Source organism: Pelophylax lessonae (assembly GCF_965119305.1).
Source record: "Pelophylax lessonae genome assembly, chromosome: 11".
Taxonomy (NCBI): domain Eukaryota; kingdom Metazoa; phylum Chordata; class Amphibia; order Anura; family Ranidae; genus Pelophylax; species Pelophylax lessonae.
The window spans coordinates 190,515,140-190,587,228 of record NC_138778.1 but is presented as its reverse complement, the minus strand read 5'-3'; the positions used below and the strand labels follow the sequence as shown (position 1 = coordinate 190,587,228).

The following is a 72,089-nucleotide window of genomic DNA, read 5'->3' as shown; positions in this document are numbered from 1 at the left end:
ACAGATTGATGTCATTAAAGAGTTTTTTTTGTTAATAATAAAGTTTAAGGAACTTTGTTGTGTTTTGATTGGTATCTGTGTCCCCCACTGGAGAGATTCACCCTCTGTTCTCTGGGCACCCGTCAGCAGGACAGAAAGGGATGTGTAAAGCCGGTCATACATGGATACAAAATTCAGCTGGTTCAGTAGGGATTGGCCTAATTTTGATCCATGTATGGGCAGGCTGGTTGTACAGATTCAAAATAAATGTGTGAAGCAGTGCTGTATCTTGGCCTAGGCCAACAAGGGCACTGATATGTTGCACTGATGGGCACTGATATGATGCACTGAGAGGCTGAACTGGTATCCACTGATGAGGCTGCACTCATGGGCAGTAATGAAGCTGAACTTATGGGAACTGATGAGGCTGCACTGATAGACTGTGGTTGTGGTTTGTTTTTTACAGATGACAGGATGCGTCAAGAACAGGAAAGGGTGTGGCCTTTACAGGATGGGGTGGGTCATATTTAAATTAGGGGGCCCAAGTTTAGTCAGGCCTAGGGCAGCACAAAACCTAAATACACCACTGGTGTGAAGTGAGTGCTAGAAATAATTGTGAATAGCAGCTAGCACAAATTAAAGGTGAATATACATCCTCCACATACCAATATTAAATGAATATAAGTGCATCGCTAATAATTATAACAGTGATTAAACAATGCTTCATTTGGTGATCAAAGTGTGTTTAAAATCCAAAAGTATATATCGCAATCAAAAGTAAGTTGCCTGGCTCATTACATTCAAAACGATTCCTCCTGTGACAGACAGAGTGCCAGAACACACGCCAGCCATAAGTCAAAGAACAGCCGTGAGATACAAAGAGTGAAATTCCTTGTGTGCTACCAAAGATTTCGTCACTGTGCTCTCCCTCCACCATCCAAATACACTCACCAGATGCTGGAATGATACAAGCCCTGTAACATTGTCATTCAGAATGCTGGAAGCATGGCCTGCTATACCTGGGGTCCCACGGTTACTTTTCATATGATATGCTGTGACATGTTGCAGCTCTGGGTCCCTCTCCTTTCTAGGTCACTGTGCGCACCTTTTATTTATTCCAGCATCTGGTGAGTGTATTTGGATGGTGGAGGGAGAGCACAGTGACGAAATCTTTGGAAACACACAAGGTGCTTTTACTCTTTGTATCTCACGGCTGTTCTTTGGCTTATGTCTGGTGAGTTTTCTGGCACTCTGTGTCTGTCACAGGAGGAATCGTTTTGAATGTAATGAGCCAGGCAACTGACTTTTGATTGCTATATATACTTTTGGACTTTAAACTAGGAATCGACCGATTATCGACAACACCGATATATCGAAGGCCAATCTGCACTTTCCCCGATATATCAGAATCGGCCCCTGAGGTTACTAATATTTAAGGAAAGTGCTTGTACCGGAGTGATGCCTGCAGCTAGAAGCATCACCCCGGTATCGGCGTCCATAACCGATGGATGGCTGACTTGTAATGACAACCGATGCGGCTGAGAAGCCGCTCGGCTGTCATTACAAGGAGCGGGAGGGGACGGGGACGTTCCTCCCCCCCCCCTTCCTCCCCCCCCTCCCGTGGCTCGCCCGGGTCTCCTGACCCACAGGGAGACCCAGGCATCCTACCTCCACCGAAGAGAAGACCCACATTTGGCTCTGATTGGGTCTCCATGCGCCAAATTAAAAAAACTGATAGCAAACAGCCAAACTTGGTGTTTTGAATGCTTTCAGTGCTGAGGAGGAGTTTGGGGTCTTTTAGACATCCAGATCCCTCCACAAGGAGTATCTTTGTAAAAAAAAAAAAAAACCTTAGTTACTTACCGGTGACGGTATTTCTAAGAGCCTTTCAGGACAGCACCTGGAGAGAGCGCAGCTCCACCCAATCCACAGGAAACACTGCAAATAAAAACTCCTCCTCTTCCACCATGCCTCAGTCATAGAGTAGCCTCCGACATGCTGGAAAACATAAACTACCACAGGTTAAACATTTACAAATTATATTATAAACAAAACCAAGGGGGGGGTAGCTGCTGCTGTCCTGAAAGGCTCTTAGAAATACCGTCACCGGTAAGTAACTAAGGTTTTCTCAGATCGCCTTTCAGGACAGCACCTGGAGAGGATAAGCGAGTAACTTACACTTAGGGTGGGACCACTGCCTGCAGAACTTTTCTGCCGAAGGCTTGATCCTGAGCTGACAACAAGTCCAACCTGTAATGTCTAATAAAGGTTGAATAGCTGGACCAGGTAGCTGCCTTGCAGATTTGATCAGGCGAAGCACCGGCCCTTTCAGCCCATGAGGTTGCCACAGACCTTGTAGAATGCGCCAAGATGCCTTCTGGAGGTTCTTCTTCTTGAGCTACATAAGCCTGTTCAATTGCCCATCTGAGCCATTTGCCTAAAGTGCTCTTTGATGCTTTTTCTCCTATACGGGACCCTGAGAAGATGACAAATAATGCATTTGTCTTTCTAAATTCCTTAGTTACCAGGAGGAACTGAAGTAAGCATCTCCTCACATCCAAGGTATGAAAGGATTCTTCCCGAGTATTACTAGGAGCTGAGGAGAAAGTTGGTAAGACAATTTCTTGTGATCTATGAAAAGATGAAGCAATCTTTGGAAGAAAGGCTGGGTCCGTTCTTAGGACTACTCGATCTGCAAAAATTGTCAAAAAAGGGTCTGAAATTGAGAGGGCCTGGATCTCACTGATCCTCCTGGCCGAGGTAATTGCTATCAAAAAGATAGTTTTCAAAACTAAATTCTTCAGGGAAGCCTCTTTTAAAGGTTCAAAAGGAAACTTAGTTAGACCTTGTAACACAATGGTCAAATCCCATTTGGGAAATACTTTAAGGGCTATTGGCCTATTGCGGGCTAATGCCTTGAAAAAACGAATGATTAGAGTCTCTTGGGACAAAGTCTTTTCGAAAAAAACTGAAAGTGCCGCTACTTGCGTCTTTAAAGTACTTGCTGCTAGTCCTTTCTCCATTCCCTCATGGAGGAACTCAAGCACTGAAATTAAATTTTTTAATTCAAAATTTTTGCTGGAACACCAAAAGTTGTATTTTCTCCAGACTTTCAAGTAAATATCCCTAGTCACCTTCTTCCTGCTGGAGAGAAGGGTGGAGATAACTTTTTCTGACAGGCCTCTGGCTCTCAAGATGTCTTCTTCAGTAACCACGCTGTCAGTTGTAAGCGGTCCAGTTCTGGGTACACTAGGTTCCCCTGTGTCAAAAGATCTCTCCTGTACGGAAGCTTCCAGGGAGGTTCTGAGGCAAGATTCAGCAGGAGGGCGAACCAAGGTCTCTTTGGCCAGTAAGGTGTAATCAGAATCAAGTTGGTCTTTTCTTCCCTGAATTTCTTGAGAACCAACGGAATCAGTTGGAATGGAGGGAACGCGTAAGACAAACGGAAGTCCCATGGATGGGCTAGGGCATCCAAGCCCCAGTCCTGATCCTCCCTGTGTAGGGAAAAGAATCTTTGGACTTTGGTGTTCTGTTGACAAGCGAACAAATCTATTTGGGGAAGACCCCAGACTTCCACGATCTGCATGAATACTTCTTGATTCAGACTCCATTCTGATTCCAACACCTTTTTCCTGCTCAGCAGATCTGCTAGAAGGTTTTGTGACCCCTTCAGATGCACCGCTGTCAGAGAGGCTAGATTTTTCTCCGCCCAGGAGAGTAGCTGTATTGCCAGATCTGATAGCTGTCTGCTTCTTGTGCCTCCTTGCTTTGACACGTAGGCCACTGCTGTCATGTTGTCCGACAGAACTTGCACATGATGGCCCCTGACTGTCTGTTGAAAGGACCAAAGACCCAAAAGGATGGCTTTCAACTCCCGCCAGTTGGATGATTTCCTGGACTCTGCTTTGGACCATGTCCCTTGCATCGTCCGGCCTTCCAGGTGGGCTCCCCAACCCCACGAACTGGCATCCGTCGTCAGACGTTTGTTCGTCTGGAAAGTCCATTGCAGACCTTCTTCCAGATTTCTGGAATTCCTCCACCACCACAGAGATCTCTTTGCTTTCGTGGAGATTCTGATGGATTTCTCCAGATGTTCCGGGTATGACCAACTCTGCAGAACGTCTCTCTGGAGAAGACGGGAATGCAGTCTTGCCCACTGTACTGCAGGGATAGCGGCTGTGAGTAAGCCCAAAGCTGCCATGGCCGACCTGACAGTAACCTGATGATTGGTCTGTAATCGAGCAACTGCGTTCTGAGTCTTCTCGATCTTTTCTTGAGGTAGAAACACCTTCTGGAGGACCGAATCTATTCTGTATCCCAGAAATTTTATCTGCTGAGATGGAATCAAACTGGATTTCTCCAAATTCATGAGCCACCCCAGACTCTCTAGGTGGTCCTGAGTCTCCTGAAGGTGTACCAACGCCTGGCTCTTGGACTCTGCAAAAATTAGCAGATCGTCCATGTAAGGGACAATTGAAATACCCCTCAGCCTTAATGGCTCTAGGGCATCCGCCATTACCTTGGTAAACACCCTTGGAGAAGATGAGAGGCCAAAGGGGAGGGCCCTGAACTGCAGATGCCAGACCGATTCCCCGAGATTGACCGCCAGCCTTAGGAATTTCTGGCACTCCTGATTTATTGGGATGTGCAGGTAAGCGTCCCTCAGATCCAAGGATGCCATGAAACAGTTTGGGGACAACAGTTTGGTCACTGAATAAATGGTGTCCATCCTGAAGTGCTTGTACCGAATTGATCTGTTTAGGATTTTCAAATTTAGGATCATTCGGTACTTGCCTGAGGGTTTTTTCACTAGAAAGATCTGAGAATAAAACCCACGACCTTGTTGCCCCTCGGGGACTTGGATAATTACTTCCTGTTGAATCAGCTCTTGTAAAAGAGACATCATTGAGGAAGCCTCTTCCGGATCCCTTGGAAGGGGAGTAACATGGAATCTGCTTGGAGGTGTCTCCGAAAACTCCAGTTTGTATCCTTGAGCCACTATATTCTTCACAAAGGGGCTTGCGGATACGTCTTCCCAACGTGGGAGGAACCATAACAGCCTTCCTCCCACTGGAAGACTGTTGTCACTTGCTTTTATTGGCCTGGTCAGGTGGTCTAAAGAGGACTCCACCTTTCCCTTTGCCTTTATGGGAGGTCCATCTTGATCTCTGATCTTGTTCACGACCTCTGTTGGTTTGTTGAACAGAACGAAATCTCTTCTTAGGAGGAGATTTCTTTTTTGATGGAAAGGCTTTCTTCTTATCCGCCGTTCTGTCAAGAATTGCTTCCAATTCAGGCCCGAAAAGCAAGTCACCGGCAAAAGGTAAACCACAGAGTTTCACCTTAGAAGCTGAATCACCTGTCCAGGTTTTCAACCAGACCGCCCTCCTGGCAGAGTTGACAAGGGCTGCTGACCTGGCAGACATTTTGATAGACTCAGCAGAAGCATCGGCCATATATTTTACTGCCTTTAGGAGCAGCGGAAATGAATCCAGGAGATCTTTCCTTGCTGTTCCAGCCTCCACATGCCCTTTAAGTTGTTCGAGCCAGCACTCAAGATTTCTGGCTACCACCGTGGAGGCCATGGCCGGCTTAAGGCTAGACGTAGAGGAGTCCCAAGCCTTTTTAAGGAGAGAATCTGCCCTCTTATCCATGGTGTCTTTCAGAACACCCATGTCTTCGAACGCCAAATCCGTGCGGCGAGACACCTGAGAAAAAGCAGCATCCACTCTGGGCTTTTTGTTCCATAGGTGCGCTGTATCTTCTTCAAACGGAAATCTCCTTCTTAGGGATTTAGAGAAAAAAGGGGCCCTCTCTGGGTCCTTCCACTCTTTTTCAATAGATTCAGTAAGGACTTTATGAACAGGAAAAAAACCTGCGCTTTGTCTGTTCAAGGCCCTGGTACATTCTGTCATGAAGTGAAACTTGCACCTTTTCTTCTGCGATTTCCAACGTGGTGTAAATCGCTTTCAGCAACTCATCAACCTCTTCCAAGGATAATTTGTATCTGGAAGAACTAGCCACCTCTTCCTTCTCTTCCTCCTCTGAATCCCTGATGGAACAGAGAGCACTCTCCCCCTCATCTTCTGAATCACTTGACACTGCAGACTTAGAAGTAGACGGCTGGGAAGATGTACCACCCGTTTGTTGGGAATCTGAAAGAACTTGTGGCGTCCTGGATAACAGGGAACGAACTGAGGACAGGGTGTCTGTGAGTTCTTTAAATGAAGATATGAATTCATTATTCTGCTGACTAGACTCTTCCTTCACAAGGTCAGCAATACATGCTTTACAAAGTGGCTTCACCCAGGAATCTCTGAGTGGATTCTTGCATGAAGGGCATTTCCTTGATGCTGGGGCTCTTGTCTTCACTGTGGCTTTAACCTAGTAAAGAAAAAGCCACCATGAAAGCCCAATAACCACAAATAAAAGAAAACCACCACCTAGTGATTTCTTGCAAGGGAGAAAATCGTGACCCACACCAAAAAGGATCAGAAGAAAAGACTCCCAGATGCATATATATCCTGTTAGACTGGGAACAGTTACTCAGTCTACAGGGCAGGCTCCAAAGGAGGAAGGAAGAAACCCCACAATAAAAGCTCACACAGTAAAGAAAAAAGAGGCACCACTGCACCTCTCCTACCTGAGCTTGGCCGGCGCTGGCGGTGCCTGCTTCCACCGTCGCTGCAGACTTTTCCTCCATGTTGTTGAAAAGCGCAGCTTGCTGGCAGATCTCTCCATTTAAATACCGCTTCCCGCGTCCTCCTCTGTGGACCGGAAGCGGAAGCGCCGACCTCGTGACCTGCCTCTGACCCCTGCGTGTATTGCGGTTGGAGCAAACGCCGCCACGCCCCCACCGGAAGTCCCGTCCACCGGAAGTGACGCCGCGCGTCCCCGGGATCAGAGTCCGAAAGTGCGGGAGATTCGAATGCCAAAAGCGGCTCCCCGCCCGCCGACCGGCCGAAGCGCGGACCTCTGACGCCCGGACCGGATCCTCCGATGGGTTTCAGCTCCCCTGAGCGAACGAGGTGAGAGGCTCCGGAGCATACCCCCTTTGACACTCCAGGGAGGGGAGCTGGGATGGTCTCCATGCTGAAACAGCAAACAAAAAAACTGGGCAACAAATCCTTCTCTCCCCCTGGAGAGAGTGCAGCCCTTCCACATAGCTCCTGCAATGCTTCCACCATGGCGGAGGAAACACAAATGACTGAGGCATGGTGGAAGAGGAGGAGTTTTTATTTGCAGTGTTTCCTGTGGATTGGGTGGAGCTGCGCTCTCTCCAGGTGCTGTCCTGAAAGGCGATCTGAGAAAAAAATTTTTTTTACATGTCTGAAAATATCGGCCGATGACCAAAATATCGATATCGCCATTAAAAAAACATCAGTCGATCACTACTTTAAACACACTTTGATCACCCAACAAAGATTTTTTTTTTTTTTCTCCGTTTTGAATTTTTAATTGTTTAATAACGGTTATAATTATTAGCGCTGCACTTTTATTCATTATATATGGTTGTACAGATTGATCGGCGGACTTCTGTACAACCCAGTCTGTTGAAAATCTTCCTCCACTGGCTATGGCCTGCAGTGCTGATCAGTGTATTATGACTGTGGGAAGCCTTCGAGCTGTCAGAATACAAAGGCTTAGTGGGAGGATTCCCCCCATCCACACGCTCCATGGGCCTGTAAATTAGGACCATTTTTTTTTTTTTGCAACCCACTGGATGAAAAAAAAAAATCCTGTATGGGCTGCTTAATTCTAATTCTTACAAGAATAGAAGGGCAGTCTTCTACTGGCACTTTTCCACTGCAAGTACCGGCTCAGCTCTGCTTGCTTTTCCACTGCTGGTACCGCATGGTGCGGTACGGTTTGCTTTTCCACTAAAGTCAAGTGGGTGGGATAACAACGATTCTCTGACCAATTAGTGACTGCATGCAAAGGATTGTGGGATATGGTACTGGGTATGGTACCTCTTGGAACCACAATCGAGGTGGTACTGTTTTTGACAGCCGTACCGTTCGGTTCCATGCAGTGGAAAAGCGCCGCCGTACCGTACCGTTCCTACACCGTACCAGCAGTGGAAAAGCACAAAAGCAAGCCGAACCGTTCGGTTCCATGCAGTGGAAAAGAGCCATAATGGGGACATCTGTTCCATGGTGAGAGGGGATTTTTTCTCACCAGGACAAGACGTGATGGGAAATCTCCCTACCAGGACACCACCAAGTTATAACAAAATGACAGAGGTTGCTATATATATATATATATATAAATGAATTCTAAAGGATGTTTTTTTGGCTTTTTTTTTTTTCTACACCCACTACGGGCAGGCATTTTATTAGCACGCAATTCCTTAGTTTTAAATATCCTTTCAAGATGTTTGGAGCCAGCTCGTTCAGGGAGAAGTCAGTCCCCATTAGTCAAACAGAGTTTCCGTTGAGAGTTTTTTGGTGTGAACTACGAGTTGATTATATATGAGGGAGATGGAGTAGTTCTTACGCTGAATCATATCGTCCACAACTGTTTTTTGAAAGCTCTTAGCGAGGCTGGGGGAGCAAGATTTGACATAAGACACTGCTTGATGGTAGTAAAGTTGATGAGATTGAGGTAAGTTGTATTCCCCAGCAATCTCTGAATAAGATTTTATGGAAAAGTCTGTAGCCCTGACCAGGGAATGGGCCAATTTATGGCCTCTTTGTGCCCATAGTTGGTATGCTGCAGACTCCATAGATTGTGGAAATAACGGATTGCTATGAAGCGGTAGATATTTGGAGATTGTGGATAGTAATTCTTCAAGTGACGCTTGTCTGGTCACCCAAAAGTGGTGACACCTCAGATGGCCTCTGTTGTCAATTGTCCACAGCAACCAATCAGGCCTTTTCTGGTAACATGGAGTAAGATCAATTCTTGTGGGAAAGCCAGCTATGACAACTCATGACACATGCTTGAATGATGTCACCACTTCTCAGTGTCCTAATAGGTTGATGGATATCCCAGCCCATACAATGTGTAAGTATGAGACTATCTTCAGCACTTGGATTTGCACTGTAATTTATACACCGTTTATTAAACAGTGTATGTTTAACCTAAAGAACCTAACCTAAATAAACTAAGTTTTTCCTGTTTTTTTTTCTTTCCCACATCATCATCTATTTGGTATTAGTAGTGAACTTCTTTTCATGCTAGACAGATCATACCAACCTTATGCACTTTGCATGCCTGCAAATTTCAGCCTATGGTTTGGTTAACACATGGGTATTCAACTGAATCTGATTTACATGTGAACCGTAGTTGGATTTTGAAGGGTCCTGTGAGATTTTGGGTCTGGTTCAGGTGCAAATTCACACCTGAACCGGTGAACAAAACTGCAGCCAGACGTGTGAACCTAGCCTAATGCCCCGTACACACGTGCAGATTATCTGCAGACTTACCAAAACCATATAAGATGAGGTCAAACCTAAACACTTTCAATTTGTATGCAATCCGGCAGGCCCTTGCACTACATAGAAAAGGTAAGTCTGCAGATAATCTGCACATGTGTACGGGGCATAAACCTCTCTCATTATTGTGGTCTAGAGCAGTGGTCCTCAACCCTGGCCTACAGGGCCCACTAACAGACCAGATTTTCAAGATAACTGAAATACATCCCAGGTGATATCATTTGCTGCTCAGTGATTGCAGTACTCTAGTCTGCATCTCCCCAAGGTAATACCTAAAATCTGGCCTGTTAGTGGGCCCTGTAGGCCAGGGTTGAGGACCACTGGTCTAGAGCTTATGTTGGAGAAATTTCACCTCACTTCCCCTTCTGTTGGGACACATCAACTAGACAGGAAGAGAGAAATATCTTCAATAAGGATATTAAAACCAATCATAACCTGGCAGAGGTTGTTGCACACACGGAAAACATTGAATGGTTTGTATCCTTAAAGCAGAACTTCACCCAAAAGGGAAAGTTCCACTTTCCTCCTTCTGCCCCCTCCTTCACCACATTTGGAATGTTTTTTTAGTTGGGGGCAGAAGTTTGGCCCTTCCCCTGCAGCCTCTTGGGGCACATCACAGGTCCCAGGAGACTGCAGGACCAATCACGGAGTGCAGTGAGGATTGTGCCTGCACAGTGGGCAGCCAATTAACATGCTGGAGCCTTTACCCAAGGACCAGAAAAGAAAAGCCAGGTCTGGGGAGGACATCACTGGATCCTGGGACAGTATTTGTAGCTGCTGACTTTTATATTTTTGCTTACAGGCTGAAACTCCCCTTTAAGAAAATTCTTATTATACAGGATTTACATAGCGCCAACAGTTTGCACGGTGCTTTATAATGAGTGAAGACAATACAATTCAATACAGGAGGAATTAGACCTTATACTTTCAGGAGGAATTAGACCTTATACTTTCACTTACCTCTTCCTGACACTTATCAAATAGGGGCACAGACTCCATGCAGAGGCTTTGGCTGGTGTTATGCTTTAAACCTGAAGAGCAAGTCTGTTTGTGTCCATAGGCAACCAATCACATTGGCCCTTTATCCTTGCAGAGCAGTTATGGTGCACAGCATTATTTTAGGGTCAGTAAAGTGCTCACAGAGGTATGTACACTTTATTCTGACATTTGGATGGAAGTATCATACTATGAAGTACATTTTCTAGGTGCTCCATTTTGCCCCAGCTATCCCAAAGGGAACGATCGATTCAAAGGTGGTAAATAAAGCCTCAGGGTGGGGCCCTGGAATGTGAGAATACGACACATAGCCAGTTCTCTGCTTTAACAACATCTCCGATATGAGATATATATATATCATTTTCCTGTTTTGTTGGGAACTTCTTTTGTTTCTTTTTGGATAGAGACTCTTGGGAAGAGTCTGTAATAGGATTGCTAAGTGCTGTGCCCCCAAAAGCTCTGATCCCAAGTGTTGTCCTATAGACAAGAGGACAGAAGGTGAGGCTCCAGAAAGTTTTAAAATCCAGATATTCTAACAGTATTTTAAGGAATCAAAAAAATGAAACGAAGTACCAAAACTTACATATATAGAGATTTATTGACCCATGCATACAAATCGACATTTTAAATCTGTTCTCACCTCTTTATAAAATGTTAATGGATGAACCAGGATAGAAAAATAAACATTTCGTCAGCACAGACGTTTCAGAACAACATTTAATAAACAGTTTGATCTTTACTTAGGCACACAAGCTACCATGTAGGAATATATAAAAAGGCCTGTCATAGGGTGGGTGTACCCCATTCTCCGCTACACTTTCTTGGGTGGACATACCTTTTTTTTTTTTTTAAAGTGTGCCTAAAAAAACCTAGCGTAAATAATGCAATCCAAATCCCCCCCATAGTGTGGTGGTAAGGAGGTGAAGCACATAACTGGCTGTAATGAGAACATTTAGCAGCTGCTCATTTTATATCACCACCCTGCATTCCCACCAGAGTTCATGTGCAGTCACTGGCAAGAGTCAGATTCTGGCCGGAGGTTGTGAACACTGTGTGCAGGTAGCAGGTATCAGATTTGTAGTCTAGACAAACCAATGGCAGGCTTGGCTGCGGTTGACATATAACTGCTCATCAGAGTGGTTACATGTGATTACCAACCCTGGATGCAGCCAGTGTAGGTCCAAGGTCATTGTTTTTGAGGAGTTCTGGCCGGAGGTAATTGGCCAGTTTGTATGTGGCCACAGCAGGGACTGTTGGTATATTCAGAGATGGCATTTAGTATCCTCTGAATGCAGCAAACTATCTGCACATGAACTCCTATGTTAATGTAGCCTTGGTCGCAAGTTCTGCCTGTTGAACTACAAATCACAGCCGTAATGTAATTATCTGTTAGCAGCTACAATAGTAACCTGTGTGCCAAGTGTACCTCTTACCTACTGTACCAATCACCCAGGAGACACAGAAGCAACACAATGATATTTCATGTAACAGTGGTCACAAAATAGTAACATTCACATATAATGTATTCACGATTGGAACTGTACAGTGTTCCGTCCAGTTTGAAAGTTTAAGGTAAAGCGGAACTAAACCCTCCATTTAACAGTTTCCCAACAGAGTTCCATTAATGGCTAACTGTGAATGATAACTGTCATAGTTGCTTGTGCTCTCAACTGAACTGTCAATCCATCAAATGGCTGGTGATAGAAGTGATCACATGTGCAGCACCATGGTAAGTGCAGATCAAATAGAGGCTAAGATGGCAGCTTCCTTGGCTGTAAAAGGAGAGAAGGGTTTAGTTCCACTTTAAGCTACAGAAACAATTTAATCTTTTGCTACTAAATTCAAAGACACATTTTGTTTTGGATGGGGTGAGGAAAAGTTACAGCTTCATGTTCTTAGTCCCATGTCCCTATTGGAAGGATTTGCCCTTACTTCCCGACAGGAAGTGTTGGGACATTTCTTTGAAGAAGGGACACTTGTTATGAAGAGGGGACACTTGTTAGGAGAGAAAGGAAGGGTTAAAAACTGACAGTGTGCCTTCCTGTCCCAGTGACAACTGCACCCCCTTTTCCAGTATTGGTGTCACAGGAAGTATAAAACCTCTTCATTGGGGTAACACAAAAAAGAAAACTGTAATTCATCCCCACTCTATCCAAAACTGGGTTTAACCACTTATTGCCAATTACCCCTAATGGCAGCATGATCATTCCAAGTGCTGAAAACAAGTTCTCATAGAAGCAAGAGATTACATTTGCATGGGTATCTTATGTGCAGATTGGGATGCAGGATATGTTCCCTAGTGCAACCCCCTAGGTACCGTCCCATCACCATACAGGGCACAAACTCCCCGTAAGAGCCGGTTCACACTGGGGCGACTTGGTCGCCTGCCATAGATTAGCACAGGACCCGTTCTAATAGGAGCGACACAAGTCGCTCCGACTTAGAAAAAGAGTCCTGTACTACTTTGAAGTCAATGCAGGTCGCCCCAATGTTATTAAGTCTGTGCATGTCGCTCAGAGGTCGCGGAACGCACCGCAACTTCACAGGTCGCCCCGGCAAGTCGGGTCGCCTGTATGTGAACCGGCTCTAAATCATGACTTTTCCTATTGTTTGGCAAAATAAGATTTTAGGTGATCACCTGCACTTCATCTTATTTTAATAGATTACATAACCTGACTAATGTAGTATAAAGTTACCTTGATTTGTGGATACCCACCTCATCTCTAATCTGCACATAGGCCCAAATCTGTCAAGGGGTAAAAAGCAAACTGCAAAGGAAGTGGGATTTGTTTGTGTGGTGTTTAAACCTTGTACAACACCAAAAAAAAATAGCAAATTCTATCCTACAATTATAAAAATATTCCTATAGACCAAGCAAAATATACCTATACAGACAAAGATTTCTCTAAGAGCTATATAGAGCATTTCACAGCCTGTGAATCCCTCACTGAATCTGTATGAAATCACTGGCATCAAAAGCTCTTGTGTGACCAGAACCCTAAACAGACCATCAACTATATGTTCTCTCTATCACCTACTATTTACAGAGGCTTCTCGGGACAGCTGGATGGAAGCCATGGCTCTGACAGGTACCCTTTAAAGTGAACTGGTGAGCCATTTTTAGGTCACTGTCATAGCTGGAGTGACCCCCTCAGGTGTCCTTATTTTGACTTAACTTTGTTACTAATGGTGTGACAGTCCTGTATGGTGGTCCAAGCTGACCCCCACCCACCATCCTCTTGTCCAACACTCCCTTTTTACCAATGAGATTTTGCCATTAGACTGGGGAATATGGCTCCAGAGGGCAGGGAAAGTGCCATAAAACCAGCACACTTCTTTCTGTTAAATGGAATAGGCAAGATTTTAAAGTGGTTGCTAGGATCACTAAGTGGAGATGTCATCCATAGGGAATATTTAGCCAATTCATTAGGGTCAACAGGATTTTTACTAGGTGTCAGCCATTGCCTTTTTATTTTTAAACAACTAATAGGGAAACCTCCATTTTGGATGACATGTACACTTTAAATCAAACTGAACCAGTAATACAAGTAGTTCAATGTGACTCATCTGCATATTTACATGTACCAACCACACACTATGCATGTCAGCTGCATTCTATTAAAGAATGAGTCCTCATGGCGATCCCTCCCCTGCATTCCACTATCGTGCCGTGGCTGTAGATCTGGGGGGGGGGGGGGGGAATTCCTATTTATAGAAATGAATAGAGCCCATAAAACCTTTTCTACACCATCTAGTTCACTTTAAGCCTCATCACATGTAAAATGTCTATCCTGACCCTGGTGCAAGGAGCTTTGGCAGCATATCACAAAGGAGCCCTGGTTTAATCGTAGATATCTAGGATTGGCATTTGGAAATGCCCCGAAGCACCTTTTAGTAAAATTGGTAGGATGTAAAGCAGACTGAAATTTAAATCTCCGTTACATTTTAAATTCACAATACAATAGCGGAGTAGAAAAGTCACAGGTTTTGGCACCTTCTGGTTTAATTTTCGACTGTACAGCAGAAAGCTGCACAGAGCTGTGGCTACTGCACATCAAGATTCAAAATGGCCTCCCACTTGCCAACTATGCAAGCACCTGCCCAGGAAAGTGGCTTAGAGGTGACAAGTTGCCATATTTAAAATGCATTTCATTCTAAATGAAGCTTCCACATCACTATTTCCTGACGGTAAGGCCTCATGCACTTAGCAGCGGGTGCACAAGGCTTTGGCTTTAGGTGCTGGTGGCAGGTAAAGGCACACCATCCAGTTTTATTGCCAGTGGCCTGTCAAACACTGCAAGACTGACCGGGCTGGATGGGGCACCGAGCAGGTACTTCCTTTTAGTGCAGTATGCACCCAGGATCCAATCCCCGGAACACAAGTAGTCTGTATTCTGGGCATTCGTCCCTGGGCCCATACAGTGCCCCGTCCTGCCCACTCAATTGTTAGCTTCTCAGAGCTTGACTGGCTGTGACAGCATGGTTGGAAAGTGTGCCTGTATTTTCCACCTGCTAAACACCCAGTGTGCAGAGGCATGCCTAAGGCCTGGATGTGAAAATGCCATGTACTGTATATAGCACATGCAATATCCTTTTTCAGTTTACAACAGGGTGGAATTATCATAGAAACCATTGCTTCACAGCCGTTCTGTAACATGTATGTCCACAGTGAGATACAGGATGTGGGCACAACTCCACCCAACTGGGCATTGCAGCCACATTACTTTTCCAAAAAAGCAAAAATCTTTCTATTCATCTGAATTCTTCCCAAGTGTATAGAACTCCAAGCGCTAAACAGTCACCACTGGCCGGAATTAGATTGGCTAGTTTCAACCACTTTGTACTAGGTTACACTTTGGAAAATGTAAAAAATAGCTTTATAAACTCAAGGATCAAATCTGGGTAGACTAGCCCTTCAATCATCCAGGATCAAATCTGGGTAGACTAGCCCTTCAATCATCAAGGATCCAATCTGGGTAGACTAGCCCTTCAATCATCAAGGATCCAATCTGTGTAGACTAGCCCTCCAATCATCCAGGATCAAATCTGGGTAGACTAGCCCTTCAATCATCAAGGATCCAATCTGGGTAGACTAGCCCTTCAATCATCAAGGATCCAATCTGGGTAGACTAGCCCTTCAATCATCAAAGATCAAATCTGGGTAGACTAGCCCTTCAATCATCAAGGATCCAATCTGGGTAGACTAGCCCTTCAATCATCAAGGATCCAATCTGGGTAGACTAGCCCTTCAATCATCAAGGATCAAATCTGGGTAGACTAGCCCTTCAATCATCAAGGATCCAATCTGGGTAGACTAGCCCTTCATTCATCAAGGATCCAATCTGGGTAGACTAGCCCTTCAATCATCAAGGATCCAATCTGGGTAGACTAGCCCTTCAATCATCAAGGATCCAATCTGGGTAGACTAGCCCTTCAATCATCAAGGATCCAATCTGGGTAGACTAGCCCTTCAATCATCAAGGATCAAATCTGGGTAGACTAGCCCTTCAATCATCAAGGATCCAATCTGGGTAGACTAGCCCTTCAATCATCAAGGATCCAATCTGGGTAGACTAGCCCTTCAATCAAGGATCCAATCTGGGTAGACTAGCCCTTCAATCATCAAGGATCAAATCTGGGTAGACTAGCCCTTCAATCATCAAGGATCCAATCTGGGTAGACTAGCCCTTCAATCAAGGATCCAATCTGGGTAGACTAGCCCTTCAATCATCAAGGATCCAATCTAGGTAGACTAGCCCTTCAAACATCAAGGATCCAATCTGGATAGACTAGCCCTTCAATCATCAAGGATCCAATCTGGGTAGACTAGCCCTTCATTCATCAAGGATAAAATCTGGGTAGACTAGCCCTTCAATCATCAAGGATCAAATCTGGGTAGACTAGCCCTTCAATCATCAAGGATCCAATCTGGGTAGACTAGCCCTTCAATCATCAAGGATCCAATCTGGGTAGACTAGCCCTTCAATCATCAAGGATCCAATCTGGGTAGACTAGCCCTTCAATCATCAAAGATCAAATCTGGGTAGACTAGCCCTTCAATCATCAAAGATCAAATCTGGGTAGACTAGCCCTTCAATCATCAAGGATCCAATCTGAGTAGACTAGCCCTTCAATCATCAAACAATACACACAACATTAGGTGTGGAAAGGAAATCGCCTTCTCCAAGCCACAGGCAGCAGTTGGGGGTAATGTTTCATTTTGAGTCCAGTTGAACAGTATAAAAAAAAATAAAATAGAAAAACAAAAAAGGAATGCCACTAGGAAGCTGTGAAAATAAAATACCATACCATACCATTATGGGAACATCCAACTTAAAGTGCACTTCTTGCCTTGGAACAGTGGAAGCAGCCATTTTGCTGTTTCGAACAAGACTATTGAAACTATAAATTGTGAATTCCCTAAACCCAAGGACTCTCCATAGCAAACTGTCAGAATAGAATATATTCAGATGCCAAGTACACCCTCCAAATTGTGTGTTCAGACAGACCATGAACAGGAAGCCTACAAATTGCAATAAGCCTTAGCAACCAACAAGAAATCTCTTATATGATCTACTATCAACTTACATTGGGTTGGCCATCTTGAGTCACTGCACTAATGGCGGATTCACTGTGCACCTTGAAAAGTTCTCTCATTGATTTTCCATTTTATACTTGCTGCATCTCCAGGAAAATAAGCCTTACAAATACTTTGATTTTAGTCTTATCTGGCTTTAAAGTGTTACTAAACCCACAACAGTAAAATCAGTGTGTATATGCACGTATACATGTGCAGTAAAGCATGCTTGATACTTAACTGTGGAACCTAAGAGGTTAATCCTCTGCATTGTGTAAAAAGGTTGTTAGCTCCTGTCTTTTCTAATCCGCCCCTTTTTCCACTGTCCCCTAGCCATCTCCTGATAGAACAGAGCCTTTGGAGTCACTCTGCACATGCTCAGTTTGGTGTGTATTGCTAGAGAGGTTTTTTTTTTTTCTTTAGGGAGTGTGCACGTACCGATTGTCGGCCGTAAATATTCGGCCGACGACCGATCGGCCGATTGTAGGCTTGTTAGTATGATGCTTCCGACAGCCGACCGCGCACTTTCGGCCGAAAAGAATCTGTCGTGTAGGCATTAAAATTTTTGTTGGCCAACACCAGAACGGCCGATTGTTCGGCAGTCAGTATAGAATTTGGCCGACAATCAGCAGATTTGCAAGACTGGGCATGCTCAGAAAAGAAAAAGGACAAGGAAAGTTAACCATCACATGACATCACTTCTGCAGTTGGCTGCTGTTGGCCGACAAAATTCATGTGCAGTCTTTTGCAGTTTTCAACAGACACGACAGCCCTGGACAAAAGACGGCCGATCGTTTGCCTGACAATCGGTACGTGTGTACGGGGCTTTAGTCTATACAACGCGAGTCTTCTTCAGGATTGCACGCAATTAGTTAACACAACAGTGTATGTTGTCCGAACACAGCAGATGGTCCATATAAGCAATCCTGACAATCATGCCACTCAAATTAAAAAGAAGAGTCACATGACCATCCAGCAGGATGATAAATCAGTCAAAGCACCATGGGGAAAATTTATTAAAACTGGAGCAGCTGTGTGTTGGTAAGCAGCTTCAGTTTGTTCAGTGAAAAACTAGAAACATATTGGTTTTTATGCACAACTGCCTCGAGATTCTCTATGCTCCAGTCTTCCTCTGGCTCTCAAATAAGGCAAGTATGGAACTAGTGATGTATTACCACGAACCTTCCAACTTGGAGCACCTCTAGGCCCCAGCCACCCTCCACAATCACGTATAACAAGCGGCACAGGACATGTGTTTTCAATAAAAGCCCCAGACAAGCATAAAACAAGACAAAGTCACCATCAAACAGGACATGGTCACCTTCACACAAGACAATGCCACGGTGCCAGAGAAATTTAATAACACAAACTAACCTGAGCATTAAAACACAAAAGTACACATTGCCACCATATGTAACAAGTTCAAATTGTAACCAAAATATTGGAAAATACGTTCACTGGTCCTGTTTTGCTAAATATTAAAATAAACTTTAATAAAAGTTGGAAAGTGCTTTAAAAGACCCCTTTTTATATTCCTTATAAAAATGTAGAAGACTCATGGCATTTGGCAATTACACTTGAAGAGTACCTGCCCAAAAAGAAAAACAAAAAAAACTTATCCATGGTCAACCTACACACAATTTTCTTTTCCTGGTGGCTGAATCTTTGGGATCACCAACATCCCTTCCCTCTGTATTTATACCCTGAATGGCAAGACCATATACCCTTCAGTAGTATGTGAAGCTCATGTCCAAAAATGAACACTCGCCTATAACATTATGGTAACTGAAGATGTGAAATACTGACCAGTGCGGATAGGGAAGGTGTGGTGTCCTACTCCATGGCAGTTGGCCATGTGATCTCTTCTGAAGGGGAGGATCCATGTTGAAGGAGAGCCAATGTTTGGCTGCCTCTGTCTGAATATCACTCAACTGATCCACTTTGGTCAGTACACGGGGGCCTTTTAATAAGCACTGGGTGAACATTCGCCCAGCTGAAAGGAAGGAATGTGTTGACTAACAAGCAAACGTCCTTTATAGAGCAGGGTGGACTCAAACTCCTTTCTGAGCTATTCTTTTCTCGGATGATGAATTAGAACAGTAGATGGTAACTGAACCTGTTGACCACTCCTGAGGAGCAGTTGCGGCTCAAATCTTGGGTGCGTTGAACGTTAGATCCCTAAAGTGGCTGGCGGATGTGGCTCAAATCTTGAGTGTATTTATTGCTAGATCCATAGAGCGGTTGGCAGATGTGGCTCAAATCTTAGGTGTATTTAACCTTAGATATCTGGAGCAGTTGGCGAATGCGACTCAATTCTCGAGTGTATTTAAAAGAGAAGTATGGACTTTGTAAAAAAAAAAAAAATGTATACTCACTTAGGTGGATGCAGAATCGATTCAATGCTGCATCTGTCCTCCACTGGCTCTGCAGTGAGATCTGAGAGATCAAACACTGCTGATCACTCCGCTCTCCTCTCTGAGCAGAGAGCCACGACTGTCAGTCAGTGGCTCTCTGCTCTTCCCCTCCAGTGCTCACTGGAGCACTGGGCTGTGAAAGGGGTGGGAGGCGCTGAGCCAGGTGTTGGTACAGGATGCTGGGTGAATCCCAACCATATCGTTGGGATCTTTTTAGAGCCTGGACCGGCTCAGTCACATCAGCTAACAGTGGACTTTGGCTTGCTGACGGCTGAAAACTGGTCACAGTGATCCATAGAAGAACTATAGCCAAAAAAAGCTTTGGCTATACTTCTTTAACGTTAGATCCCTAGAGTGGTTGGCAGATGTGGCTCAAATTTTGGGTGCGTTTATTGTCCGATCCCTAGATGGGTTGGCAGATGTGGCCTAAATCTTCGGTGAGTTAGGTCCCTTTAAAGATTGACTCTTGGCTGATCACATGACTAGCCAGCACTGGAAAGATGCAGAAAGGCCTTCTTTAGGAGTGGTCAACAGCTTCAGTTACCATGTATAGTTGCAATACATCAGCAGCGAATTCAATAGATTAGTCATGAGTTTTTGAGTCCACCCTGCTCATAAGTAAACATCTCCTAATAACTTTAATGTTACTGTCAGGGAAGGTTTCCTTTACCCGTCTCGAACACTCTGGCAGCCAGGCCAGTACAAGCACTCCCACTGACAGCCTGGTTTCAGAATTCAGCCGGGGTGCAGGGTTTGATGGAAACTTCTAATTCACAGATAACTAAAAACAGCACTGTTTATAGACGGATTAAATGGAATAACTACCCAGAGGACTGCGTGTACCACAATGAATGAATGGTTATACAGCAGCCAAGTAACTTAGGTAATACGAGTATACAGGAAAGGGCGTGAATACCGAGGCCTCTCCTGTAGGACACAAATGACATCACAAAAAATACCATTCAGTAACAATAGAGCTGAGATTTCACCCCACGATTGGACTCCTCACACTGCAGGTAGTCAGACTCTGAGTCGTTCATGACAAGCCCTTGCAGGGAGCCATCACGGGCAAGGTCGGCCTTGTAGAAGCCTTGTGCAAAGTCATTTTCAGACGCCAGGAGGATCTGACTCCAGGCAGAGGTATCCAGTTTGCCCGCAGTTCCTCCATATTCATCGGGCAAGATGGCCTTTGGCACGTTGTTGTGGAGAGAGTTCAAGTCTGACCCGTGCAGGAAAAACTGAACAGAAAAAAAAAACAGGATATTAGCCGTTTATAATATGTGTAAGCAGAATATATAGAACTTGATTTAATTACTGGAAATTAATTTGATGCAAATACATATGAAAGTACCCAAATTTGCCTTTATACAACCCCAATTCCAAAAAAGTTAGGATGCTGTGTAGAAATCTACATAAATACAGAATTGCAATGATTTGCAAATCTCATAAGCCCATATTTTATTCACAATAGAAAATATATCAAAATGTTTAAACAGAGAAAAAGGTACCCTTTTTAAGAAATAAAGGTCATTTTGAAATTGATGGCAACAATAAGGTTCTAAAAAGTTGGGACAGGGGCAACAAAAAGCTGGCTGGTACAAACAAGGAAGAGAAGTACTTTTTGCAACTAATTAGGTTAATTGGCAACAGGGCAGTAACATGATTGGGTATTAAAAGAGCATCTTCGAGAGTCAGGATTTTCTCAGACGTAAAAATGGGCAGAGGTTCACCAAACTGAAAAGCTGCGTACAAAAATTGTTAAACAATTTCAGAATAACGTTCCTTGATCTAAAATTGCAAAAACTTTAAATATATCATCATTTACAGTACATAATATCAAATGATTCCAAGAATCTGGAGAAATCTGCGCGCAAGGGAAAAGGCGAAAATAAAATATTGGATGCTTGTAATCTTCGGGCCCCTGCAATAAAAACAGGCATGATACGGTGATGGCCATTGCTGCATGGACTCAGGAATACTTCCAAAAATCACTGTCTGTACTAATAATGGGATTTTTGTCTTACGGAAAAATCCATTTCTCTGATGTTCATTGACAAGACACAGATCCTGATCTTCTTAACCATTGGGTTATACTACCCCCTACAGGAGTAGGACACTAGGCAGAAAAAAAAGTCTCGCTACACCTATGGGCAGTCCCAGGGGGTATACTCCCTTACTCTGCTATAGGTACTCAGTTTTGTTACAAGCAGTGTCAGAAGAATTATAACTCCACAGAGGGGTGGGTGCTGTGTCCGTCAATGAACATCAGAGAAATGGATTTCACGGTAAGTCAAAAATCAAATTTTCTCTTTTGTTCATTGACGGACACAGCTCCTGATCTTAACCATTGGGACGTCCCAAAGCAGTGTTAAACATGAGGGGTGGGAACAGCGAAAATAAATTCCCAAGGCTAAACTATAGCCAACCAGGTAAACAGGAGCTCAACCAAAACAACTGGAGCCCACCTGGAAAAACAATACACCATCAAAGAGGACCAGGTCCTCTAAACAGCAGCCTACAAAACTTTTCGGCCAAAGGAAGCATCCGTAGATGCCAAAACATCCACTTCATAGAACTTTGTGAAAGCGTGCACTGACGACTAGGTGGCTGCCTTGCAAACCTGTGTCACTGACGCCTGATGACGGAAGGCCCACTGAGTGTCCGCATAGAATGCGCCTTGATGGGGAAAAGAGGAACCTGACCCTTGATGGAATAGGCCTGGACCACCGTCTGTCTGAGCCATCTGGAAATGGACGCAGAGGAAGCGGACAGCCCTTTCCGAGGCCCATCCGTGAGCACAAACAGCGAGTCTGATTTTCTAAAAGACTCCATAGCTGCCAGGTACAGTCTAATCGCCCAGGACCACATCCAAGGCCTGCAAAGCAATTTCCTTCGGATGTTTTGGCCTGGGACACAGGAAAGGCAACAATGTCTTCATTCAAATGAAAATCAGAGACAACCTTTGGAAGGAAAGACGGACAGGGACGAAGAACCACCAAGAAAGGTGGACAGGACAACGTCGCCAATTCCGACACCCTGCGCGCAGAGGTGATAGCCACCAAAAAGGCCACCTTCTGGGACAGCGTAAGCAGGGGAATCTCCCAACAATTCTCAAAGGGAGGCTTCTGGAGGACTGAGCACCGAATTGAGGTCCCAAGGCGGTAATGGAGACCGCACGGGAGAAGCCAAATGCCGAAACTCCCTGAAGAAATGTACGCACCAATGAGGGTGTGGCCAAGGGTTGTTGAAAGAAGACCACTAAGGCCAACACCTGGCCCTTGATAGTACTCAAGGCCAGTTTCTGCTTAACCCCCCCGTTAAAGGAAGGTCAAGATCCAAGTCACCGAAAAAGAATGAGGATGAACCCAAAGAGACTCACACCACGCAATGTATGTCTTCCACGCACTATGGTAGATCTTCCTAGAAGTAGATTTCCTAGCCTTTAACAGCATTGAAAATCACTGACTCAGACAAGCCTCTATCCATCAGCACCTGGCGTTTAACAGCCAAGCTGTCAAAGCCAGCGAATGTAAAGCAGGATGGAAGATTGGTCCTTAGGACAGCAGATCCTCCCACAGAGGAAGCTTCCAAAGAACGCCAGATCGGCATACCAAGCCCAGCGAGGCCAGTCTGCGGACCCTAAGATGACCAGAATCCTTTTTGCCTCGATCCTGCATAGAAGTCTTGGCAGAAGCTTGAGAGGAAGAAAGGCATAAATCAGACAATACTGACCACACAGGGCCACCAGCGCGTCTGTGGCATCCGCCAGAGGGTCCCGTGACCGAGCCACAAACCTCTGCACCTTTCTGTTGAACCGGGACGCCAACAGATCCACCTCGGGAATGCCCCACCAGAGACACAACTAATGAAACACCTCCCGGATGAAGGGACCACTCACCTTGGTCCAACGCCTGCCGACTGAGGTAATCCGCTTGCCAGTTTTCCACCCTGGGGATGTGTACATCGGCGAGGGCTGGAACAAACCGTTCTGCCCACCTTAGAATGCCAGCTACCACCAGGACACTTGGAAGACGATCCTTCCAATGTTCCAGGCACAGTCTGATCGCTTGAAGTTCCAAGACATTGATCGGTAGTCTTGACTCTCAGTGTCCAGATCCCCTGAGCAGAATTTTTGCCGAGGATGCCTCCCCAAAACGGACAGGCTGGCATCCGTGGTGACCACTGTCTAATAAAAGGGGAGGAAGAATTTGCCCAGCCGAAGTGCCGGAGAAAGAAGCCACCATAATTGGGGACTCTTTCGTTCCATGGCTCAGCTGGATCTGATTTTCCATAGACTGCGGAGTCTTGTCCCATTTGGCCAGAATCTCCCTTTGCAGGGACCTTGTATGCAACTGTGCAAACTGAACCGCCTCGAAGGTAGACACCATCAAGCCCAGCATCCACATGAAAGTCCAGGGGGATGACCATCTGCTGGACAGCAGAAGATGAATCGCAGCCTGCAGTTTCTGGAGTTTGTTCAGAGAAAGGAGTACTCTGGCAAAGGCTGAGTCCAGAGTCAGACCCAGATAGTCCAGCTTTGTGGACTTAACCAGAGCAGACTTCTGAAAATTCGGAATCTAGCCGTACTCCTTCAGAGTTCGCATGGCGAATTCCAGGTTTTACATCAGAGCAGTAGGTGGTCGCAGAAGGAGGTCGTCCAAGTAGCCCAGTACCGTGATCCCCCGTTGACGTAACAATGCTAGCACCGGGGCTAACACTTTTGTGAAGACCCGAGGAGCAGAGGCGAGACCAAAGAGGAACACCACAAAATAATAATGCTCCTCTCCCACGGCAAAGCGGAGCAAGCACTGGTGACTGGTACATATTGGAATGTGAAGGTAAGCATCCTTGATGTCGATAGAGGCAAGAAAATCCCCCTGATGCAGGGATGCCACCACCGTGCGAATATAGTATTCTTAACTTCTGCACTCGCACAAAGCAGTTCAGTGCCTTGAGGTCCAGGATTGGACGCACCTTGCCTTCCTTCCTGGGAACTGTAAACAGGTTTGAGTAAAAACCTTCCCGATGTCAGAACCGGGACAATCACCCCTGGAAGTAACAGGTCCATGGATCTTGACTTGCCAGTCCAAGTTCGCTTGGATCCACCAGAGGAGACCCTGAACGGCTTTGATCCCTTGTCAGTGGCCCCTAAGGGACGAAAAAACTTCTTATGAGCCGAGAAGGATGGCCTACGTCTATGACTAGTGTCCTTGCCCTTAGTAGCCTGTGGAAGAAAACCACTCTTCCCCCCCCTGTGAGACCCTTAATGATGTCATCCAGGGAAGCTCCAAACAGGCGATCTCCTTGAAGAAGGAAGATCAGTCAAGGCCTTCTTAGAAGTCTGGTCCACAGACCAGCATTTTAGACAAAAAATACGCTGAAGGATGATTATTGAAACAGAGAGCCTAGCGACTAGGGGAGCCGCATCCAAAGAGGCATCACAGATAAACTGCTTTCCCTGGACTAACTGGTCCACCAGCTCAGAAAACGCAGGGGGGAGCTGCTCCCCCTCCAGATCACGGCATAAAAGCTTAGCCCACTTGGTCAGAGTTTGCAACACCAGTGCAATGGTAAATACAAGCCTCAGTCCTGATCCAGCCAGGATGTACATATTGCGGGCCACAGCCTCCGCCTTCCTGTTAGCCGGGTCCTTCTTCAACCAGAATCATGGTTGCCTTGTTGAATCTGTGGACCGGAGGGTCCACCACCGGTGGAATAGCCCACTTTTATGAAGGGACTCCTCATAGGGGTACCGCATAGCAAATCGTTTAGGGACCACAAGAGGATGTTTTACCGGTTCCCACTCTTTAGTGACAATTCTGTCAAAATAGGAGAGGAAAGGAAACCCCTTTGCCGCTCTGAATGGCTTGCAAGTGCCAAAGGGAACTGACGCCTCCGTTGCAGCTTCAGCTGCGTCCTCCATTTTTAAGGTCTTATGCACAGATACAATCAGTGCATTCACCAGCACCTTTTCGTGCGTGGTTGCAGAAGTGGAGGAATCACTTTCACTATCTGAGAACTCAGGGCGCATGGTCGCAGACCCAGCAGAGTGTCCCATGTCCGCGGCGGCCGAAACAGATTCAGGATCTGAGGAGACAGATGAGGCAGGGTGCCCACCCCAAAACCCTCCAGGGACCATACCAGGAACCAGGTGGGCACCGCTCCAGACAGAACCTCCTCTCCATCAAAATGGGGGGCTGCCGGGCTGGATGAATGCTGCGACTCGAGCTGAGACCCGGTCGTATGCAACTTCGCGAGGTGTTTAAAGAGGAAGTAAACCCTCCTCTGACACTTGTATCTATAGGTAAGCCTATAATAAGGCTTACCTATAGGTACTGTAAATATCTCCTAAACATGTACCGTTTAGGAGATATTTACCTTAGATGCATCCAGTGACGTCACTGGTGCATGCGCTCTAAAGGAACGGCCGCTGGTGCAGTTCCTTCAGAAATCCATGCCGTGACCGTCGGCTCCCACGCGCGTGCGCGGGAGTGATGTCACCGCGGCTCCGGCCAATCAGATGGCCGGATGCCGCGATCCCGGAAGACGGGCGACTGGACATGTCGCCCGTCATACAGCTGAGCGGGCGGCACGGCGGGGGCTCGTTCTAAGGTAAGTATTTTATAATGAGCTAGTATGCGATGCATACTAGCTTATTATGTGTTTGTCTTTCAGGGTGAAAAAGAAAAAAAAAAAAGGGTTTACAACCTCTTTAGCTTGCAGGCCAGCCCCTGTCTGGTGGGGCTATGTCACAGCGCGGAGCTGAGGTCTGCGTGTGCTCACTGGCCAGACTGGGGTGACCACTACATCTAGATTATCCAACCCATTCCCAGTCCAGTAGTTGATTGTAGATCCCACAGGAAAAAAAAAAAAAACAGGAGAAAAAATTATATCTAAAAAGAAAAAAATTGCCAGGACCAGAGAACCTGGAGCAGAGAGAGGGAGTATACCCCCTGGGACTGCCCAAAGGCATAGCCAGACTTTTTTTCTGCCCAATGTCCTACTCCTGTAGGGGGCAGTATAACCCAATGGGTAAGATCAGGTCAGCTGTGTCCATGAATAAAAGAGAAAAGAGTTTGCTTCGCATTTCAGATCTGTGCGACCACAGAGGTGTATTGTGTAAACCAGGGCTCAAAATTTCAAGTCCTGAGCTACAAGCCAGGCCTCAAGAGTTACTTGCCACCAGTTGCCCTACCCTGCCCCTAAACACGCTCTCATAAATACGGTCTCATGAAAAGGACACTCCAAAAAGTTTTATGCAGAGGTTACAAAAATAAATATTACCAAAACTTTATCAGTGCCCATCAGGGCAGCATCTCAGTGCAGCTCATCAGTGCCCAACAATGCAGCCTCACCAATGTAGCTGAACAGTGCCCATCAATGCAGCCCCAATGCAATGCGGTGGGTGTTGGAATTGGAGGCATAAGAATGATTCAGACCCACACTTTCCTCCCAGCACACATATTGTTCAATTCCCCCATTCAATGCCTCCAAACCCCTCAAACACATGCACTGCTTCCAATCTCAGCACACTGTCATAGTTACCATTCTTCTGCAGCCACAGGGGTCAGGCATCTGCACACACCGAGGGTGGACCGAGGTTGTTTTTCAGGGGCTGGACTTGGTCCCTTAGTTCCAGTGAAGGGAACTCTTAAGGCTTAAGCATACCAAGACATTTTGGAAAATTTCATGCTCCCAACTTTGTGGGAACAGTTTGGGGATTGCCCCTTCCTGTTCCAACACCAGTGTACAAAGCAAGGTCCATAAAAGACATGGACGAGCAAGCTTGGGGTGGAGGAACTTGACTGGCCTGTATTGAGCCCTGACCTCAACCCGCTAGAGCACCTTAGGGATAAATTAGAACGGAGACTGCAAGCCAGGCCTTCTCATCCACATCAGTGCCTGACCTCATTAATGGGCTTCTGGAAGAATAGTTAATCATTCCCATGGACACACTCTTAGACCTTGTGGACAGTCTTCCCAGAGGAGCTGAAGCTGGTATAGCTGCAAAGGGTGAGCCAACTCAATATTGAATGCTACGGACTAAGACTGGGATGTCAAAGTTTGTGTGTGTGTAAAGGCAGGCTTCCCAATTCTTTTGGCAATATAGTGTATCTAAAATATATTCTACATTGTATTCTGGATCTTTCAAGTTGTCCTATATGGAGAAATGGGAAAAGGACCTGGGAGAAACGATGGAAGCAGAGGATCAGGCTAAACTTGCTCAGTACAATTCTAGATCATACATGAACAAGTCTTTGATGGAGCGAATCATAAGGTTTCCTAAGGTGGTATATGTGCCGGGGGGGTTGAAATCTCGTGTCCTGGGAGCCTCCTCATTGTGCTTCAGAGACTGTGGTCAGGGGGGGGAACGATATTTCACACATGGTGGACTCCCCCGAAAGTCAATCGGTTTTGGATTTGCATGTACAGTTTCAAATATTCCCTTACTCAGGTAAACTCAACCAAAACTCCACAACAAGCCCTTCTCGGAAGAGCGATGGAATGTAACCAGGACACCTAAAAAGGTTAATCTTTTACCTTTGTAGCAGCCAGAACCTCAATTGCAAGATCATGGAAATCTCCCATAATCTCAAAATGTCTTTTGAAGGCCAAGTTGACATGGATCATGATAAATGTTTGGTTGGCAATCCTACATGACAGGTTGGCCTTCGTAGAGAAAATCTTGGATCTTGGAAATTTCCTGTTCACCTCTTTTTTGGGTTTGGCTGGAAATTTCTTCCCCTTTTCTGAGGATCTGGTGAGGACCTCATCTAACCCAGAGCCGAACATGAGGGACCCCTCAAAGGGAAGACCACAGAGCTTGGATTTTGAGGTAATGTCCCCCTCCCATTCTTTTAGCCAGATAGCTCTTCTGGCAGAATTTATGAGTGCTCCTGTCTTGGCCGAGGCTACCACAGATCCGACCACAGCATCTGCTAGGTAGGCCACCGCCTTACCAATTACTGAAAGGGAATCTTGTACGTCCAGAGTCTTGGTCTGAGAAAAATGTTTACTCAGTCTGTCAACCCAAAAGAAAGCATTTCTTGCTACACAAGAAGCAGCCAATACAGGAGCCATAGCAGATGCATTGGCATCCCAAGCCTTCCTTAGCAAGGACTCCGCTTTGCGGTTCATGGCATCCTTAATGTTACCTGAATCCACAAAGGAGAGGTCTGACCTTTTAGTCACTTGAGCTAAAGGGGCATCCAGTCTTGGTTTTTTAAAGAATTTTTCTATTTCCTCCTCTTTAAAGGGAAACCTTTTCCAAGACCCTGCTTTATTTAACCTGTTCTCAGGTAGTTGCCATTGTTTAAGGATTAAATCCTTCAGGGAATGGTGGATAGGTAAGACTCTAGAAGGGCTTTTCCCTAGTCCTTTATAGAGCTTATCCTGTGCTTATCCTGTGCTGAGGTCTCTTTTGGCAAATCAGGTATCTCTTCTGAGGTATAAATACCCAGAAGGAGACCCTGCATGTTCTCCAAACCAAATAGGTTTTTAGATGGTTCTGCCTCATCTGGAGCATCTGAGTCCCTGTCCCCTTCACCTTCTGAGCAGGCTTGGGAATCTGAGCGGCTCTCCTCTGGTGATAACCTAATCTCTTCCCTAATTTGTGCTGAAGGGATACCTTGGGAAGATGGCAGAGGACCTGAAAGTCCTGTCTTAGGTAAAGAGCTTTCTGTTGAAGAGGTACCTTCCATTGAAGAAAGATCTTTTGGTTCTATAGTACTTGGGGTTCCTACTGAAGAGCGTACAGTTTTAATAGTGGTTAACATTTCCTCCTGTACTGTCTTAAGGAAATCTTTCATTAACCCTGAAGCTTCTTTCCCTGCCACCAGAAAAGCTTAGTGTAGGAACTGGATAACTTATCCCCGCAATTACCACATTGCCTGATAAAGTTGGGGTAGCAGTAGAGGTCTCATGTGAACCGCTCAGGGACTCTGGAAGACAGGATACAAAGCAACAAAGCAATATATATATCACTCTTCCAAAAAAAGAAATACATTTGAAAACCATTAGAAAGGACATAGCATGGTCCGACTAAGGTCGGGGGAAATGGGACAATTTCCAGGCAAATTTAAGTCGGTATGTATTGTATAAGTCGCGCTGAATTGAAAAAACAAACAAATAAATGTCCAACTGTTGAGGCTCCATTCACATGTAGGCGTTTTGGGGCGTTTTTGGGGCGTTTTTCTGCTCTAGGATCAGCTCTCAAAACGCCCAACAAGACAAATCCTATTCATTTCAATGGCCCCTGTTCACATCTGAGCGTTTTGAGGCTGTATACAAAACGCCCAACGCTCAAAAAAGTACATGAGCTTCTTTTTGGGCAGATTACAGGCGTTTTCCATTGATCTCTATTCAATCTAAAAACGCCTGCACAAAAATCGCGGTAAAAAACGCCGCAAAAATCGCGGTAAAAAACGCGCGAAAAACGCTACGCTCAGGTGTGAATGTAGCCTTAAAGTCCCAAGTGACTAGTGATGTATGAGAATCTTGTGCAGCTTCCAAAAGATCCCGTAGGAATTGTGCTTACCAGAACGACAATTTTAAATTGCAGAGTTCATATGATGAGATGAGTTCACGTGCCCAGGTGATCCAATGAAATTCTAGCACAAGGAACTCCCAATAAGATGGTCGTGTATCATGTGAAGGAAAAATAATAATCCATAGCGTGATACCGTACAAAAATGTCAATAATCAAACTGTGTAGGACTACAAATACTGTGAAATCCTTCACCAATTGTGCAGCCGCTTACCAAAAAAAACAAGTAAATGTGCGTGTAAATCATAATAAAGGAAGAAAAGACCGCCAAACGTAGAGCCTCTTACCAGATAGATCTGCAAACGTATATTCTATCCAAGTATAGAAAGGTGAACCACCACCAGACATAAAGGCCTCTTACCAGATGGAAATGGAAAGTCAGCAGAACATTGAATCCACATGCACCAATATCAGCAAGCCACCCAGGAGCGTATAAAGCCTCTTACCAGACCATAAGAAAAATGCTCGATAACACTTGATATATTCTCTTAATATATGGAGAGGTATCCTCAGGGACCCAATGGCAATCCAGGCAAATCACTGATAGATAGCACGATGTAACCACTTGCTGTGCCTAGGTGGCCTCTAGGACCCCCTAATGCCGCGAGCTGAGCCGCTGTGGTTCTCAGGGTAAATCGCCAGACCAGCCTGGCAGTGACAGGAGGAGGTATTCAGCCCAGTAATCTCTGCTCTACAGAATCACAAGATCCTCAGTGTAAATCCCTGGGATCAGGCAAGTCTCCTCCTCGTTGCAGCAAACTCTGCACTGACACAGTTGATTGCTGCTTGTACTGTCACTCTACACCTGTCTTAGGGACTTGCCTGATCCCAGGGATTTACACTGAGGATCTTGTGATTCTGTAGAGCAGAGATTACTGGGCTGAATACCTCCTCCTGTCGCTGCCAGGCTGGTCTGGCGATTTACCCTGAGAACCACAGCGGCTCAGCTCGCGGCATTAGGGGGTCCTAGAGGCCACCTAGGCACAGCAAGTGGTTACATCGTGCTATCTATCAGTGATTTGCCTGGATTGCCATTGGGTCCCTGAGGATACCTCTCCATATATTGGGAGAATATATCAAGTGTTATCGAGCATTTTTCTTATGGTCTGGTAAGAGGCTTTATACGCTCCTGGGTGGCTTGCTGATATTGGTGCATGTGGATTCAATGTTCTGCTGACTTTCCATTTCCATCTGGTAAGAGGCCTTTATGTCTGGTGGTGGTTCACCTTTCTATACTTGGATAGAATATACATTTGCAGATCTATCTGGTAAGAGGCTCTACGTTTGGTGGCGGTCTTTTCTTCCTTTATTATGATTTACACGCACATTTACTTGTTTTTTTGGTAAGCGGCTGCACAATTGGTGAAGGATTTCACAGTATTTGTAGTCCTACACAGTTTGATTATTGACATTTTTGTACGGTATCACGCTATGGATTATTATTATTTTTCCTTCACATGATACACGACCATCTTATTGGGAGTTCCTTGTGCTAGAATTTCATTGGATCACCTGGGCACGTGAACTCATCTCATCACATGAACTCTGCAAGTTAAAATTGTCGTTCTGGTAAGCACAATTCCTACGGGATCTTTTGGAAGCTGCACAAGATTCTCATACATCACTAGTCACTTGGGACTTTAAACAGTTGGACATTTATTTGTTTGTTTTTTCAATTCAGCGCGACTTATACAATACATAATTTTTAGGGGTGTGGTCACACTTGAAGTCGCAGCTCACTACCTGTCACCTTTAGCGCGGTTATAACCTCCTTTTTATCTGTAAAATTTAAGTCGGTACCAGCAGACTTTAAAGGGAACAACCCATAAAGGATACGTTGTCCGCACTTACCCGGTTCCGACCTGGGTTTCGCCACCGACACCTGGACCGGCCTCTCCTCCTCCTTCCCCGGAGGATGAGACGTGGAGGGCTTCATTTCCCCAGCAGTTGTCCGAGCTGTGACAGCCTTGGAGTCTGCTCTACCGCTAGGAAGCGGTTCCGGCGTCTCCTCCCTCTTCCTGTTTGTGCGCGCACGTCCTGACGATGCATCGGAAGTTCCGGCTTGAAGATTGAAGATGAGGCTTGAAACGCCCGTCCGGCGGGAAATTCAAAATCCTTTCGTAGAGGAGAGCTGCTGGTGCCGGAGAACAGGCCTGGAAGGACACCTCAGGTGACCGACGGCCTGTGTACCTGGGGGCGACTTGTGAGAAGCCTACGGAGGTGGCAGGTAGAGCTCAGCTCTTCAGAAGGCCCTTTGCTGAACCTGGCTCACAGGGGTACCGTTCGACTGAGAGTCTACAGGTCAGTGAACATAAACGTTTCGTTGCAGGAAGAAACACAATCTAAACTGAGGGCCAGAGGGAAGGGTGGGGCCGTTTAACAAATTGTAATTGATTGTGTTTCTGGTAGGGAGGAGCCTATCATCTCTCACTGTTTGGGCCGTCCTGGAAGGTGAGGAGAGAAATATATCTTTTGGATTCCTCAAGAGCGACCAAAAACTACATTTTGACAGTAGAGGGCGCACTTTTTTTCCGCTTTTATCTTGGTTTTCGATTTCTTTTCTCCTATTTCTTCATCTGTGTTTATTTTCTTCTTGGAATGTACTACATTGTACAAAAGCTGACAAAATGTTGCGCAGTGTGATATAGAACGTTTTTGTTCTGTACAGCAGGTGTGGTGCAAACAAATAAGCGACTCCTCCAGCAAGGGAGGTAGCCCTGCCCCTCTTTTTTTTTGGAGGTCAGAGATAAACCACGGTTAATATTTGTTGTAGATTTATACTTCTTCATAGTTGAGCCTCCTATGGAGGGACTGAGAGGATACTTAAATGGATTGTCTTATTTTATATAGGTATTCCTTGAAGCTAATTGTACTGCACTACAGAAGACTTTATGATCAGGAGATACTGTAATGCTTTGACTTTGTTTACTGTACTATTGTAAGACTGATTGTATCTGGAGACTGATATGCATCCTTTTCTGCCACGTGTTTTCAAGTTGGTTTTTGCACTTCTTTCAAATACTTAATAATAATTATTGGAAACAAAAATCACTGTCAACACAGTTCACCATGCCATCCAAAAATGCAAGGTAAAGCTCCATCATGCAAAGAAGAAGCCATATCTGAACATGATCTAGAAAACTCGCCGTCTTCTCTGGGCCAAAGCTCATTTAAAATGGTCTATTGCAAAGTGAAAAACTATTCTGTGGTCAGACCAATCAAAATTTCCATTTTTTTGGCAACCATGGGTGCCACATCCTCCGGACTAAAAAGGAGAGTGACTTTCCGGCTTGTTATCAGCACTCAAATGCCCGCATCTGTGCTGCATGAGGGCGCATTAGTACGTATGGAATGGACAGCTTGCATATCTGGAAAGGCACCACCAATGCTGAAAGATACAACCATGTTTTAGAGTAGCATATGCTCCCATCTAGATGTCTTTTTCAAGGAAGTCCTTGCATATTTCAGCAGGACAATGCTAAAACCACATACTACATCTATGACAATAGCATGGCTTCATAGTAGAAGAGTTGGGGTGCCTAACTGGCCTGCCTGCAGTCCTGACCTTTCACCAATAATATTTGGTGCATCTTGAAACGAAAAATACAGCAAAGACGACCCAGGACTATATCAGGCAAAAATGGGACCACATTTCTCTCCCGAAACTCCGGCAACTGGTCTCCCGAAACTCCGGCAACTGGTCTCCCGAAACTCCGGCAACTGGTCTCCTCAGTTTCCAGAGGTTTACAGAGTGTTCAAAGAAGAGGGAATGCTACACTATGGTAAACATGGCCCTGTCCCAATTTTGAGACGGGTGGCTGCCATCAATTTCAAAATTACCTTATTTTTTTCTTAAAATGGCACATTTTCTCAGTTAAAACATTTGATAGGTTTTCTATTGGTAATAAAATATGGAATTTTTGGAATTGGGTTGTACTTGCCAGGAGAGGGAGACACAGAACTATAGGCCAATCAGTTATTACTGCACTGTCATAACAGCTTGCTAATGGAAGGAGAGGAGAGAAGAGTGAGCAGAGTCATGACCTCATCTTGCTGCTGCTCCTTTACTGCTCAATAAATAGGCTGTGTGGGCGACCACACTGACCAAGCTCCCACACACACACATACACACGCACAGGGGTGCAGTCATCCCGCTGCACAGGTAGCGTGCTAGAATGTAAAACTGAGAGATGGACATGTGCAGCTCAGTGTCCATTCTACAGAGGATTGCAAACAGGCAGATAAGTGAATTTTATTGCACAAGAACAGCCTTCCTATTTGTAATTTTTATTTTAGTTCCACTTTAACGGCAATGAAAAAACCATTAGGTCAGACACCCAACAATCAAGTACAGGAAATATAAGTAAAGAATATTCCATAATTTCCACTTACAGCCAGCAGGTAGAAAGCGCCAAACAAGAATAGCAGTCTATTTAGCTTTTAAAAAAGACAAATCACAATATATTTTGCTCTGAAACAGGCCTGGAGAGCAGCGAGATCAGATACAGGACAGAGGCTACCATTGCTGCCTGGAGGTCACTTGCTTTAGTCATTTAAGATGCTGACTTGGAACAAGTATGCAGATCAGGAGAGTCAGAATTCAATCAGAATATTTGATCTGCATGCTTGCTCTAAGAAATGTCTGAAGCCACTCGTTCACCATGATAGCCAAGGAGCTAGAAATTCCAGTAGAAGGGACCAGCAATAGCAGCGTTCACACATCTCACTAAAGGCTTTTTTGAATGCATATGGACCAACGGGATCTGCGTAGGAAACGTGCTGATCCAATATATATTTACAGTAGCTTGCAATTCATACAGTCCTGTAAATAAGGCCAAGTCAGACCTCTTAACAATACAGGAAAGGTGAATGACATACAAAGAACGCTTACCCGCTTCACAATCTTCTCTTTCAAAAACGGCCTCAATATCGCAAAAATCCCTTTGAATATTCTTGGTTCGTTGATGACATTGACGGCTTTTATTCTGATCGGAAACCCATCCTGAGTGAAAGAGATAATAAAATGAAATATGCTTATATTCATCAGAAAATTCTGCGCGATCATGCAGAAATAATATTGTGCAAAAATGTCCAAAGATGAGGTACCCCGGTGACGACGTCTCTTGTGACGAAACGTACATTGGGCGGAGGAAGCAGTGGTGACGTCAACACGCCCGCTAGGGTGCCGGACGATTTTGTACACGAATGCTTGTGGTTATTTCAGATGTGTAAGTAGATGTCTTTTATTAAATAAATGTTTTTAACGGATTTTAACGGATTGCACAATGAGGATCTCTTCCATCTCTTTTCACTTACCATGCCCTATTTGAATGCCCAGGCGTACTTTATGGTGCAGTGCCATTTGGCGAGGGATACTGCAGAGCGCATCCAAGGCAATTGAATATTGTATGGGCTTTCCTGCTGGGAGATACTTCCTACTTCCACAGTGTGGGGTACTCACTAAGAGCAAGGTCATACCTATACAGGGTTTCACCTTCTGGTAAGAGGCCAGTTTTATTTGCCTTGGAATGGAGCACGTTTTGGTGGTCACTTACAGCACCAGCATTCTGAATTTGCACTATTTGATCACTATATTTCAAATAAATATTCCTGGGTATTATATACCTCATCTTTGGACTTCGCACAATATTATTTCTGCATGATTGCATGGAATGTCTGATGAATATATTCATTTTTTTTAATTATCACTTCAGATAATGGTGTTAGACACTTTATGTATTGCGATATTTTTTTTTTTATGAATTTATAATAATCTTTTTTTCATTTGACGACAGCCCAACAACTTTTCCTTTTTCCATTTATTGATATGTGCAATATGTTTAAGTGCAGCTATCAATACTCTTATTACACTGAGCGCAGATACTATCCATTAGAGCAGTGATGGCGAACCTTGGCACCCCAGATGTTTTGGAACTACATTTCCCACGATGCTCTGTAGTGTAGTGGAGCATCATGGGAAATGTAGTTTCAAAACATCTGGGGTGCCCAGGTTCTCCATCACTGAATTAGAGTGACATCACATTTCCTAAGTCCTTTATGTACTTGAAGTGCAAACTGCTTACACAAGACACCCAATGCCACTGGCCCAATATAAAAAGTGCATCTCTGATCGAAAAAAATAGTTTGCGTGGCCATAAGAAAACCTGCAATTCAGTGAGGAAAGAAAAGTATTACTGCCAGCTAATTTCTTTTCATACCTGCAGAATCCCAATCACTTTTTTGGCTATAAAGGGTCCAAAATGGGAAGCCTGAGACAAGCCCACCCCTCCGTAATCGGCCAGGATGACAATTCCGTTCACTTGTGTTTCTTCCGACTCGATCAGTTTCTCCAGGGACAGGTACATGGCACGTACGTTTTCTGTGATTGAATAGTCCCGGGGGTTCCATCGGCCTGATGGCAAGAAAATGGCAAGAAAATTAAACAAAAGAAAAGAATGATAAGAACTGTGAAGAGCTGAGAAATGGAATAAAAGGGAATGATCTACAGTACTGTGCAAATGTTTTAGGCAGGTGTGAAGAAATGCTGTAAAATAAGAATACATTATATATATATATTTTTTTATTACAAAAATATATTTTTTGTTTATTATTTTGATCAGTTTACAAAACGGAAAATAAGCGAGAAGATGAAAAATGTAAATCAAATCAATATTTGGTGTTACTACCCTTTGGCTTCAAACCAAAATCGATTCTTACACTTGCACAAAATCAGGGATTTTGTAGGATTAGAGTCAGGTGTACGATTAATCATTAAATCAACAGCATGGTTGCTACACGCAGTAAGGTGGCCAGGATATCTGGACTTAGTTTACCTTTTTATTTTTCCTGAAAAAGGTGAATTTACCCTTTAATCTGGTAGTGACCCGAATGGCAGGGAGAGCAGATTGCAAGGATTGCCAATCCCATTGCGGTTTTCCTAGCAGCTGGAGTAAATTGATCATAACCGATGCACTCTATTAAATTAAAACTTAACTTAATCACCTACTGGCTGACTATAATGCTCCATAGATGAGTAGTCTCCATCATCACTCTTGAGAAGTGGTCACATTTATTTAGCACATTTTATTGGAACTTTAACCCACAATCTCAGGACTGAAAAGAGGAATTGAGATAATACTATGGGTGGACGTCATAGGACGTCCGTAAACTTTGCGGGGGTATACCGGGATGATGCCTCTAGCTAGAGGCATCATCCCGGTACCGTGGTTTAAAGCGGACGGTTGGCTTTCCGTCGGTACCGACCGATGCGGCTCGGGAGCCGCTCGATCGTTACCGGAGGGGGCAGGAGGGGACGACCCCCCCTCCCGCGGCTTTTACCGGGGCTCCTGTCCCACTGGGAGCCCCGAGCACCCAGCCGGCGCGTCCGCCGGCTGGATGGAGTCCCGATCAATGCCGGAAACTGCTTCGATCGGGTCTCCGATGACGTAACCCGGAGGCGGCGTCCATGACGTCACTTCCGGGTTAGTGTGCTGCAAAAGGCGGCAAATTTGAAAAACGGCTGTATGCAAAAACGCCGGTTTCGGCGTTTTGCATACAGGGAAGTGTAGTGGAGGGGTCTAGGGTCTTTTAGACCCTCGATCCCTCCATAAAGTGTACCTGTCACTGCATATTGGTGTCACAAGGGATGTTTACATTGCTTGTGACAGCAATAAAAGTGATCAGATTTTTTTTTTTTTTTTTTTAAAACTGTAATAGAGTAAAAAAAAAAAAAAATAAAATAAATGGGAAAAAAAATAAAATTTAGCCGCCCCCGTCACCGTTAGCTCGCGCACAAAAAAAAACGTATACGGAAGTCGAGCCGCAAATGAAATCGCTGTTCAAACCACACATGTGAGGTATCGCTGCGATCGCCAGAGCGTGAGCAATAATTTAAAAAAAAAGAGCTACACTCCAACTCTAAACTGGTAACTGTTAAATAAATTTAAAGTGTCGCCTATTGAGATCTCTATTGACCGTAGTTTGTCGCCATCCCACAGGGGGGGGGGGGGCGCAATTTTAAACCGTAACATGTTGGGTATCTATTTACTCGGCGTGACATGATCTTTCACAATATACAAAAAAATGGGCTAACTTTACTGTTTAGTATTTTTTAACCACTCTGCAACCGCTCACAGTAATACTACTGCGGCAGAGTGGTTCGTTATCGTCCAGCCACGTAGTATTAACGTGACTGGACACTCCCCCTTCTGGGCGGCGCTTGCGCGCCGCCGGAGGCTCGCTCCCGCTGTTTTCATTCACAGCGGGAGTCGGGCCAGGGGAGGAGCAGCGGCGATCGCCGCTGCTCTTACCCGATCGTCGGGGATCGAGTCTGGAGATCCGCCCGCTGTGTGTAAACACAGCGGGCGGATCTCCATAGTGACAGGGAGTGACAGATCGGACTGTTCAGCATAGCTGGACATCCGATCTGTCCATGAATCACTCAGTCACCTCCCCCCCTACACGTCAGTAAGCACCAGGCATACATTAACCCCTCCCTCTCCAATAAAATTAACCCCTTCCCTGCCAGTGTCATTTTTACAGTAACAGTGCATATATATAGCACTGATTACTGCAGTAATGTCACTGGTACCCCCAAAAGTGTCAAAAATGTCAGTCAGGGGTCCGGTCTGTCCGCCGCAATGTCGCAGTCCCGCAAAAAAATCGCAGATCGCCGCCATTACGCGTTAAAAAAAAAAACACCAAAAATGACAGAAATCTTTCCCTTTGTTAGTAAACGCAATAACTTTTGCGCAAACCAATCAAAATACGCTTATTGCGATTTTTTTTACCAAACATATGAAGCATAAATCAAATTGGCCAAAATTTTTTAAAAAAATTGGTTTTTACATCTTTTTTGGGGGGAATTTCATATAAAAAAAATGTTAAAAATATTGTTATTTTTTCAAAATAAACGCTCTTTTTTTGTTTATAGCGCAAAAAGTAAAAATCGCACAGGTGATCAAATACCACCAAAAGAAAGCTCTGTTTGTGGGAAAAAAAGGACGTAAATTTCGTTTGGGTACGGCGTCGCACGACCGCGCAATTGTCAGTTGAAGTCGCACAGCGCCGAATCGCAAAAAGTGGCCTGGACGGAAGACAGCAAAATCCTCCGGTGGTAAAGTGGTTAAATGCAGTGAAATGTGATTTTTCAAAATTTTTCCCAAAAAAATGGCGTTTTAAAGACCGCTGCGCAAATACCGCGTGACAAAAAATATTGCAATGATCGCCATTTTATTCTCCAGAGTCTTTGCTAAATATATATATATATATATATATATATATATATATATATATATATATATATATATATATAATGTTTGGGGGTTCCAAGTAGTTTTCTAGGAAAAAATACTGATTTTAACTTGTAAACAAAAAGTGTCCGAAATAGGCCTGGTGGGTAAGCGGTTAAATAAGGGTTTTTTTTGTTTTTTTTTTCCCCCTGGGAGGTAGGGGAGGGATATCAGTAAGGAGAGGGTATATAATATAAATATGTTATTTCTTTTTTTTCTTAATGGATTCTGTTGTAAAATTATTTGAAAATCAATAGAAAAAAATAATAGAACTAGATTATATTTATATATATATATATATATATATATATATATATATATATATATATATATATATATATATATATATATATATATATAAATAAAAATCTCTTGAGAAGTGGGACTCAATTTAATTTATGTATTTTTTAAAAGATGGTTAAATATTTTTTTTCCAAAAATGTTGCTGCCAATGGTCAGTTTGGGAATTTAAATGTGCTAATTCTTTCATAAAGCATACATTTTTCCCTACTCTACATTTAGCAAACTAAACCTGAGTCCCTAAAGCCCAAATTAAGTCCTTCAAATAGAGATTTAGTTACATAGTCCTTGTACTAACAACCTCTATTTACTAAGCGTTCCCTCTACTTTCCTGTGACAGCTGTTGGTTTGTGTGTCTAAATAAAACTGAACAATCCAACAGGCACTAAGTGTGACCACACTGCAAAGTGCAAAGTGCACTTTGTAAACTAATGAACTTGGATAGACACGCCCTCTCTGTTCCTCTGCAATACAGTGTAAGGGGTGTGGCTGTTACTCCGCTCTGCCAGAACAGAGCACTTGAGTGTGAGAGCAGAAAGTTAATTTTCACTAGTATTTGAGAATTTTAAGGCCAGAGTATTTTAATAGAGTACTTTAAGGCCTTTTTAAGCATTATAGAATTATAAAAAATAAAAAACTGGGCTATAGGTTCCAACCAGTGACTATACATACATACATATAGTAATTATGTCTCTTACCTGGGCGAATGCAGACAATGCGCCTCCCCTCCATGTCGCTTTGAGGCAGGACTGTCATAAAGCCAGAGTCCAGCACCGGCTTTACCGCAGACGGTTTCAGGTTCGTAAAAAGCTCAGGCCAGCCTTTCCGGCAGCTATAATAGTTGACCAGGAGCTGCAGGGCCCGATCATAGTCAAACTTGCGGGCCCTGAGGAAGCGGAGGAGGAAGGCATCATCCACTCTGGTCCTGAGGTTTGGATAGTCCTTCCATATCATGTCCCGGAGAGCCTGGACGTCACGTAGTCTCCATTCCGGCTTTTCCTGAAGCTCTTCCCTGGCCTTCTGGATGAGTTCAGGAGTCAGAGAGCACACGTAGTTCTCCTGGAGGGTGGAGTCGACCTCTAATGAGGTGGACAAAGAGGAACTTCCTAGTGAGGTCTCATTGTCTTGTGCCATTGAATAAGAGGCCACTGTCAAAGATGAGAAGGGCTGGTCAGTCTTCCACAAGAACAAACAGAAAACAAAGCTCACCACACAGATACATTCATTCAACTCCAACCACAATAGACATCATTTACCTTTCAGTCCAAACTCAGACAAAAACTTTTTTTATCTTTGGAAAAAGTAGGGAAGGACTGGGTCATCGGTCAACTTTTTACTGTTATCTAGGTTTCCATATTAAAGATTTAGTCTCCTTTCCTGCCTATCTGACAGATGCCAGAAAGAACAGCAAGAACAGCAAGTCAGTGTCAGGCAGAGCAGCAAGTCAGGGAAAACCTCACAAATTCCTCTCTACTTGATGGGCATCAGGCAGAGAAGGGCCCATCAGGCAGAGAAGGGCCCATCAGGCAGAGAAGGAAGTCAGGGAAAACATCCCCCCTTCCTCTCTACTTGATGGGTGTCAGGCAGAGCAGGAAGTCAGGGAAAACATCCCCACTTCCTCTCCATTTGATTGGTGTCAGGCAGAGCAGGAAGTCAGGGATAACATCCCAAATTCCTCTCTCTACTTGGGTGACAGGCAGAGCAGGAAGTCAGTGAAAACCTCCCCACTTCCTCTCTATTTGGTGCATGACAGGCAGAGCAGGAAGTCAGGGCAAACCTCCCCACTTCCTCTCTACTTGATGGGTGTCAGGCAGAGCAGGAAGTCAGGGAAAACCTCCCCACTTCCTCTCTATTTTCCTGTCCTGCCTGACACCCATCAAGTAGAGAGGAATTTGGGAGGTTTTCCCTATTTGATGGGTGTCAGGCAGAGCAGGAAGTCAGGGAAAACCTCCCCCTTCCTCTCTACTGAATGGGTGTCAGGCAGAGCAGGAAGTCAGGGAAAACCTCCCCCTTCCTCTCTACTTAATGGGTGTCAGGCAGAGCAGGAAGTCAGGGAAAACCTCCCCCTTCCTCTCTACTTAATGGGTGTCAGGCAGAGCAGGAAATCAGGGAAAACCTCCCCCTTCCTCTCTACTTAATGGGTGTCAGGCAGAGCAGGAAGTCAGGGAAAACCTCCCCCTTCCCCTCTACTTAATGGGTGTCAGGCAGAGCAGGAAGTCAGGGTAAACCTCACAAATTCCCCTCTACTTGATGGGTGTCAGGCAGAGCAGGAAGTCAGGGAAAACCTCCCCACTTCCTCTCTATTTGGTGCGTGACAGGCAGAGCAGGAAGTCAGGGAAAACCTCCCCACTTCCTCTCTATTTTCCTGTCCTGCCTGACACCCATCAAATAGAGAGGAATTTGGGAGGTTTTCCCTGACTTCCTGCTCTGCCTGACACCCATCAAATAGAGAGGAAGTGGGGAGGTTTTCCCTATTTGATGGGTGTCAGGCAGAGCAGGAAGTCAGGGAAAACCTCCCAAATTCCTCTCTATTTGATGGGTGTTAGGCAGAGCAGGAAGTCAGGGAAAACCTCCAAAATTCCTCTCTATTTGATGGGTGTTAGGCAGAGCAGGAAGTCAGGGAATTTCCACCCCACTTTCTCTCTACTCGATGACTGTAAGGCAAAACAGGAGGTCAGGGGAGACCTCCCCACTTCCTGGCAATTTAATAAGTGTCAGACAGAACAGGAAGTAAGAAGAAATCCCTACAGAAAACAAAAAAACAAAAACACACAACACATAGAAAACAGGAGACCTGAAGGTGTGTAGGGATGGCTGAAAGTGGTCATTTTAATCATCTAACTGTCCACCATTTTGTATGAATTGCAGACATTTTAAAGTCTGATTATATTATGCTTAAAAAAGCAATTTCTGCATATATAGAAATCTGCATACAACTCAGCACTGTGTGACAACCCGCAAGCATCTACGGGGGGGGGGGGGCTGCTCAATGAACCCCACGCCCTCGGGACTTATTTCCAGAAAAACAGAACTGACATTTGCAAACTTTAACTCTGAATCACGTTAATGCTTGATCTTAATCTTGCTGTAAAAAAGGTATAAAAAGAGCTAAGGGGTGGAGTCTCTTTGGTGGTCTTCAGGCTGGAAAGCGGACACAGGTGTGTACAGTCTGTGACAAATAATTGGATTTGAAACTACCCAAAGATGTTGGTTGCTGCTGTTTTTTGTGGGCCTCTAAACAAAGGAAAGATCTTACCGATTCTCACAGCCAACAACCCTTCCTTCAGACACATACAAATGAAAACCCAATCTGCCGATAGACAAGTTGTTGGTTGTCAAATCTGAGTCGGCAACCACTACCCTGATCAAGATACTCTGGGCAATATGCAGCATGCTGAAAACCTCCAAGGAGAGCTGAACTTGTCCGGCCATCGGGTGCAGAAACTGGAGGGCGTCCATTAGGAGGAGGTCCATTAGTGTGTTTTTTTCTTTTTTAGTTTAAATAGTGTTTGAAAGAAAACCTGGCAGGATTTATTACTATCTGTGTCTGCACTGAGATGATTCATCCTCACTTCCTGTGCAATGGCTGTGATCAGTCAGGTGAGGAAGGCAATCCATAATTTTTTTAGATGTCACCAGTGTAGGAGACAAGGGCAAATCTTCCTATGGGACAAGGCCGGTGCTACCGCTAGGCAAACTAGGCAGCCGCCTAGGGTGCAGTCATGGCTCTCTACTCTCCACTGGCTTCCCTACACAGGGCTCCATTCACAAATCGGTATAATGCGGTATTTTAGTAGTGAAGCCTTGCGTTGTTATTTAATCGCAGGTGGCCGCTGGCATCCTTAGCAAAAAGTAACGGTCATGGATGTTAAAGCAGGGGCAGTCACCGTGTCCTTAGCAGCCGATGAGTCATCAGCTGTCAATGATGTTTTCCGCTGACAGCTGAATGTAAAGAAAAGAATTGCCAGAGTTAAAAAAATTACGGAAAAAAAATGGCGTGCCTCCCCAATCCATACTAGGCCCTTTGAGTCTGGTGAAAAAAGTAGCTAGTCTTGCTTAGGGCATAAAATAATCTAGCACTGGCCCTGCAATGGGGGCAAGAGGGGCATTCTTGTCACTAAAGGAAGATGTCCCTTTGCATCCTGTTGGGTGTCTGGGACAGGAAATGAGGGGAATCTCTCCAATGGCAAAGAGGTTGTGTATATATATATATATATATATATATATATATATATATATATATATATATATATATAAATTTTTTGTACATTTTTTTGTACATTTTTTTTTTTTTTTAAAGCTGACCTCCAATCAAAAGTGTTATATATATATATATATATATATATATATATATATATATATATATATATATATATATATATAACACTTTTGATTGGAGGTCAGCTTTAAAAAAAAAAAAAAATGTACAAAAAAATGTACAAAAAATTTATATATATATATATATATATATATATATATATATATATATATATATATATATATATATATATATATAACACTTTTGATTGGAGGTCAGCTTTAAAAAAAAAAAAAATGTACAAAAAAATGTACAAAAAATTTATATATATATATATATATATATATATATATATATATATATATATATATATATATATATATATATATATATATATATATATATATATATATATATATATATATAACACTTTTGATTGGAGGTCAGCTTTAAAAAAAAAAAAAAAATGTACAAAAAAATGTACAAAAAAAAAAAAAAAAACTACATTTTTGTAACAGATCCTGTAATGCATATGGCCCACGTGGTTCTAAGCATGTCACTGGGATTATACAATAACGAGCCAAAGCGGATGGGTGCAAACACCAAAAATCACAGCTGCCAGGGCTAAAAAATAAAATTAAAAAAAAGGGACAGCCTTGTGCTGGGGCATCAACAAATCGTAACAATGACTGTGTACAGAGATGGTAGGGATGAGAGGAGAATATCTGAATGGATCATCCTGGGTGTTGGTAAAACTTCTTGCTTCCACAGATCAAAATCTGACTGTCTAGGCCCGCAGGGATCCTCAAACTACGGCCATCCAGCTGTTGCGGAACTACACATCCCATGAGGCATTGTAAGACTCTGACCTTCACAGACAGGACTAGGCATGATGGGAATTGTAGTTCCTGAACAACTGGAGGGCCATAGTTTGAAGACCCTTTGTTTAGGGCCAACAAATCTCAACCTAAATAATATCTTCCACCTCACACACCCTCTAATAATACGAGCGGATAAATTAAACAGGTTCCAACATCAAAGAGCAGGATGAAGCTTGTAAATGATTCCCTTCATGTGGAGCCAATAAAAGAAAACTGGTCATGGTGACCTGTATAGCGCAGCTTTATTTATAGAGGACGGCGAGGGAGGTCTGTGGGTGGCAGGCTGCATGAACAAACTCTGCCATTCCGTAGTAAGGAGGAGGTGTCTGCATTCCCAACTACTCAATCTAAAGAGTACCTGTACTGTAATAAATACAAACCCTGGAGGAGGCTAAGGGAGGTCGGTGCCCATCTTTGGTTCTTCCAAGAAGGTTTTACTGTATTTTCGGACTTGTTCATCCTCTTCATGCCTCAGCCTTTTTCTGACATTTGTTGCTTACAAGTTAAAATCAGTATTTTTTGCTAGAAAATTTACTTAGAACGCCCAAACATTATTTATACAGTGCCTTGCGAAAGTATTCGGCCCCCTTGAACTTTGCGAACCTTTTGCCACATTTCAGGCTTCAAACATAAAGATATAAAACTGTAATTTTTTGTGAAGAATCAACAAGTGGGACACAATCATGAAGTGGAACGAAATTTATTGGATATTTCAAACTTTGTTAACAAATAAAAAACTGAAAAATTGGGCGTGCAAAATTATTCAGCCCCTTTACTTTCAGTGCAGCAAACTCTCTCCAGAAGTTCAGTGAGGATCTCTGAATGATCCAATGTTGACCTTAATGACTAATGATGATAAATAGAATCCACCTGTGCGTAATCAAGTCTCCGTATAAATGCACCGGCACTGTGATAGTCTCAGTGCCGGTTCACACTTATGCGCTTGTACTGCGAATGCTATGCGTTCTAAATAGTCTCCAATCGCATGCATTTACAAAATTCATTGAATTCGTGACACTCGTTCACATCTATGCGTTGCGATCCAGATGCGAATGTGATGCGATGATAAAAAGGGTCTTGTGCGAGTTTACAGAGTTGCGTTGCGAATTTAGTCTCCATAGACATCAATGTAAATCGGTCTGGACTCGCATTATCAGTTCAGATATGTGCGAATTCTTATGTGCGAATTTTTATTTTTTGTTTGATTTTCCCCTCAGCTCCACCCCTCCTGAGCTTAATTAACATAATCAACGCAATAAAATTTTCATTACAATCGCGCTGGTACTATTGAAAAACACAAGGGAAACTCGCACTGCAAATTCGCATTGCAAGCGCAAGCGCATAAGTGTGAACCGGCACTCAGAGGTCCGTTTAAAGCGCAGAGAGCATCATGAAGAACAAGGAACACACCAGGCAGGCCCGAGATACTGTTGTGGAGAAGTTTAAAGCCGGATTTGGATACAAAAAGATTTCCCAAGCTTTAAATATCCCAAGGAGCACTGTGCAAGCGATAATATTGAAATGGAAGGAGTATCAGACCACTGCAAATCTACGAAGACCTGGCCGTCCCTCTAAACTTTCAGCTCATACAAGGAGAAGACTGATCAGAGATGCAGCCAAGAGGCCCATGATCACTCTGGATGAACTGCAGAGATCTACAGCTGAGGTGGGAGACTCTGTCCATAGGACAACAATCAGTTGTATCCTGCACAAATCTGGCCTTTATGGAAGAGTGGCAAGAAGAAAGCCATTTCTTAAAGATATCCATAAAAAGTGTAATTTAAAGCTTGCCACAAGCCACCTGGGAGACACCAAACACGTGGAAGAAGGTGCTCTGGTCAGATGAAACCAAAATCGAACTTTTTGGCAACAATGCAAAACTGCATTGGCGTTTTTTTTTCGTTATGTTTGGCGTAAAAGCAACACAGCTCATCACCCTGAACACACCATCTCCACTGTCAAACATGGTGGTGGCAGCATCATGGTTTGGGCCTGCTTTTCTTCAGCAGGGACAGGGAAGATGGTTAAAATTGATGGGAAGATGGATGGAGCCAAATACAGGACCATTCTGGAAGAAAACCTGATGGAGTCTGCAAAAGACCTGAGACTGGGACGGAGATTTGTCTTCCAACAAGACAATGATCCAAAACATAAAGCAAAATCTACAATGGAATGGTTCACAAATAAACATATCCAGGTGTTAGAATGGCCAAGTCAAAGTCCAGACATGAATCCAATCGAGAATCTGTGGAAAGAACTGAAAACTGCTGTTCACTAACGCTCTCCATCCAACCTCACTGAGCTCGAGCTGTTTTGCAAGGAGGAATGGGCAAAAATTTCAGTCTCTCAATGTGCAAAACTGATAGAGACATACCCCAAGCGACTTACAGCTGTAATCGAAGCAAAAGGTGGCGCTACAAAGTATTAACTTAAGGGGGCTGAATAATTTTGCATGCCCAATTTTTCAGTTTTTTATTTGTTAACAAAGTTTGAAATATCCAATAAATTTCGTTCCACTTCATGATTGTGTCCCACTTGTTGATTCTTCACAAAAAATTACAGTTTTATATCTTTATGTTTGAAGCCTGAAATGTGGCAAAAAGTCGAAAAGTTCAAGGGGGCCGAATACCTTCGCAAGGCACTGTGTGTATATATATATATATATATATATATATATATATATATATATATATATATATATATATATATATATATATATATATACATACATATATATACACACAGTGGGTACGGAAAGTATTCAGACCCCCTCAAATTTTTCACTCTTTGTTATATTGCAGCCATTTGCTAAAATCATTTAGGTTCATTCTTCTTCCTCATGAATGTACACATAGCACCCCATACTGACAGAAAAACACAGAATTGTTGACATTGTTGCAGATTTATTAAAAAAGAAAAACTGAAATATCACATGGTCTTAAGTATTCAGACCCTTTGCTGTGACACTCATATATTTAACTCAGGTGCTTTCCATTTCTTCTGATCATCCTTGAGATGGTGCTACACCTTCATTTGAGTCCAGATGTGTTTGATTATACTGATTGGACTTGATTAGGAAAGCCACACACCTGTCTATATAAGACCTTCCAGATCACAATGCATGTCAGAGCAAATGAGAATCATGAGGTCAAAGGAACTGCCTGAAGAGCTCAGAGACAGAATTGTGGCAAGGCACAGATCTGGCCAAGGTTACAAAAAGATTTCTGCTGCACTTAAGGTTCCTAAGAGCACAGTGGCCTCCATAATCCTCAAATGGAAGACGTTTGGGACGACCAGAACCCTTCCTAGAGCTGGCCGTCCGGCCAAACTGAGCTATCGGGGGAGAAGAGCCTTGGTGAGAGAGGTAAAGAAGAACCCAAAGATCACTGTGGCTGAGCTCCAGAGATGCAGTCAGGAGATGGGAGAAAGTTGTAGAAAGTCAACCATCACTGCAGCCCTCCACCAGTCGGGGCTTTATGGCAGAGTGGCCCGACGGAAGCCTCTCCTCAGTGTAAGACACATGAAAGCCCCCATGGAGTTTGCTAAAAAACACCTGAAGGACTCCAAGATGGTGAGAAATAAGATTCTCTGGTCTGATGAGACCAAAATAGAACTTTTTGGCCTTAATTCTAAGCGGTATGTGTGGAGAAAACCAGGCACTGCTCATCACCTGTCCAATACAGTCCCAACAGTGAAGCATGGTGGTGGCAGCATCATGCTGTGGGGTTTTTTTTCAGCTGCAGGGACAGGACGACTGGTTGCAATTGAGGGAAAGATGAATGCAGCCAAGTACAGGGATATCCTGGACAAAAACCTTCTCCAGAGTGCTCTGGACCTCAGACTGGGCCGAAGGTTTACCTTCCAACAAGACAATGACCCTAAGCACACAGATAAAATAACGAAGGAGTGGCTTCACAACAACTCCGTGACTGTTCTTGAATGGCCCAGCCAGAGCCCTGACTTAAACCCAATTGAGCGTCTCTGGAGAGACCTAAAAATGGCTGTCCACCAACGTTTACCATCCAACCTGACAGAACTGGAGAGGATCTGCAAGGAGGAATGGCAGAGGATCCCCAAATCCAGGTGTGAAAGACTTGTTGCATCTTTCCCAAAAAGACTCCTGGCTGTATTAGATCAAAAGGGGGCTTCTACTAAATACTGAGCAAAGGGTCTGAATACTTAGGACCATGTGATATTTCAGTTTTTCTTTTTTAATAAATCTGCAAAAATGTCAACAATTCTGTGTTTTTCTGTCAGTATGGGGTGCTATGTGTACATTCATGAGGAAGAAGAATGAACCTAAATGATTTTAGCAAATGGCTGCAATATAACAAAGAGTGAAAAATTTAAGGGGGTCTGAATACTTTCCGTACCCACTGTGTGTATATATATATATATATATATATATATATATATATATATATATATATATATTTTTTTTTTTTTTTTTTTTTTTTTTTTTTTTTTTTTACCAGCGGTTTTTCAAATGCAATTTTTTGGGGAAAAAATGCACTTTCAGGATAAAAAAAAAAAAAAACACAACCAAAAGCAGTAAAGTTAGCCCATTTTTTTTTATACTAGGAAAAATGTTACACACGTAAATATATAACCAACATGCCATGCTTTAAAATTGCGCACGATTGTGGTATAGCGCCAAACTTTGGTACTTAAAAATCTCCACAGGCAACGCTTTACAATCTAAAAGTAAATTTTGGCTTCAGATATACATTGAAAGAGATTTACTAAATCTGGAGCACACAGAATCTGGTGCAGCTGTGTGTAGCACTGCCCCCTAGAGGACTGCTGAGTATTACGCTTTAAGGTTTCCCCTGGGTTACCCATAGCAACTGGTTGCAGAAACTTATCACTTTAAGTTCTTGGCTCAGGCAATGATCAGTCCAGGGGACGTTGGTTTTGTGGTTTTATTGTAATTGGGATGGGAGAAGGGATGAATGGGATACTCCAACTGTTAACTATTCACAATTCTGAGGACTCTAAACTTGAGAATGTGTGCTTCATCATGCCACTTGAATGAAGATAAGATAAGTGCTTCCATTAATATTTCTCTTCAGGGCACACCCCTAGTACCCCCTTTTCTCACTGGACTAGCTGCTACTGTCCACTGACTGCACTACCCGGAGTGGCCCCCTTCCTTGGCAGACCCCTGGGCAAGATTCTCTGTACTCACGATACTGCTTTCCAGAGTCTCACAGTGCCCCAACTCCTCAGTCAGCTCTCCTGGACCTCTGGGTTCAGCCCCACACTGCTGGTACACCAGGCCGACTGTCTGTGACCATCACCAACTGCTGCAGAAGAGAAGGAAGCCACCACCCTCTTTCTGGGACCTGGCTTCCCGCCCAAAGATCTCTACCTCATGTGCCCCTGGCTTTTTATACCCTGTCCCATAATGCACCAGTGTCAACCCACTGGGACAGTACCAAAAGCCCGTGTACCATTGGTCAGGTTTCTTCCAGCATCCAACATGCCCCCCTATTGGATCAGCTGGGGACACTGTCTAAGACCAAATGACTACACACTGGGCACACCAAGCAGACCTGACTACAAATCCTGCTCCCTGATAAGCAGAGTGCACATAGGTTTTGCCAGCTGCTCTTCTGACAAGCAGACAGAGCCAAAACCAAAACTCTGACTAGAACCCAACTAGGAGGGTGCTACATGTGCATAGTAACCAATCAGCTTCTAGTTTCAGCTTATTCAATTAAAAAGTGATTGTATGTGACGGTTCACACATATGCGATGTGAGACATTGCATGCGATTCGCACCGCATAGGTCTGTGCAATGCAAATTCAGCCATAAAGATTGCATGGCTGAATTCGCATCGCATTCGGACCAAAGTCGCACAGGACTTTTTTTGGTCTGCAGCAGAATCGGATCGCATGGGTGCTCACACTTATGTGATCAGTTTCCTGTCCGCACTGACAGTTCACACTGCGCTATACAAACTGATCTGGGGGTGTCGTTAACTTTGTATGGACACCCCCAGCAGTTGGCATATGGCAGTGTGTACTGCCTGCGAGTCGGGTGCCATGTGGGAACCCGCAGTGGATTCGCAGGGTTCCCGCATCGCACCAATGTGAACTGGCACTGAAGTCTCTTTTTTTTTTCTATTAAAATAAAAAACATGTCATACTTACCTGCTCCGTGTAATAGTTTTGCACAGGGCAGCCCGGATCCTCCTCTTCTCGGGCTCCTGGCCTCTCCCTCCTGTTGAGTGCCCCCACAGCAAGCAGCTTGCTATGGGGACACCCGAGCCTCAACTCCGTGTATCCATTCAAACACGGAGCCGCGGTTCGGCTCTGCCCCTTCTCTCTTCCCATTGGCTGTATTTGATTAACAGCAGTGGGAGCCAAAGGCGCTGCTGCTGTCTCAGCCAATAAGGAGAGAGAGTCCCGGCAGCCGAGGAATTCGTAGACATCACTGAATCGAGGGGGGACTGCTGCACACAGAAGGCTTTTTATCTTAATACATAGATTGAATTAAGATATAAAAAAAAACCTTCCTGACTTTACAACCACTTTAAGCTTTGACTTAAAAAGCTGGAAGCCCATTGGTTACTTGCACAGCTGCACCAGTTTTAGTAATTCCCCCGACTGTACACATGCATGTGGCGGCACAGTGGTGGTCTCTAAATCTGTGCTGTCACATATAAACAGACATAGACAGTGCTGCTGTCCTGTGCTGGGAGCGCACTCAACCAAGTGCCCCCAGCATTACTACCAAATGGTCCCCATTTGTAATCAGTAAGACGGGCTCCTGATCATGTGATCTCTGTGGCAGCCATGATTGGGCAGCCTAAGAATTGCCGCTGTTTTTTTTTTTTTTTTTTGGGGGGGGGGGGGGCGCTAACTTCTTTTTTTCTTGTAGGCCAAAAAGAATGCAAAGAATGAGAGTGCTGCAAGTTAGTAACCAGTCCAGGTCAGAAGTAAAGCCAAAGTGTTTCGGGGCTCACAGCTCCTTCATCAGGGCTTTAATGCTGAGGGTAAAAGGAGCACCCACACTGCCATTACTTTATTCCTTGCCCAGTATTATATTACTGCCAGCATTCATGTCCTGATGTAGGGGGGAGCTGTGAGCCCCACAAACATGCTAGCTTTACGTTTTGATATTTTTTCAAGATTAATAGACTTTCACTGGACTGGTTACAAACACGTGGTGCTCCCCCATCCTTCGCACTATTTCCAGACTACCCTCCCCGAGAAAGGTCATGCAGCCATTACGGGAGTGCACATAGACTGGCTGCAAAGTGGTTGCAGGAGATCAGCAGCACTAAAATGTAACAAAGAGAAACAAGAATTTAAACACACAGCAATTGCTGAGGATACAGTGTTTTAGCACACTAAACATCATCCAGCTGGGGTTTACTTCTACTCTAAAGCCCATCGTAGGTCATTCCTTTGCAGGTTTCCAGGAGCAGTTTTCTGACAATTGAATTTTATTTTTACAGTCAGTACAATAGATGTGATGGCAGACAACGCAGATGATGATAGCAGAGTGGTTTCCTACACAGTAATTACTAACTGCTTTCCTGATGACACTTCCTGCAAATAGCAACACTGTCATTTCAACTGTCACAGCGGCACGCCATGACTCACCCTGCCCTCTGCCACCCAACCACATCCACCATACAGCCATCATATAGAGCAGGGATTTCCAAACTACGGCCCTCCAGCTGTTGTGGAACTACATGTTCCATGAGGGATTGTAGAACTCTGACATTCATAGACATGACTAGGCATGATGGGAATTGTAGTTCCTGAACAACTGGAGGGCCATAGTTTGAAGACCCCTGATTTAAAGGGTCCCTCCACACAGAATCCATATTTTATCTAACTTATTCTTCTTCGTTTTTTTTTTTATATGTACATCCCTCATGCTGTACATTGGTAGCCTCTTTTCCTTCTCTAGCGTATATATCTCTATATCTATCTATCTACATATACACACACACACACACACACACACACTTACAGTTTATCCATTCTAACAACTGCAAATTTGTTCTGTGAAATTGGGCTAATTGAGATGCCCTCAGGTTATGTTCTTTGCAGATCAAATGTTATTCAATGGGGGGGGGGAAGAGGGTGTGGAGGAGGAAAAAAAACACGTTACGGCCACCAGATGGCAGCGAGTATCATGGGGAATAAGTTTGCTCCTCAGCTCCATCTAGTGGCCATATGGGGCAGCTGCCTATAGAGGAATTGATCTTTCCATATTCCTCTTGCAACCGCTGAATGCCTGCAGGAGGGAGAGGAGGAGAATCAGACATTCGGCAGCTGCAGGAGGAATAAGGAGAGATTGATTCCTTTATATGCAGCTTCCCACTTACTCCTCCTATCCAGTCAGACAGGGAGGCTGCTCGGGCCTCGGTCACTCACCTTCTTCCCGCTCCCGTCCCCGCGAGCAGCGCGGATAAGCACTAAGCAGCACAGACCGAGGGAGCAGCTGAGCGGCGCCAGGACACCAGCCTGACACCCCTCAGTGTGCGGCACCCGGGGCGGTCCGCCCCCCGCACCCCCCCCTTGGTACGCCACTGTGTAAATGTAATTTTGTCCTTAGAAATCTACACCAATATCCTGCTTTAACTAGGCATTACACACAATGCAATTCTACTCCGCAGTGGCTCCTCCTATCTGCACTATGTTCTGATTGGACACCTGCAGGCCCACTGCAAAATGACTGGTAAAAGCTGCAGGACCGGCACCCCTGATGTCCCTTTATAAAATAAACAGTATATGGAGTATGTGTAAAGGCAGACATGGAAGACACATGGATGCGGCCCTGTATTCATCCATATATGTGCAGTATGTTGTAAATACAAGCAGTGTAAGTGTCAGCCTCCTGCAGTCCTTATACAGAAGAACTCCGACTAGGAGCAGGAGAAACAGCACAAGGCTGCACTGAAGTGTTCTCCTTTCACCATCCAGTCACAGGCTGGGAGGGGGGGGGGGCGGTGACATGCCCTGTAGGTGTTACTTAAAGTGGATGTAAACCCCATTCATGAAATGTGACCTGGGCACATATATCTGTAGTGTTTACTTATCTCTCTTCAAAGCCCCAAGTCCTGTGTCTTTCTGATGCTCCTTTCCTCTTATCAGCATGATAACTTCTGACAAGTTCTCCAACAACTGAGATAAAACCAGGCTGAATTTTGTGTTGGGGTGGATGCATAGAAATAGATTAGCAGAGAGCTGGTCTATTCACAGCACAGCTCTGAATGTTCTTCCTTCCTTCCTCTGCCTATGTGGAGAGGGGGTGTGTGTGTGTGCCTTTCCACCAATCAGCTGTCTCACAGTGTATGGCAACAATCCACACCCACAGGTGAATCAGGAAAATTCTAAACAGTGTAGAAAGCAGAAGACAGCAGATATAAATGTAAAACTTATGTCAGGAAATTTGTCTCATCTCTGTGTATCATCTGAGGCTGTTCACGTCACTGGGTTTATGTAACGGTTTCCATACACTTTCAAAGCAGCAGAGGAAAAATCAGGTCTTCTGCCCTGCCAGACAGAGTTGTGCTGTGTGGCAGAGCTGTGTAAATCCTAGGACTGGATGGACAGAATAGGAATCCTTTAGCAGGTAAAACAGCTCCTGTAGAAGTATTTTATCCATGCATTTAGCTTTATTGGAAGCTTTTATCTTTGCTGTAGATTATTTCTAAGAGTTTAAGTATTGCAATTACCCCGATGTCTATAGGACACAGAGATATAAATCAGACATACAATACACAGAGACAGGCACTTCTATGCAGGCCACACATCACAGATCTGCTTCTTACTTCATTCATTTCAAATCTAATATACCCAGCGATTCGCACATGTCAGTGTGAACTGCCTGCGAGTCGGGTACGATGTGGGAACCCGCAGTGGATTCACAGGGTTCCCGCATCGCATGTGTTTGAACCGGCACTTAATAGTGACAACATGCAGTCTTATTGTGTCTACTATCGAGGGGCCAATGGCCCCTTTCACATGGACCTTCCAATCAGGTCTGCCAGTCAGTTTTTCAGGGTGACCCAATCAGAACCTCCATTCTTCTCTATGAAGCAGCGGGTGTAATCTGACGTGTGTCCACTTACACCCGCCTACATCCACTCTGATCCGCCAAAAAGAATCAGAGACCTCCACCCACGGGTCCATACTTCCCGAAACTGGAGCTAGCAGCTCCTCTAAATACATAGTATAGTTACATTCCGCAACCCATCCCGTATTGTAGGGATTGCTGGAGATTGCCAATACCTGGGATTCAAAGCTCTGCCTGCAGGCAGCAAGAATCCACATATACCGCATTTAGTAGATTACATTGATCCAAGACCATGCAAAGAAGAGCGACTTCCAAAGACTTCAGCCAAATCTTTCCAGTAATCAAATTGCTAAGCATGAATGTAGTAGACCAAAATTGTTATTACCAGGCAGGGCCACCACGTGCCGAGGTCTACCACTCCGCTCACCACGCGCAGGAGGTCTACCGCTCCGCTCACCACGCGCAGGAGGTCTACCGCTCCGCTCACCACGCGCAGGAGGTCTACCGCTCCGCTCACCACGCGCAGGAGGTCTACCGCTCCGCTCACCACGTGCAGGAGGTCTACCGCTCCGCTCACCACGCGCAGGAGGTCTACCGCTCCGCTCACCACAACTCCAACACTGATCTGGAATAGCCGAATTAATCTTGTTTACTAAGACCAGGCAACTATACCATCTGGTTAGAATTTTATCATTTGGTTCTTGCAATTGGAAAGGTAAAGTTAGGCTTCATGTACACTGGCAGCTCCTAAACTTTAGGTGGAGTTTAGGAGCTGTTGCCATTTTTTTACTTTTGCTAAATCTCCTAAACTCAACTCCATAAAAGCCTAAGTGACAACAAAAATTGCATTCAGGATAGGAACGTTTTGACCGCTGGCAACGCAAAATGCAGCAAACCCGCAACGTGATTTTGCCTCCTTTTTGCGGTTTACCACAGCCAAGTGTACATTTGTACAATGGTAATAAAAAGGTTCGACTTTGTTATAAAAAAAAAAAAACACATGCCATACTTTCCTGCTCTGTGCAATGGTTGTGCACAGGGCAGCCCCTATCCTCCTCTTCTGTGGTCCCCAGCCGGCGCTCCTGGCTCCTCCTCCTCGATCACTGCCCCTAATAGCAAGCCACTAGCTATGAGGGCACTGGTGTGAGCTCGCTCCCCAGCCCTGCTTTGTGTGTCCATAAGACACAGAGCCTCAGCTTGGCCCCGTCCCCGCTCTCTCCTCATTGACAACATGCGCTTACAGCCAGTAAGCCAATGTGTCCTTGTCCTGGTGGCAATTTTATACACGCATCAATAAATCTATTGGACTGGCGGAGGTGTGCAGCCAATTTCTTTCCCCAACTGTTTTAGGTGTCCATAAGACACAGACCCTGGGCTTGGCCCCGCCCCCGCTCTCTCCTCATTTGCTCACTGGCTGTGGTCTACAGCAGTGGGAGCCAGTGGCTCCCGCTGCTCTCAGCCAATAAGGGGAGCGAGTCCCGAGAGCTAAGGTTCGGGTGAATATCACTGGATTGAGATTGGGCTCAGATAAGTATTGGGGGGGCTGGAGGCGCTGCTGCACACAGACGGTTTTTTACCTTCATGAATAGAATGGAAACCCTCCAGCGTTTACAACCACTTTGATTTAAATGTAAGAAAGAAGGTTTTATCCAAGTCCTGGGGAAATGCATAGGACAAGAGGGTGCCATAAAGTTTAGAAAGAGCATGTGGGCATTGAGTCAGAAAGGCACAACTCCTCAAACAGGGTCTGGTCCCCACAAAGCCGCTCCTTAACCAACCCATCAAAAAAATGACAGTTGAAAATATTGAACCCACTGTCCTCCACAGGAGCAAAAAAAAGGGAGCTAAGCTCTACCAAAAGGTTTTAGGCCCTTAGGGGTAAGCGCTGCCAAATAGGAGAGAAGAAGCCTGATGGTTGCCAGCAGGCCCGGATTGGCCAATCGGGAGAACCGGGAGAATTCCCGGTGGGCTGGTCGGGTTGAGGGCCGGTGACACCGGTGTTCTAAAATTTAGAACACAGCTGACAGAGAGGAGGCAGGACTGGTTGCTTAGCAGAGAGGAGGCGGCACGGATAGAATACATCCTCGGGTCTGAGAGGAGGCGGGGCTGAGGCGGGACAAACTGCTTAGCTAGGAGGAGACGGGACGGAGGTAGAGAAAAATGTAATCAGCAAGCTCTGCATTATTATAATTATGCTCGACCTCCGTCCCGCCTCCTCCTAGCTAAGCAGTTCGTCCCGCCTCCGTCCCGCCTCCGCCCCGCCTCCTCTCAGACCCGAGGATGTCTTCTCTCCCTTCCACCTCCTCCCAGCTAAGCACTTTGTCCCGCCTCCGCCCCGCCTCCTGTCTCAGCTATGTAATCTGTCCCGCCTCCTCTGCCAGCAGTGACCCAATGACGCTGGGGGGGGGGCGCCATTTTTAAATCGAAAGAAAAAAACTGCAGTGGCCCAGCAGTGGCGCTCGCCTCTCATCACGGCCAGGTAAGACCCCTCCACAGCCTCTGACCATCTCTCCCTGTACCATGCCCACAGCCTCTAACCATCTCTCCCTGTACCATGCCCACAGCCTCTGACCATCTCCCCTTGTACCGTGCCCACAGCCTCTGACCATCTCCCCTTGTACCGTGCCCACAGCCTCTAACCATCTCTCCCCTTGTACCATGCCCACAGCCTCTAACCATCTCTCCCCTTGTACCATGCCCACAGCCTCTAACCATCTCTCCCCTTGTACCATGCCCACAGCCTCTAACCATCTCTCCCTGTACCATGCCCACAGCCTCTAACCATCTCCCCCTGTACCATGCCCACAGCCTCTAACCATCTCCCCCTGTACCATGCCCACAGCCTCTAACCATCTCCCCTTGTACCATGCCCACAGCCTCTAACCATCTCCCCTTGTACCATGCCCACAGCCTCTAACCATCTCTCCCTGTACCATGCCCACAGCCTCTAACCATCTCCCCCTGTACCATGCCCACAGCCTCTAACCATCTCCCCCTGTACCATGCCCACAGCCTCTAACCATCTCCCCCTGTACCATGCCCACAGCCTCTAACCATCTCCCCCTGTACCATGCCCACAGCCTCTAACCATCTCCCCTTGTACCGTGCCCGCAGCCTCTAACCATCTCCCCTTGTACCGTGCCCGCAGCCTCTAACCATCTCCCCTTGTACCGTGCCCGCAGCCTCTAACCATCTCTCCCTGTACCGTGTCTGCAGCCTCTAACCATCTCCCCCTGTACCCCATAGACATGCATTATGTCCGTATATCATCCGCAAACGGATAGGATGATATGCAGACATACGGACCGGATGACACAAGTGTCATCCGTGTCCGTAAAAAAAAAAAAAAAAAAGTGCCACAGCGGACAAAAAAAACGGAGCGGCCGTGTGAAAGAGGCCTTATGCCCCGTACACACGTGCAGATTATCTGCAGACTTTTGTCTGCAGACTTACCAAAACCATATAATATGAGGTCAAACCTAAACACTTTCAATTTGTATGCAATCCGGCAGGCCCTTGCACTACATAGAAAAGGTAAGTCTGCAGACAAAAGTCTGCAGATAATCTGCACGTGTGTATGGGGCATTAGGCTACTGAATTTGCACTGAATTGTAAATATTTTTTGAAAAATACAATGAATTACAACGCTGTAGAGAATAGAGAACAGTGCACCTTTGCAAACTTATATTCTGAGGTTTTAATTACATTATTTTAATATAGTCAGTCATGAACTAAAGTGGGCCGGTCTAAGTCATGAAACTCCAGGGCTGAAAATGAGTCCCACTCCGGCCCTGGTTGCCAGATACCCTTATCTTACATCCCAGGTAAAAACCCCAGGTTACCCAACATCAAAATGAAGACGGGAAGAAACACCATATGTGGTCTGATCTCAAACATATGAAAACAAAGAGAGCAACTGTGTTAGGGGCAGGCGATCGGTGGGGAGCAACCATGGAAGAGAGGTCAACGGGACACGCGATGGGTCCGACTCACAGCTTGAGGGAGCCATGATGGAACCAGTCCAATAACCTACTAAACAGTGCCGCAGCATATCATTTGTATTTGTTCTTTGTACGTTGCATCCTTTCTACCTTAATAAAATTTCAATTGGAAAACAAAAAAAAAAAAAGAAAAAAAAACATTATTCCAGATGGGGCAGGCCCGCACCACCAGCACCTCGCCTCATCACCGGAATGTCATATAGAAGTCTAGCTGAGCATCCAGGCCAAATTAATTGAAGTAATAGAGAGCGTGCCAATCGAATGAACGTGGGAACCGGATCAGAATTGTTTGAAAAATATAAAGAGATCTAGGGAGGATATTCATCCTGAAGAGGGACATCAGTCCCAACCAGGAATGTTGCATTGATGACCAGTTCCTAAGGCATTGCTGCATGGAGGACAAAAGCCGGTAAGATTTTTAACTCCTAATTTGTGAAGTTGCGAAGGTATTCGTACTCTAAGATATTTCATGGAGTTCTGTGCCCACTAAAATGAAAATATATCAGCGAGGGAGTCTCGGGTGCCTGCAGGGAGTGAATTATCTAGGCAATATGATTCTATGCATTCATTTTAAAATTACCGAGGGTGCCCAAAAAAGTTCCAGTTCCATTAACCACTTCAACTCCAAAAGGTTTTACCCCCTTAATGACCAGGCGATATGGCAATGCGTTGCTTTTACTGACAATTGCGCAGTTGTGCGACGCTGTACCCAAATAAAATTGATGTCTTTTTTTCCCACAAATAGAGCTTTCTTTTGCTGGTATTTGATCACCTCTGCATTTATATATTTTTTGCACTATAAACAAAAAAAAAAAAAAAAAGCCACAATTTTGAAAAAAAAAAATTTTTTTTTTTACTTTTTTTGCTAAAAAAACATTTCCAATAAAAAAAAAATCAAATTTCTCTTACGTCCTCCAACAGTCGCCGCCCCTCATAAAGTCTTCACCAATGGGTATTGACTTCCACTCCGCAGGAGTAGCTAGGCATAAGACTTGTTAGAAACAAAAGCTTTTAGCATAGACACACCCATGGGGGCTGTCCCACTGGTAAATACCCCCCTGAAGTAAGCCATCCCAACTCAGTTTGTCTCTGCCTAGCGTTCGGAGTAGATAGGCTTCCCTGTGCTGGGGCTACAGTCTCAGCCTTCTAATCTTTTGTTATGATTTTTATTTGCAAAAATGTCAGTTTTTTCTTTGGTTTACTAGCTGTTCTGTCAGCTTTAGTTTTAGTCGGATCTTCGGATGAAGATGGATTTTGCGGAGCTGGGAATCGGACTGGCCGCCCTGGCTCTCAAGGGCAGAGGGATCCCCAGCCCGCCATTGAGCGTTCGGCTATGGTTCACCCTGGCGCTATGAACAACCCATCCCTGTTCGCAGCAGGGATGCAGCCTGTGAGGTGGCTACCTCACTGGACGCATATGCGGTTGCATGCTGCAGTGTCCTGCGTTTTGGCTGACGGCATTCCCTGTCATCTGAGGACAGAGGCTTTCCTTTTAATAGAGTCACCCCACGCCATCCAGTACAGGTAAGTACTTTTCTGTGTGGGGCCTCTGTCTGGGGTGGCAGTCCTGTGTTGCTGTGTGTCCCCTCATGTCTGTGCGTTTGTGGGGCTCCCTGATGCGATCCCTGCAGGGGTCTTTTTTAGTGCACTGTTGGCGCTGTGTGGATTTTGGGGGCCCCTCTCCTGTGTCACTTTCAGTGTTTGGGAGGCGCAGACTGTGTGTGCGGCGGCCGCTGTGGCTAAAAACTGCGCGGTCCGCCATTTTGGATGTGGGCAGCATGTCTGGCTTCACTATGGGCTTTGCAACAGCTTGTTATGTAGTGTTTTAGCGCCATCCGGCGCCATCTTGTGTGTGGCAGAACAATCGTTCCGAGCACATGTCGGCGGCCATCTTGCCGAAGCCTTCCATTACTTTCTATGGGCAGCCATTTTCCCTTAGCCTTGCAGCATATAGTTCAGCCTCTGGTCACCTCACTTCCTTTTCCTCTGGAGCAGCGATCGGTTTGGTAACACTCTGTGGGGCTCTGCAGACTGTCTCTTCCATATCTCTCCGTTTTATCCTTCCTGGCTCAGTTTTGTCCCTTTTGGGGGGTCTGTGTACAGTGGTGGGCTGCGCAATCCGCAGTGCTTTTAAAGGGCCAGTACTTTGTCATTTTTGCAATGGATTCTCAGGACAGCAAATTCCCCCCAGCCTTGGTGGGGGACCCCATTTCTGCTGAACCCCCCGTTATACCCAATTTGGCCGCTGTGGTGGCGACTTTAGTGTCAAAAATGGAGGTTCTGATGGCTGAACGAGCTGCTAGGAAAAGGCCTAGACTATCTTTCTCCTCTGATTCAGATGGTGATGTGGCTGCTGTGGCTGGCGTGCCCTTCTCAGGGTCTCGCTCGTCCCTGGACCCGCTGGGGTCTGAGGGAGGAGGCGGAGGTGGAGGGGGTCGCCTGAAGAACACGCAGCTATGGATGAGTTGATTTCTTCTGCAAAAGAAACACTAAATTTGGAGGATGAGCCCACTCCTCCGGGCATTGTGTCCTCTTTTGGTACACATAGGACCTGCAAGTCGGCGCAGGTTTTTCCCTGCCCCGCTGAGTTTCATCACACTGTGAATTAACAATGGCGCAGTTTGAAACGCCCTTTTACGGTGCCTAATAGGTTTAAACTGCTTTACCCCTTTGCGCCTTTTACGGATTTGCGCTGGTGTGTTGCTCCCCAGGTGGATCACACGGTGGCCATGTTAAACAAGGCTACTTTGGTTCCCGCTGAGGATACCCAGATGTTCCGTGATCCTACGGACAGGAGGTTGGAGTCTCTTGCCCGCCATGCCTACATGGTGGCGGGTTCCATGCTCAAACCTATTTTCGCTTCTGTCATGGTGGCTCAGGCGGTGGCGGATTGGACTAAGGTTCTTAGACGCACTCTCGTGTCTGATTCTGCCCCACCTGCTACACTGGCCATGGTGGACCAAATTCATCAAGGGGTCATGTATTTGTGCGATGCGGCCTTGAATGAGGCCCCTTTGGCTGCACGCCTGTCCAGTGTCGCGGTTCTTAACCGTCGACTGATCTGGCTGAAGAGCTGGTCGGCTGACCAGACTTCACGGAAAACGGTGGCTGATTTTCCCTATGCAGGGTCTCGCCTTTCTGGCTAGGCTTTAGATACCTTGGTGAAAGGAGTCACTGGGGGCAAAAGCACTCTGCTGCCCCAGAATCCGAAGAACAAGCCTTTTCGCGGCAGGCGGGTCCCGCCTTTAGACCCAATCAGGGGTCCTTTTGTGCCTTTAAGCCACAAAACAAGGGCAAACCTTTCGAGGGCCAAGGTGGCCAGAAGAAGCCCTGGACAGGCAAGCAAAAGTCCGGCCATGCCGGTGCGGTGGCTCAGTCCGCCTCTGCCTGAAGGGACGCCCTCACCCGTTTCAGGGGTGGGTGGGCGTTTGCGCGGTTTCCTCCAACCTTGGCTGCTCCAAATTCCGGACAGGTGGGTTCAGGAAATCATTCGATCGGGATACAAGATCGAATTCCTTTCCCGGCCGGCGGACAGATTCTTTCCCTCAAATCTTCATTTGACCCCAGGGCGCCTACAGGACCTGCATCAAGCGGTGCAGGACCTCCTTGCCCAGGGGGCGATTGTCCCGGTGCCTCATCGGGACAGGTTTCGGGGGTTTTACTCAAATCTGTCCACTGTGCCCAGAAAGGAGGGCAAGGTGCGTCCTATCCTGGACTTGAAAGCTCTGAACCGCTTCGTGCGCGTTCGAAAGTTCCGTATGGAATCCCTACGCTGGGTGGTGGCCTCCCTGAGTCCAGGGGAATTCCTGGCCTCTATAGACCTGAAGGATGCGTACCTGCACATCCCCATTTTCGAGGGTCATCAGAGGTACCGCCGGTTGGCCATAGTGGAGGACCACTATCAGTTCGTAGCACTACCTTTCGGTCTCGCTTCGGCTCCAAGGGTCTTTACCAAAGTGCTGGTGCCTGTTCTGGGTCTGCTGAGGGCACAGGGCATTGCGGTCTTGGGATATCTGGACGATCTCCTGTTAAGATCGAGTGCCAGTCAGAGCCTGCTGCGCGATCTGTCCACTACGGTACAGACACTCCAGGAGTTCGGATGGACCATCAACGTACAGATGTCGACTTTGTCTCCTTCGGTTCGTCTTCCCTATCTGGAAATGGTTCTGGACTCTGCTCAAGCGAAAGTGTTTCTGCCGGAGGACAAGCTCCGGATCCTTCAGGACGAGATCAGGTCCCTCAGGAACAACCAATCCTCGTCGCTCAGGACCTGCATGCAGTCCCTGGGGCTGATGGTATCAGCCTTCGAGGCGATACCCTTTGCTCAGTTTCACACACACAGTCTCTTTAAGCGGAGATCCTGGCCAGGTGGGACAGACTACCTCAGTCCTTGGATCTGAGTGTCTCGTTGAGTCGCCGGACCAGAATGGATCTTCTGTGGTGGCTTCAGTCCCCGGCGGTGTCGGAAGGAAAATCCTTCCGTCCGTTGCTGTGGACAGCGATTACCATGGATGCCAGCCTGTCGGGCTGGGGTGGAGTACTGGGCAACCTGTCTGCCCAGGGCACTTGGTCGGAGGAGGAATCCTCCCTTCCGATCAACATATTGGAATTGAGAGTGATCAAACTATCTTTTCCAGTGGTCGAATCGACTTCGGGGCCGTCCCGTTCGGGTACAGACGGACAATGCGACCGCGGTGGCTTACATAAACCACCAAGGGGGCACCAAGAGTGCCCGGGCGGCCCGGGAGGTGACTGACATTCTGTCTTGGGCCGAGACTTATGTCCCGGCGATTTCGGCAGTTCACATTACGGGTGTGGAGAATTGGCAGGCCGATTATCTGAGCCGCCAGACCCTGGATCAGGGGGAATGGTCCCTACACCCGGAGGTCTTCCAAATGCTGTGCGCGAAGTGGGGATCCCCAGACGTGGATCTGTCCGCGTCTCGGCTAAACCACAAGGTGGAAAGGTTCGTGGCAAGAACACGCGATCCTCGGGCGGACGCCGCAGATGTGCTGGTGGCCCCTTGGCATCAGTATCGTCTGATGTATGCCTTTCCTCCAATTCAGTTGTTATCCAGGTTCCTGCGCAGGCTGGCTTCGGAACCGAACTTGGTGATTCTAGTGGCACAGACTGGCCACGCCGCTCCTGGTACGCGGACATTGTGCACCTAGCAGTCGAGACTCCTTGGCGACTGCCGATGCGAGAAGATCTACTGTCTCAGGGACCGATCTTCCATCCTGCTTTACAGTCGCTGGCTTTAACGGCCTGGCTGTTGAAAGCCAGGTCCTGAGAGACAGGGGCCTCTCCTCAGAGGTCATTCCTACTTTGATCAAGACTAGAAAAGCCTCGTCTGGTAAGATTTATTACCGTACCTGGAAAGCCTATTTTGCCTGGTGTGAGTCCAGGGGCTTTTCTCCTCGCTCATACTCGGTGACGAGAGTGTTGGCTTTCCTCCAGTCTGGTGTGGACCAGCGCCTGGCGCTGGCCACGATAAAGGGCCAGGTATCTGCACTGGCTGTTCTTTTTCAACGCCCTGTGGCGTCTCATTCCTTAATTCGCACCTTCATTCAAGGTGTGCGACATTTGGCCCCTCCCCGGAGGGAACCTTTACCTCCATGGTACTTGAACTTGGTTCTGTCCGTGTTACAGCGTTCTCCCTTTGAAAACATCCTGGAGATATCGTTGCCTCTGCTGTCTAAGAAGGTTGCCTTTTTAGTGGCGTTCACATCAGCTCGCAGGGTGTCGGAGCTGGCGGCGTTGTCTTGCCGCTCTCCTTACCTGGTGGTTCATAGGGATAAGGTGGTCTTGCGCCTCCTCTCAGTGAGCTGTACTGTATTGTATTGTATTGAGGCCATGCTCTGCCCCGCCTCCTCTCAGTGAGCTCAGTGAGGATATAATGCTTTCAGTCCTCGCTCACTGAGAGGAGGCGGGGCAGAGCACGGCCTCAATACAATACATACAGTACAGCTCACTGAGAGGAGGCGGGGCAGAGGCGGGGCAGAGTACAGCCTCAATACAAACAGTACAGATCAGCTCCTGTGTAATAATGCGAGATTTCATGCTATGAGATATATCCCAGCACCCCCTGCGAATCGCCGAATGACGCAATCGCCGACTGGACCCGGAAGTGAGACTCGCCGAGAGGATGAATAAAGAAGAAAATAAGGTATTTACTACCGAAAAAAAAAAGTTTCCATTGGTAAAAGTCGTTTTAAAAGGGATTACATACATCTAAAGTTACTAAAATGCGTGGAACTCCACTTTAATAACTGACTGAAGTCGGTCTGCTAATATTTTGGCATTGATCAAAGAAATCGGGCGGTAACTCGAGCATTCGGTAGGAACTTTCTGATCTTTAAGGAGAAGGGTAGTATGAGCTTCCTGCGATTAACCAGGAAAAGAGCATGAATCAGAAATGGAATTAAAATTGATATATAGAATGGGGCCTAGAACGTTGAGACACTCGAGACATTGTCCCTGACGTTGCTATCAAAGCAGAAAACAAATGGGCAGGCAAAAGGATTTGCGCGACTTTGACAAAAATTGCTGGACAACTGGGTCATAGCAACCCCACAAGAGCTGCCGTTTTGGAATGTTCCCTGTCTGCAGTGGTCAGGACCGACCAAAAGTGGCCCAAGGAAGGAAAACTGGTGAGAGGGTCATTGGCGCCGAGGGTCATGGGCGCCAAGGCTCATTGATGCATGTGGGGAGCAAAGGCTGGCCAGTCCGATACAATAGAAGAGCTACTGTAGCTCAAAATTGCTGAAAAATGTATTGCTGGTTCCTATAGAAAGATATCAGGACACACACAGTTTGTTGCGTATGTATGGTCAGGTTGCCCATGCTGACCCGTGCCCACAGCCAAAAGAACCTACAATGGGCATGAGAGCATCAGAACTGGACCACAGCGCAATGGAAAAGGTAGCTTGGTCTGATGAATGGTTTGAGGAACACAACCAAATTCAGGGTGTTGACTTCAAATTCTTCAGATCTTAATCCAAATGAGCATCTGTGGGATGTGCTGGAAAAACAAGGCTGATCCATTGAGTCCCCACCTTGCAATTTACAGGACTTAAAGGATCAGCTGAGGGCTTGGTGCCAGATACCACAGTGTACCTTCAAAGGTCTAGCGGAGTTCTCTGCTTTGACAGGTCAGGTTTTGGTGGTGAGTGTGTGTATATACAGTTATATATATTTTCTTTATTACACGCACACACCTTATAAAATATAAATCTTCCTAGTTGACCTCTCTTTCTGTGCAGAGCTTCATTTCAGCAGCAAACATATATATATATATATATATATATATATATATATATATATATACCAACTTCTGGGTCCTGTCTATAGGGTGGCTACACTGCCTCACAGTACTATACACTTCATTGCACATCGCCAATACAAACCTTGCTCCCTGCCCAGGCTGCATTGCTCCCTGCCCTGGTCCTCTATGTTTTCCATAGGATAGTGAGTGAGTGTATGAGTTTATATAATTTTATAGCTGTGGTGGGGACATTGGATCGTGAGCTCCCTTGGTGCAAAAGGGACAGATATGGCATTTCCTACATGATGCATGGACAGCAACAATTTCACAACAGTCCCCGAAACCAATAGAGCAGACAGTCAATCTATTTGAGGGGGGGGGGGGGGGGAGGTATCGCGCTTCAGGGAAAAAGGATCCCCTGAAGAAGCCACGTGACCGGAAGTGGCGTAACGCGTAGGGCAAAGCACCGGAAGTGACGTCAGAAAGCGGAAGGAAAGACCGGAGATAAGCTGTACTCTTACAAAGGCTTGTAAATCTTCGATTCTATGTGAGTGCATTATATTTTATTTAAATAAATTATTTTATTATTACGGAAATACTGCACTATGTAAGCACCTTATTTCGAGATCCGCGGAGAGTCCAGAGGGCATTCACCCCGTTCCAGATAAGAGGCTATTACCATCCCCTGTCTGTGGAGCGAGTAAGAAGAGGAGTTGAACAGGAGAGTCATATAATTAAAAGGCGCATTCCCTTATATATTGAGGTGAGTGGCTAGCACACCCTTAGGGGTTTTAAGGATTGAGAAGCACCCCCTATTATCACTTGGTGAAAGGTGGCGGTCTAACAGCAAAAAAGGAGGAATACCGCTTATGCGGGTTAAAAATAATTTTTTGGACACTACAAGCACTTTTATTACCCATAAGCACTTTATGCTAAGTTTGTTTTTATATATTTGTCTGTATTGATTGAGCACTTGTCACTTTATTTTGTCACCTTCCAGTCCGTATGGAATATTAATTTATAGTTAAGATTGTTCCCTGGAGATCAGCACTGTTGCACTCTATATATATTTATATATCGAAGTTGGTCCCACTAATATTGTTTCATTTATTTGAGTCACATATATGAGTGTGCATTTTCAAGGAATATTTAATGATTTGAACACCATCACAGAGATGCTTTATTGATCTAGACATTTTTCACTATCACACTATATATTCACTATTTAGTTAGATTTATATAATAATTTTTCCCTGAAGCGCGATACCTCCCCCCCCCCCCCCTCAAATACTTGCCTCTATACTGTCGGTACACAGAACGGGTATATGCAGCTTTAAGGGGTGTATATATATATATATATATGAAATCCTCTAGACCAGTGGTTCTCAATTCCGGTCCTCGGGACCCACTAACAGGCCAGATTTTAAGTATTACCTTGGGGGATGCAGACTAGAATACCACAATCACTGAGCAGCAAATGAGATCACCTGTGATGTAATTTAGTTATCTTGCAAACCTGGCCTGTAAGTGGGCCCCGAGGACCGGAGTTGAGAACCACTGCTCTAGACAGCACGAGACTCACATCACCATTTATATTAGACAATCTAGAACAGCCATTCTCAACCTTTTCAACTCAGAGGAACCCTTGAAATAAATTTCTGGTCTCGGGGAACCCCTGCTAAGAATTAAAAATCTACAACTCATGACACATTAGTGTGACAGTCAGTGGGAAGAATGCTCCTTAGTGTCGGTTCACACTGATCTGACTCAAAGTTGCCCCGTGCAGCGCGACTTCGGCGCGGCTTGCAACGACTTCACATAATGGAAGTCAATGCAAGTCGCTCCGACTTTGCAAAAAAAAAAAAAAAGGTGCAGGAACCTTTCTCTACGTCGGAGCGACTTGAGTCGCTCCTATTAGAACGGTTCCATTGCACAGCATGGAGCGCTACTTGTCAGGCGACCAAGTCATCTGACAAGTCGGATCAGTGTAAACCGGCACTTACTCTTGTCATCATTGGGAAGAATTACCCCCTTACAGATAGCTACAAGGAACAAAGGTATCACTGAGAACTTATCTGAGAGGCAGGAATTTCACATTGCTCAAGGAACCCCTAGCAACCTCAGGAGGAACCCTAGGGATTCACGGAACCCTGATCTGAAGACCCAACCACTCAGATGGGCCAGTGCGGGAGACAATTCAACCAACTAGGGGGTGTCTGGACTATAGAAGGAAACCCAAACTCATCCCAGTAAAGACCTGGAGGGAATCTATCCCATCAACCCAGTGCTGCACACAGTACAAATCTTACAGATCCCTATATGCAGTACATAAGGAGATATTACAGAGATCACACAGTACACAGGATCAGGATCAATACTGAACATAAGGTGAAAATCACTGACACAATGCACTGTTCATACATATAAAGTACACATTACATATATAGTGATGATCACATAGACACACACTTATATAGGAATATAGACAGATCACACCCAAATATTGTCCAAGGATCACACACAGTCACATAACATTTCCATAGAACAAACGAATACAGTGCCTTGAAAAAGTATTCATACCCCTTGAGATTTTCCATGTTCCATGATATTTTGTAATGTTACAGCCAAAAACGTAAATGTATTTTATTGGGATTTTATGTGATAGACCAACACAAAGTGGCACCTAATTGTAAGGTGGAAGGAAAACGATAAATGGTTTTCAAAATTTTTTTACAAATAAATATCTGAAAAGTGTGGTGTGCATTTGTATTCACCCCCTTTCCGTCTATACTTTGTAGGACCCCCTTTCACTGCAATTACAGCTGTAAGTTTTTTTTCGGGGATGTCTCTACCAGCTTTGCACATCTAGAGGAGTATAATATTTGCCCATTCTTCTTGGCAAAATAGCTCAGGCTCTGTCAGATTGGATGGAGAGCGTCTGTGAACAGCAATTTTCAAATCTTGTCACAGATTCTCAATTGGATTTAGGTCTGGACTCTGACTGGGCCATTCCAACACATGAATATACTTTCATCTAAATCAGGGATCCTCAAACTACGGCCCTCCAGCTGTTGCGGAAGGGCCATAGTTTGAAGACCCCTGATGTAAACCATTCCATTGTAGCTCTGGTTGTATGTTTAGGGTTTTTGCCCTGCTGGAAGGTGAACCTCCGCCCCAGTCTCAGGTCTTTTGCAGACTCTAACAGGTTTTCTTCTAAGATTACCCTGTATTTGGCTCTATCCATCTTCCCATCAACTCTGACCAGCTTCCTATATCCCTGCTGAATAAAAGCATCCCCACAACATGATGCTGTCACCACCATGTTTCACGGTGGGGATGGTGTGTTCAAGGTGATGTGCAGTGTTAGTTTTCAGCCACAAATAGTGTTTTGCTTTTAGGCCAAAAAAATTTTGGTCTCATCTGACCAGAGCACCTTCTTCCACATGTTTGCTGTGTCCCCCACATGGCTTCTTGCAAACTACAAATGGGACTTCTAATGGCTTTCTTCTTCCACTCTTCCAGAGGTGTAACTAGAACCTTCAGGGCCCCGGTGCAAGAAACCATGAAGGGCCCCTCCGGACCCCTGGCCAGGGGCCTTTCCCTTCAAGCCTGGGGCTCTTCCCACTGATCTGGGGCCCTTTACTCTCGTTGTGGGGCCCTTTATTACAGTCCCGCAGCAGGACCCTTTCACAAGTTCTACAGTGGGCCCCCTTACTGCCATCTTGGGGCCTCCCCACAGTGGTGGAATGCCAGGGCCCGGTCGCAAGTGTGACCTTTGCGATCCTGGAAGTTCACCCACTGGTGTCAGTAGTTTTTATTTTTTGGTATTTTAATTATAATTTTATTATTTTTTTACAATGTCACTGACTATGACTTTGTCCATTCAGAAAAATGAAGGAGCTGCTAAATTACATATTTACCGACCCCTACCTGGTTCTCTATTGTGACACATCCCCTGCAGTAGTCGGCAGGAGAGGGGAGGGAGCACAGTGGTGGGGGGGGGGGGGGGGGTGCTGTTTGTTCACTAAGGTTTTCTAATAAACCTCTGAAGGCTTCACAGAACAGCTGTATTTATACTGAGATTACTAGATTTTAGTTAGGAGTATCAGAGTAAAGGGGGCGAATACAAATGCACACCACACTTTTCAGATATTTGTAAAAAATGTTGAAAACCATTTATCATTTTCCTTCCACCTTACAATTATGTGCCACTTTGTGTCGGTCGATCACATAAAATCCCAATAAAATACATTTACGTTTTTGGTTGTAACGTGACAAATTGTGGAAAATTTCAAGGGGTATGAATACTTTTTCAAGGCACTTTATATGATTTATAGATGACATAGATCATATTTAAACATTGCCTATAGATCATACATGTACACAATGTCCATAGATCACACATGTATACAATGTTTATGGATCATACATAATGCAATGACATTTCCATAGAACAAACTGATACATTGTACATAGAGGAGAGATCACACTGATACATTGTATATCAATCACACAGATCACACTGTTGATAGATCACACATGCACAATGTCCACACACAAACATACACACTATATATATATATATATATATATATATATATATATATATATATATATATACACACACACACATATATATATATTACATAGATGACATATAGAGAGCTCACATATTGTACATTGTCCATATAAGACATATAGAGAGATCACATATTGTACATTGTCCATAGGACACGCATATAAGCAAATCCACCCTGATACAATGTGTACAGATCACACACATAGCCCATCCAAGTACCTGGTCCCCCCCATTACCCCCCAGTGGTATCACCTGTACAGTGGCGGAAGACACCATTTACCTGCAGGACGGGGGAGGAGTCCGTGTCATCAGGCGGAGCAGGTCAGCTCTCCAGCACCCCCCTGTTCTCTCTGCACAGCCTCTCACCTGCACGCTCATCTGACAGGTCACGTGTGCGCGTCTCAGGCTACCACCCACCTGGACGGCGTTCCAACTGCAAGTGCGCTGAGCGGGGCGCGCGTTATTCCCCGCCTTCTACGTGCGCGCACCTGCTTACGTTCTCATGCTGCCTTTAGAGGCGGCTACCAGCAGAGGGCGCTCTGTTCACCACCCACACAGTTCTGCTTATTAGGGTACAAGTGGTATGGGTGTCCTGACACTGGAAGGTGAACCACAACATATGGCGCCTCATGTGTGACATAGGCTCTGTATATGTTACCCATGGCAACCTGAGGGTCTTATATAACAACTGTACATAGTAGTACCCATAGCAGCCTGCCTGACATTCCCTATATAAACACTGTATATGTTACTGATAGCAACCAGAGTGTCCTATACAAGAACTATATATGTTACCATTAGCAACTAGAGTGTCCTATACAAGAACTATATATGTTACCCATAGCAACCAGAGTGTCCTATACAAGAACTATATATGTTACCCATAGCAACTAGAGTGTCCTATACAAGAACTATATATGTTACCCATAGCAACCAGAGTGTCCTATACAAGAACTATATATGTTACCCATAGCAACCAGAGTGTCCTAAACAAGAACTCTATATGTTGCCCATAGCAACCAGAGTGCCCTATACAAGAACTATATATGTTACCCATAGCAACCAGAGTGTCCTATACAAGAACTCTATATGTTACCCATAGCAACCAGAGTGTCCTATACAAGACTTATATATATGTCACCCATAGCAACCAGAGTGCCCTATACAAGAACTATATATGTTACCCATAGCAACCAGAGTGTCCTATACAAGAACTATATATGTTACCCATAGCAACTAGAGTGTCCTATACAAGAACTATATATGTTACCCATAGCAACTAGAGTGTCCTATACAAGAACTATATATGTTACCATTAGCAACTAGAGTGTCCTATACAAGAACTATATATGTTACCCATTAGCAACCAGAGTGTCCTATACAAGAACTATATATGTTACCCATAGCAACCAGAGTGTCCTATACAAGAATTATATATGTTACCCATAGCAACCAGAGTGTCCTATACAAGACTTATATATATGTCACCCATAGCAACCAGAGTGCCCTATACAAGAACTATATA

At 45.2% G+C, this 72,089-nt stretch overlaps 1 protein-coding gene across 1 annotated transcript; it reads right to left on the bottom strand.

Annotated features, from left to right (window-relative positions):
• Positions 1-20,104: 20,104 nt before the first annotated feature.
• On the bottom strand, positions 20,105-71,026 carry TTPAL (alpha tocopherol transfer protein like). Its single transcript, XM_082272622.1, has 5 exons — positions 70,845-71,026; positions 40,238-40,687; positions 36,168-36,361; positions 34,841-34,951; positions 20,105-20,641 (listed from the first exon to the last, which is right to left on the bottom strand). The coding sequence occupies exons 2-5, from the start codon at positions 40,671-40,673 to the stop codon at positions 20,366-20,368; spliced, it is 1,017 nt and encodes a 338-aa protein (XP_082128748.1). The 5' UTR covers positions 40,674-40,687; positions 70,845-71,026; the 3' UTR covers positions 20,105-20,365.
• Positions 71,027-72,089: the final 1,063 nt, after the last annotated feature.

What these genes read in the sequence shown, in the direction of transcription:
- TTPAL (XM_082272622.1), bottom strand. Translation starts at nt 40,673, where the DNA reads ATGGCACAAGACAATGAGACCTCACTAGGAAGTTCCTCTTTGTCCACC. An exon ending in CATTGTCTGCATTCGCCCAG is followed by an intron (nt 36,362 to 40,237) that starts GTAAGAGACATA and finishes TCTTGCCATCAG; the next exon opens with GCCGATGGAACCCCCGGGAC. An exon ending in AAGAGAAGATTGTGAAGCGG is followed by an intron (nt 20,642 to 34,840) that starts GTAAGCGTTCTT and finishes TTTTCTGTTCAG; the next exon opens with TTTTTCCTGCACGGGTCAGA.